Source organism: Etheostoma cragini, chromosome 3 (genome assembly GCF_013103735.1).
Source record: "Etheostoma cragini isolate CJK2018 chromosome 3, CSU_Ecrag_1.0, whole genome shotgun sequence".
Taxonomy (NCBI): domain Eukaryota; kingdom Metazoa; phylum Chordata; class Actinopteri; order Perciformes; family Percidae; genus Etheostoma; species Etheostoma cragini.
The window spans coordinates 2,472,715-2,544,803 of NC_048409.1; the positions used below are offsets into that span (position 1 = coordinate 2,472,715).

The 72,089-nt window shown below is 40.7% G+C and overlaps 2 protein-coding genes across 6 annotated transcripts in view; one reads left to right on the plus strand and one right to left on the minus strand.

Annotated features, from left to right (window-relative positions):
- Positions 1–2,475: 2,475 nt before the first annotated feature.
- Positions 2,476–30,769, plus strand: arhgap32a (Rho GTPase activating protein 32a). Of its 4 annotated transcripts, none has more exons than XM_034867143.1 (21): positions 2,476–2,776; positions 4,303–4,416; positions 5,305–5,410; positions 6,976–7,067; positions 7,635–7,719; positions 13,121–13,207; positions 13,308–13,445; positions 13,611–13,703; positions 15,602–15,724; positions 15,916–15,993; positions 17,831–18,188; positions 19,258–19,360; positions 21,566–21,710; positions 22,084–22,166; positions 23,020–23,127; positions 23,300–23,445; positions 24,497–24,710; positions 25,204–25,352; positions 26,530–26,604; positions 26,712–27,386; positions 27,540–30,769. In XM_034867143.1, the coding sequence occupies exons 2-21, from the start codon at positions 4,328–4,330 to the stop codon at positions 29,768–29,770; spliced, it is 5,178 nt and encodes a 1,725-aa protein (XP_034723034.1). In that variant the 5' UTR covers positions 2,476–2,776; positions 4,303–4,327; the 3' UTR covers positions 29,771–30,769. The 4 variants fall into 4 exon arrangements, with proteins under 4 accessions (XP_034723034.1, XP_034723033.1, XP_034723035.1 ...); XM_034867144.1 differs by lacking the exon at positions 2,476–2,776 and having other exon boundaries at positions 4,167–4,416; positions 17,831–17,912; positions 18,039–18,188; XM_034867142.1 differs by lacking the exon at positions 2,476–2,776 and having other exon boundaries at positions 4,165–4,416.
- A 16,332-nt stretch (positions 30,770–47,101) lies between these two features.
- Positions 47,102–72,089, minus strand: part of cadm1b (cell adhesion molecule 1b) — a 156,939-nt gene continuing 131,951 nt past the window's right edge. The window contains exons 9-11 of one of the 2 annotated variants that reach the window (XM_034866966.1): positions 62,677–62,727; positions 50,491–50,619; positions 47,102–50,345 (exon numbers count right to left, since the gene is read on the minus strand). In XM_034866966.1, the coding sequence (XP_034722857.1) occupies positions 50,227–50,345; positions 50,491–50,619; positions 62,677–62,727 (299 nt within the window). In that variant the 3' untranslated portion in view covers positions 47,102–50,226. The remainder of the gene's footprint in view (positions 50,346–50,490; positions 50,620–62,676; positions 62,728–72,089) is intronic. The other variant, XM_034866967.1, reaches the window with a different exon arrangement.

The window sequence follows — 72,089 nt, forward strand, 5'->3', positions numbered from 1 at the left end:
GGAGAGAGGTTACCATGGCAACCGCGGGCCTTTCTCCACTGCGTCTCTCTCTCTCTCTCTCTCTCTCTCTCTCTCTCTCTCTCTCGCTCTCTCTCTCGCTCTCATTCTCTCTCCCTTGTGTTGACTGCATTCCAGAGCTCAGAATGAGAGCATGAAACCAACTTTACACGGGCCTGTCACATCCTCTGAAGGGACACTGTGTGGTTTTTTTTTTTTTTATCTGCATCAACATCAAGACATGTTGAAGATGCATGACTCCAAATAAATATTAATGTTTCTCTGTAACTGCTCGATATGTAATAAGCAGCGAGCATATGGTTACGGCTTGCTTTCTTTGCCCACAAGTGGCAAAAAACTAATCACTTTCAGGTTTCAGTCATTTGTTTCGCATATTGTAGCATAATAAGCCTGCAAGTGGCCTGCTTATGGTTACAATTAAAATACAGAAGCTTGTATTTAAGGTTGCAACACAAATTCCTAATCTCTACCTCTACCCGTATTGGTGGCCGGGTTATAAAAAGGGACGGCCAACAGAGATGATGACAATTTCAGTAATTATTACTCACCTTATCACCAGACTTTATCACAGTACCAGCTCTTTTATTGAAAACAAAGACCACTGTTGCCTCCAAACGCTGGGCTTCATTCAACATTTGGCAAAAGAGTGATCCTTTCCACAATTTACAGTGGTCATTTGAACTCTCTAGTCACTTTATTATGACAATAAGACTGTATGTGTATATCATTTACAACCCATCTCAAACAACCTAATATTTGTATACGAGCTATTTGTGATACAGAAAAAAATCAAATGGCAGCCTCTCGTTCCCCGCTTACTTCGTCCGTCCTCTCATATGTGAAGAAGTAGCTGTGACTCACGTAGGCGCATCTGCTGCTGTGTGTTTGTAGCTACAAATATGTGGGCAGCCATTTTTCATGTCAAGCGCACTTGCTGATACAGGTTTCATAATAGTGTGCGAGATTGTGTAGGCTGCCCTATTTAAAAAAATTAAAAAAAAAACATGTAGGCCATGGGATAACAGGGCAACATCCTTGGGTGCTGCTCCAGTCTCCTGACATCTGAACATCTCTCTCTCGTTAAAAATGACAGGTTTATAGTTTTGGGTAATACTTTTTGATGTGACTAATAGAGAAGTAGTGGAAAGATGATTTATGCATGATTTACTGAAGTGGATTCCACAACCTCCAACGTTAAACAGGAGTTTTTAACTTCTGGTTTGACACTGTTCTATTTTTCTCACACGTGATGCAGCACAAAGTGTCAGTATGTGCCACCCATTTGTGTCAGCCATGGACAATGACACTATATCATGACCTTTTATTTTCTTCACAATCCTGACAGATTTGTCTTTTTATAACTCAATCTATTTAGGGCATTCCCATAAATAGTCTACTTTTCATTGATTGTGGTGCAGGATTAGAAGGATAAGAACACTCACTTGTTTATATGTTGCTCTCTGTTGTCTTCAGCTCTTCTGCTGCAAAGTATTTCCAATGAAAACAGAAGCCCATGACTCTTTTTACCAGGCGGGCCAGCTTTTAAAGCAGGCACCTAGCCGCCTCCACCGCAAAGTGAAGTACAACATGTTCCTTCACTTGAAAAGACTCGCTGATGTCTGATGTGGTTCAATCAGCGAGGTCGGGCATTGCACTGTGTGGCATGCAATATTTGTTATTATCGCAGAATGCATGGAGCTGCAGGGAATCTCTGCCGTCCATTATAGCCAAAATATAATAAACAAGGTAAAAAATAATCACCACATCTCAATGATTGTGCAGTACAGCTTTGTTTTTGCGTTGTGTGTCCTAGGCACTAATCATATTACATGTACTCCTGCTGCTTCCAGTTCTGCTTAACCCTCCAGTTGTCCTCGGGTCAAATTTGACCCCTTTAAAAAATATCTACGTCTGAAATATGGGTCTCTTTTTAACCAAATTACCACAAAAAATAGTATTGGATTCCTTACAACGTTCTGTGCAAATACAATCAATCACTTTCATTCCTGACGAAACTCATCCGTACGTTGCAAAATAAGTCATCGTTTCTGCTTTTTTAACTCAAATATTAGGTATAATTCTACGTAAATGAGGGTTCCCCCATCATTGCATTTCTGTAAGGGGAATTTTTTTTTTTAATGTATGTGTGATATATGTGTATATTTGTGTTTGTTGTTTTATGGTTGGCGTGCTACTGGATGCCTAAAATTTTCTTTGTGATGAATAAAGTATCTATCTAGCTATCTATCTAGCTATCTATCTATCCATCCCAAAAGTAGTGTAAAACAAGTGGTAAACTAAAAAAAAGTCTGAAAAAGGGAGGAAAATTTGAAATTTCTGTCATTTTTTGAACCGGGAGGACAACACAAGAGATAATATTGATGACATACTATGACTTCCTAACATTTTCTTTCCATAAGTGACCCTTCTAAAAAAGCAGTGGATGTGACACTTCTCAACGGGAAATTAGTTGGCTGTGTGTGTAATATGTTGTCTCTCCTTTGGCAAGGTTATGTTGTCTATTAGAGAGGAGATACAGCAGGAGACGCGGATAGAGTGGAGTCCGGTCTGGGCTCTATTCCTGCCTGCTCACATTCTGCTGAGTCAGGAGCTTTTGTGGAAGTCAGTAACAGCAACTCAGTGAGGCCACGAGCCAGAGGGGCTGGTGGGAAACTGCTACAGCAGTGGACCCGGCTGATGAATCTACTCGTTACTCCAAACATTTCTCTGTTGATTAGCAGACCTGCTTAGGGAAGATGTAAAACTGCCTCCTGTTAATTGGAGGGCGTTTTTTGTTTTTAAGATGTAGGACATCGGAGGTGTAAGGAGAGGCTTGTTTTTGTGCCCTGAAGTCATTGTCTTACACTAAGCACGCACAAAAGTAGTTATGGGAAAATTGTAGAGGAAGATTAGGAAGAGTCGAGTTTCGCTTTATCTGCAAAGTCCTTCAGTTTGTGTACAGCACATGAAGCCAGGAGTAGTAATACTGAAATCTGAAGAGTAAAGAGTGGGAATGATAGGGGTTGTCCCGATATTTCTCACAGATTGAGTGTGGTCAAAGCATGTAGAAATAAAGTCATGGATATAGGGACCTATCCTTACCCTAGGCCAAAATTACAGTTGTGCTATTCAGGTGTTCTGTGTGCCAGGTAGTTGCTAGCACTTAGAACACAATTATTTAGGAACATGTGCAATGTGAGCAGGGCGGCAAGGTGGTGAAGTGGTTAGTTGGGCTATAACCTTAGAAAGATAATGATAGATAGTGTTTAGTTTGTAATGGAAAGGGAGGCCTAAAATATTAGGAAATCAATGCAGGACCCGGATCAGTTGATAATGTATTAAACTGGTGCAGGTTTGCAGTAATCACTTCATGTAAAACCAGTATACATACATGAAACCTGGGGGTTTGGGGCCTTGTTTTCAGCTATAGATCCAAGAGCTTTGGACTTTTACCAGAATGCAAAAACAACCATTTTTCTCCGATCCATTTTTAGATTATTGCTTTTGTATGGAGGGGCATGTTTTGATTTTGTTGAAAGAGTAAGAAAATGATAACATGCCCTTGAATAATGAATAATTAAAAACCAAGGTGTACTAACTCTGTGCATGTCACTTTAACAACATATGAAACATGAAACTCAGTGGGTTTTTGACATGATAAGGATTGATTTTTTTATGAATATATACATAAATACATTTGTTGTATGTGTATAAAGTGTATATATGTTTACATACAGTATGTATGTGTGTATACATGTATGTATACTGTACATACATACATTCATATACATATATACAAACATAGTCTGGAATAACATTCCAAAGTTTTTATTGTTCTGATAATGAGAAAAGAAGCAAATTAAATATATCCAACAATACTAACCCTCCAGGGACATACTGAAGCTGCCTTGACAATCTTGACATTTCCTTGATTTGAGTATATGAGTATAAGATATTTATAGTATTTTTTTGTTTCTAGCTAAAACCGGTCAGTGCTATGTTAAAAAAGAAGCTGATGCTCGTGGTAAACCGTCCTAAGAATCTCCAGCCTGATATACATTATCACTGAAGCAGCTCCTGGCACTGTAGCATGATGTCATCACGGATTACAGTCTGGGCTCTGTGAATCGTAGCCTTGACAGTCGCGCACGCTGCATCCTCAAGTGGGTTGTCATCCGGCGGCTTCATTGCATCGGACTCTTCCTCCCGTACTCCTCCCATATTCTTCTAACCACCTACCCACTCTCGCTCTCCTCTTTTCCTCCCACTTGCGATTCTCTACAGCAGGCTGTTGCAGTCAGGCAGCATCATGGAGGCTGGATGCGTGGTTGCCGCGGTGATTGAGAATGCTGCCTCAGGACCCCAGGGTGAACCAGGAAGTGGTGACGTCCTTGAGGGGTAAATTAATCTCTTTTTTTGCGTTTCACGTAAGCTGAACAGAATCACGTATGTGTGAGTGTGTTTGCCTTGTAATGTGATGAATGGGCCAGTGTAATGCTAAGGCAAAAACATGACCCTGTTCTCAGAGTAAGACAGGGACAGTGTCCTCAATGTTCCTGTGTAATGCTCCATTAGGTCCAAAGCTCACTGCATTTGCTATGATTTTACATTGTGTCTATGCAATTAGCTCTGTCTCTGTGGATCAAATAAATTACACCGTGTCCGCTTTCTTCGCCTCATGTCCTGATGTCATCCAGCTGAATCACTGGGACAAATCCAGGGCCTGTCTCTCGCCTCTTTGTTGCTCCATAAAAGTTGAGCTGAATGAACCTCACCCTCCACTCCCAAATACATTGAGTCACATTTCAAGGGAAGGTTTTGTGGAGCACTCCCTTGTGGGCAGATTGCCTTTATGGCTCTCTGAATAGATGAGCTTTGCTTTCCGGAGCACATACAAAAGACACCATGGCTTTTTTGTTGACCTTACCATAGTCAAAGATGCTTCCGTTTTTATTTTTATTTTTATTTATTTTTATCTTTATGAAGGATTTGTTCCCTTCTAGATCTGATTAGAATAGATGGTTGTTTTATGAATGCAATATTACAGATCCAAACACCGAAGATCTGATACAACATGTTTTTTTGGGCCATGCTGGTGCAATGTCAGATTTGATCCCAAGCCACATATTGTGAAGTAATCGCCCTCACTTGCTCCCCCTGGTGTATTTAATAAAAAACTGCAAATCTTATTTTAAACCCCCAGACTACATGGATGTGAGCAATATGTCATGCCACTTTGTGCGTTTTAATTCTTGTTTGTATGTGATTGCCTTTCTGTTTCTGCAGATATGTCATCCCATCTGCTGACCTGGACAAAGAAGATGCCTTACTTCAAGCCACCAACAATAATCCTCCAGAGGAGAAACAGCCACAGGAGACATCCACTGCCATGGTACACACCCACACACACGCACGACATTGACTCATCATTTGTACAAAACAGATCAACACACACCAATGGACACGTCGCTCTTCTTCTTCTCTGAGGCTGCATTAGTTGTGTAGATGATTCACAGCATGATGTCACCACAACATGATGTCACTTTGGTCACATGGCACTCATGTGATAAAGGGAGAACAGGTGTAAAACTGCATTGGAGGATGTCTCAGCTTCCGGTTATGAGTGAGGTGGCGTGTTTGATAAGTGATGCAGGAAAGGTGTTACTACACTATTCACAGAAAGTGATGTCATTACCCCCCCTCTTCAGGTTACCTCGGGTTACTCCAGTTTTATGTAACTATCATCCACAACGACTCTTTCTTTACATCTTCACCTCTGTTGGAAGTCTATTGGATGAGTGATAAAACAACTGCAGCTTTTATATTGTACTTTGAGTAAGCTATGTTTTTTGTTATTATGCATAAATTCTAGTATTTGTAAGTTTTTACTTTTTGATTTTCAAATTATACATCATCCTGCACACGAACAAACTAATTAATGGCAAACTGGATAAAACAGTATAAGACACAGACATAAACAATATTAATAACAATACTTGATATACAACCACATACACACATGACTTAAGAGTAACTTTAATATTTACAGAATAATTTACATCAAATAATGACATGACTTGATCCTATATAACATAACGGCATAATAGAGCATGACACATAACAGTAGCATAAATTAGCATAGAATCAAATTAGCATAACCTAACATAGCCTAATAAAAAAAACAGTAGCATAGTATAATATAACATAATCAAGACACAACACAATATTTGCACAACATGGTATAACACCAATAGCATAACATAGGTAAAACATAGCAAGATAACATTAGCATAACACAACAGCATAGAATACAATCACATAGCAATACAACATAACATTAGCATAAGCTAGCAAAACATAAAATTAGCATAATATAACTTAACATAGCAAAGCATAGCAAAACAGTAGGCTATAGTAACATAAGCATGACATAGCGCAACGTAGCTTAGAATAGCATAGCAAAAGATAGCATTAGCATAACATTGTTATAAAGTAACATACCCTAAGCATATTAACAACTCACTACTTTTATTTTCATACCAACTGTCAACTTTATATTTAGTACATAAAAAACCATTCAGAAGAAGATAAGGGCCCCCCCTTCAACAATAGTCACTGGTTACGACTTTGCCATTTCCAAGTGTACAAAGCACAGCATCAATAACAAAAAAATTAAAAATTAAAATGCGGCAGAATGAGGACAAATATCCACAATAAAGTGCTAAGTGACCAGACATGTTGAAGACATGATCTACATCTCTTCCATCATAACACAGATTGTCTACCATATGTACTATCACATGTCTACCAGACATCTAAGTTTGTGTCTCAAGTTTTTTTCTGCACAACAACTGTTTCATGTTGATCATCATAACCATTCTTGACTGTCGCCACTTCTCCATCAGTCATCCTGCGACTGACTGACATTTATTGATGTCTCTTTTCTCTGTTTGACAGGTGAGGAGCGATGACATCACAGAGCACCCAGCTGAGCCCCTCCTGCGCTCCTGCGTCAGCACGGCTAGCATGAAGGTCAAGAACATGAAGAAGTAGGTGACAGCGTTGCTGCTATTATGGGCTGTAAGGCAGGGCTCTTACATATGGAACATATATAATCAACAGTGTGAGGAACCTCACTTAACAATATAAGTTAACAATATAATAATTTAGTTTATTCATCCCCAGTGGGGAAATAAAAGTTTACACTGTTGTTAATCACTAAACACAGGCCGGAAATTCACACACATGCTCAGGTCCTATTTATGCACAGAACGAGCGGGCTGCCAGTGCTGGAGCAGCGCCCTAAGCGGTTGGGGGGGGTATGGTGCCTTGCTCAAGGGCACCTGGCAGTACCCAGGAGGTGACATGGCATTTCTCCAGCTACTAATCCACACTCCGTACTTTGGTCCGTATGGGGACTTGAACCTTCAACCCTCTGGTTCCCAACCCCACTCCCTACGGTCTAGGCTACTGCCCCCCCAATAGGAGAATTATGTATGTCTCATTCACTACAGACCTATAAAATGACGGGCGGCCTTTCTTGCTTTGCTCCTCTCTCCATCATGGTGTCATTGTGTTGAATACTGATGAGGGGCTGTTGTGCTGTGTCTTTTTAGGCTGACGTTTCCCAGAGGTCACTTCCCCAGGTTGGAAGAGTGTGCCCATTTCCACTATGAGACGGTGGACTTTGGCAACGTTCAGGTGAGCCCAAAAACATACCTACAGTGTGAGAGTTACTACATTAAGTAATTGTGTCTTTGGTTCAAGTTGAGTGGCCATTTTGGTTCATTGCTCCAGGAATGCATCATTCTTTGATTTTTAGATCCATATTTTATTGATAATAAACAGGTAAACTTTCAACAATAATACAGGTTTAACATCCCCACCCTACCCCATCACATGGAAACAATAAAAACATACAGATTTAATACCTGACATGATAAACTTTAGTCAAATACTGTACATTTATCCTGCACTCTTTCTTTAACTAAGGTGTAAGCTTCATCCCAAGAAATGCATTATTCTTAAAATGCAATGTGGCGGTCAAATCAAATGAATATGTTTCATTTCTGGACAGCACCACTTCTTTATTGCATGTACCTATTTCCCCTTAAATGTCCTATCACAGCTGTTTGTGTGTCATCTGTATCAGGAGAGTTATAACATATTTATTGGTCCAGGATTAAACCTCTGCATTCATAAATCATTGTTTTCACTGTTACAAATTGTATTAGTCCCATTTCTGTTAGATCAATGATCTATTTCCAGCAGCGTGTTAATCCTCTGCATTACAGTGTATCAATGTCAGACTCATCTGAGCTGTTAACCTGGGATCCTTATTAGTGTGACTTACAGTAAGCTCATGATGTCAACCAGTGAGTAAATGATGGTGGGGTGGGGGGGAAGCAGTTTCTCTTTAATTGTAGGACGTGACTCATTTTGAATGTCAAAACCTGTTCTGACACATCAATTTGGTTACAGTAGAATGCAGTTGTAGGTAAATGTTGCACTTTACAAAATGTTTGTGTATATTTCCGATCTTATATTTCCGATCTTTTAGCCATCAGCTATAGGAATGGCAATGTTGCTGGATCTGTTTCAGCTGCAGACTGAACTATCTCTACAACTCATGGATAGATTTTATGACATTTTGTACTGACATTCCCCCGGGCTCCAGAGGGGGAATCCTGATGACTTTGATGATCCCCTGGATTTTCCTGTTAAAGTTTATTTATTTTAAGAAGGGTCTGTGTATATTATGAACATTTTATTAAATAGACAGTATTATAACCAAAGTCTAATGTACATACTTAGTCCCTGACTTGTTAATAGACCCTATAAGTTAAGTTAAATAAATGAAACAAATAAGAGTACAACATCACAATAAAAAAATTACAGAGTTATGGGGGAGAAATTACAGATTATTCCAGTTAATGACAACAGGTTCAATTTTGCAGTAGCCATTTTTTTGTTTTCATAGTATTTTATTGGATACAGCCTTCAAACAATATTTACAACATAAGTCTCCATTTTGTGTTTTCAGAATGAAAAATTGTTCCAAACAAATGTCCAATTGTGGTTTAGGTAAAGGTAGCCATTTTTTAAACTGTTTGGAAAATTAGGTGAGAGTTGATAATTCACGTATTGTGCTTGGTATAGAGTTCCAGGTAGTGGTTGCTCTAATGTAAAACAAAATCGCCTGGCCAAATGCACTTCTACTAAAGGGAACAGTGCAGTTACCTTTGGAGTCTGCTCTGGTTGAGCTGGTTTAGTTGAGTAGCACTACCATGGTGACATCTTTGGTTTGGAGTGAACTTTCTCATGACCTTTTGATAGATTGACATTGTATTGCACTGAATGTGTTTTGTCAAAACAACTGCAAGGCTAATGACATTCCCATCACCCTCACCCTGTACTTGATGCTTAGCGTCAGTTAAATTCAATGCAGTTTTATTTATATAGCGCCAAATCACAAAAAGAGTTATCTCACAGTGCTTTCCATTAAGAACAGGTCTAGACCGTACTCTGTGATGTTATTAACAGAAACCCAACAATTCCAACCAAGAGCAAGCACTAGGCAACAGAGGCAAGAAAAAACTTCCTTTTAAGAGGCAGAAACCACGAGCAGAACCATGGCTCAGGGTGGGGAGACAGAAAACAAAGAGAAAACAAGTATAGAGAGAGAGAGAGAGAGAGAGAGAGAGAGAGAGAGAGAGAGAGAGAGAGAGAGAGAGAGAGAGAGAGAGAGAGAGAGAGAGAGAGAGAGAGAGAGAGAGAGAGAGAGAGAGAGAGAGAGAGAGAATATTGTAGCAGAGGGTGTCGAGCAGGAACATGGAGGCAGCAGGTAACTCCAACCACAGATCCAGAGCCAGAAACACCTGCAGGAAGCTAAAGGAGGAGAGAGGAGAGGGGCGAGAGAGCACACAACTCCGGGAAAGGGAAGAAGTTGAGTTAGTAACATGCATTAATGGGATGAGGTTGCATACAGATGGAGAGAAGGAGGAGGAGAGAGGTGCTCAGTGCATCACGGGAAGTTCCCCAGCAGTCTAGGCCTTTAGCAATTGTTAGCATGCTGGAAGAAGGTCAACATGGTAAACATTATACCTGCTGAACATCAGAATGTTAGCATAGTCATTGTGAACATGTTTGCAGGTTAACATTAGCATTCAGTTCAAACATTTAGCTCATTACTGTGCCAAACCATAGCCCCACAGAGCCTCTTGGTCTCGTTTTTGTAAACTTCAACTGCAAAAACTTGATTTGAATACCGTGTGGGTATGTACCTAATGAGTATAGATATAGTGACTCTCACTGGCCAACACATGATTTGGACATAAAGTCTAAGAAGTTGGCAGCAGTGATAATGAGAAGCAGTGATGCGCGAGTGGTTGCTCAGTCGTGTGAAAGTGGCTGTTTACCGCCTGGTTAACCTCAGCGTAGTTCAGTTTGCTTGCCAGCAGAGTGCAGTAGTCGTCTGTCGACAACCAGAAGCTGCCAATTGAGCTCAACACAAAAAAATGGCATGAGCAGAACATGCATGCTGTGGGGCTGAATCTCTACATGGAGCATTAATGGACCACAGTACGGCGAGTTGGACGGGTCTTAAATCCCAGGATGCTCTCTGTCTCTGCTGGGTAAACGTCGTGCTGTGGTTGCCGTAACTGTAACGACTCCGTTAGCAGAGTGGAGGAAAGTGAAGCAGCACAACAGTTTCAGTGACCTTGATAAGCTCCACAAGGAGAAGAAAAGCCGAGCTTTGCTGGAAGAGAAAAATCAGTCTGGGGAGACACTGAAAGCTGTGCAATCTGTCTGCACACACATACCCAAACACACAGTGGACTCTAGGGCTGCACAATTAATCACAATTTAATCCAAATTGGAATATGGACAAGTGCAATATCCAAAGCACAGCAATATTTGTTGTAGGTAAAATATGTGTCAAACCAAGTGTTGTGGTGCGGCAGAGATGTCCCAGCCTATAAATTGTATCTTACAATATAAAGAGAAATCTTTATTTGGTACAGATCCTATATTTTTTATTTTTCAATGAAAATGATAATAATTATAGAAAAAAACGATCATTCCCTCCAATATTGTAAATCATATCAGTCAAAATAATCTCAATAAGCTATGTTCCTCCTATGGTGCAGCCCTGGTGGACACATGCCATTATTTTTACTTCTGTATGTTATTTTTGATTACTTTCTCAACCTAATCTGGGAGATGAGACTTTGTTGCTTTGTCTCCCATGATGCATTTGCCTGCCTCTGTATTCACCGGCTGCGGCGGCAGGAAGGGAGGGGGCTGATCCGGGGTCTCATGTATCCTAATCGCAGAATAGCACAAGGACAGCAGACTTCCTCTGTCTGCAGCCTGTCTGACTGATTCCTCAGCAGACTAGCTTTCGTCTCGGCTTGAGAGTGGAATGAATGAGAATTGTTTTGAAGTGAGAAAGGGTCGTCTATTTATCTTGTGCAACTTCGCCTCTGTATGATGGATGGGCTTGTACATCTGAATGTGCAGGTTGAGCCAATATTCTGCCAACCCACCCCCCGCCCTCTTCTTTGTCACTGGAGAAAGGAGAGAGCGGTTAAGAGACAGGGGGGAGGGCGACGGAGGCAGGGTACAGGAGAGGGAGGAGGGGGAAGAGATGGAAAGCGAGAGGCAGGAAGGGGGGTAAGACAGAGTGGGAAGCATCCTCTTTTCCTATTTTCTGCTTTGAATGGAGCAGTGAGCGCGTGGCCATCCAAAAGCATTTTAGTTAGGGTGGCAGGAGACAGCAACCAGGCGCGTTAGTAGCAGCATTTTAACTCAGCCAAGATTTGGCTTGTTGGAGTAGCTTACTGAGGTCCAGGACTGAGGCTGCACACAAAGGGAGAGCCACCTCCTCCAGCTGTGGATGGACATCTGACATGCCTTAGTGGCAGGTAACCTGGATGTTTATGTACTAGTACATATTTGTGTTAATAAATGACATAATGCATATGTTTCTGCACTAAATCTATGCTGTGTTAGCATATTTTATTTTGAAAGGAGTAGTCATGGAGGTGTGAGCTTTATTGTGGAAGGGACACCCAGACAAACCTCTGGTAGTAACTTTCAGATATATGATGATTGGTTTATTCATTTTTTTTTCATAAAGCTAGGTGTTTTGTTTCATCATAAAGGAACATTTGTTGATCTGTAATTCTCTTTATGATCCTGCTTCCTATCATTTGCCCCACCACAAACACACACACACACACACACACACACACACACACACACACACACACACACACACACACCTATTTCAGATGCTTAGTTCAGGCTATTTTTTCCAACAAACCCTTGCAGTGAATAAGAGTTTTTTCATCATGACTTATTCAAGAACACAGTTCTCATTCTTCTTTCTTTGTTAGCCTGCTTGCTGTAATACTGTTTAACAGTAACTAGGTCGCTATGTTGTGTAACCGTGTATCTGGATGAGTTGCTAACAGTTATAAATAACCAGAACTTCCCTCGGCTTCCAACGTCTTTGAAGTCTCTTTTACAGTAATGTCTATCAATGTAATCCCAAACTCCTGCAGGGCTTTGATCTATTCAGTTTTGGGGAATATAGAATATTGGTGAGGAGGCAGAAGAAGAAATCTGTGCTAAATCTACGCCGCCTCCGAGCAATGAAATCTAAGCACTTTATGCTTTATAAATGTCATACTGCAGGATTTATGGTGTAGTGAGAATATGAATCAGGGCTATGTTGGTGGCAAAGGAAATATACTGCACTTTGTTCTTAAATCAACATTACAGTATCATGAAGGCCGATTGAAGGCTGAATTTTGCAGTTATTTTACCAATACAAAATAATTTCAATTATTGTTATGCATTTATTCCACGCATTACTTCCCATAGTTCTCTGTTACTCAAATTGTGAAGGCTGTTAGACTCCAACCCACGCGGAGTATAAAGTGGTTTTTATTATTTGATGGAAAAATGGTGTTCGGGCATGATGCTCTTCTTGTACACCAGATCACATGCAGGGAGGATTTTGTATTATATATTATTTAGAATGTGGGTCCTCTCAATATTAGCTATTCTGAGTCTCTGTTACCTCCGCTCATAGTTGGAATTCGCAGAGGGGCAGAGTGAAGGACCGAAAGCTGGTCTGGACTCCAAAGAGCTGGTCTTTCTGATCCAGATCACTTGCCAGGTAACATTACTTGCTACATCCAGAAAACATGTTAAAATATCTTACAACAACGTTTTCCTTCTCAATCTTACCATTTATTTACCCTCTTTCTATTTGTCAGGCTCGAAACTGGCTTGTAAAGAGAACCTATGAAGACTTCAGAGTGCTGGACAAACATCTGCACTTGTGTATCTATGACCGCCGTTACTCCCACCTCACCGAGCTGCCCCGATACGACACATTAAAGGACACTGTGGAGGTACCGCAGAGTCACACCTCCACTAGCTCTGATGGGTGCTGCAAATCCCTCACAGCGTGATTACATTTAGGATGAAATTAGTCTATTCTGTCGCATGATGCGTGGAGAATTGCTCATTAATTGTCAGACTTTTCTAAATCTTGACAATCTTGTGTCTCCATTCAGACAGTAACCAAGATGCTGGCCACCTACCTGTCCCGCTTCTCAGCCATTGCTGACAACAAGATCAACTGTGGTCCGGTGCTCACATGGATGGAGGTATCTTATCAGCTGCTTCCTCTCGCTTCATCATCATCAGTTACTCAGTAGGGTTGTTACTCCCCAGTCTGGGGGTGCCCAGGGAACAACATGAACAAAAAGAGGCTCCATCTTCCCCTGTCCCCCAAGGAGCCACACAACTGTTTGCTTTAATGTCACAAACATATTTTTGTGACATTAAGTTAAACATATGTAATCAAACATAGATATAGGTAACTTAAATAAGGCTTCAGGCTGGCCTACCTCTAAAATAACATTCAAAACAACTAGAAGATAAGACATTAACCTAAGGAACCAAAATATGGCCAAAAGAATGACAAACAACTTACCTCCCTAACTGATTAAACAGGAGAAAATTAAATGAACACACATTACTATTGAAAAGAAAAGTACGTAATTGAACACAACAGCTGTACAAAGACAAAGTGTGATTGGTTGGGAGGTGAGGTGAGGAGGATGAGGATGAGGAATGCCTGCTGCCCGCCGACGGCCGCCATCTTGGCTCTTTAACTCTCCGTTGCATCCCTAGCTGCAGCCAATCATGGGTTGGGCATGTCCACTTCCACCAATCATCTCCCAGCTATCGCACAGCTCCATTTGCATGTGAAAACTAAATAAAACCCAGGACACACATGCACATACAGCAAAACACAGAAACAAATATGACAGCAGTCATAACGAGGAGTCACGATTTCAATGGAAAAAAAGATAGATTTTTGGTATTGAATGCCAAAAAGCAGGACCAGTGATTCTCCAGTATTTTTTTCTCTATCTTCTTGTGCACGTGCAAAGAAAACAACAACAGACAAAGCGTTGTTTACCAGCTGGGAGCATGCAGCTAAAGACACAGGGTAACACTATGTTACTGGTAGCCTGCAGCTGCACTTTTCCAGACACCATAGCCATTAACGGAGTCCAAGGTCATAGAGAATCAACAGAACTGGAAAGTCCTCATGCTTTCTCTGAAGTCACAGATGTGGCAACATGTTGCCTTCCCCTGTAAGCTCCTACGGGACTTCATGATGGATTCAGGTGCCCCTCAGAGAAACTCAAACTGTTGTTGTATAGAACGCTTTTGCCATTTTACCTAGTGGCTCTTAATGACAGCATTGGGAATCGAAAATTTTATCCAACCGTGCTCTTAAAATTGAAAGTAAAATTGAATCGTGGATCTGGAGAATTGTGACACCCTAATTATTCACTCTCTAGAAATAAGCCCATAAGGTATATTGTATGTTTAATATGCACTATTTATATTTAAGTAGTTAAGGTAAGTTAAGTTTTTTGGGGATCCCAGTTGTTCCAGAGTCAACTGATGAAAATCTTCATTTATTTCAAGAAGTAGGTTTAGGACATTACAGTCAAAGCTCACATTTAAGACATGAAAACAAAAGATGCACTGAACAACTGTTCAAACAAGACTGTAGTTTAGGAATAGCTCTGCTTTCTATTTCTGGATGAACAACATGCTGTGTATCCTCTTACTGATGCCAGGTCTAAGCATGTGTGGACCCAATTTACAGAGCTGTGTTTGTGTGTCTGTTTGATTACTTTTTTTGTTCTTTTTAAAATAATGTGGGTAAATAATGTGAGGTAAAACACTCTGGTGAAATTACTGCTGCAAACTGTTTTTTAATCCAAAATCCAACACACATTAATTATATGATTGGCTATGGAAGGGAAGTAAATGCCCAGGAAATTACTGATACTGATGGATTACATTAGTAAAACCACACCACAGTGACATATTGTATTGCTGCTCATTTGGAAACTACCAATATTACTGGTCTCTTATCATTTGAAATAAAGCCAGAGCAGCTGCTTCTCCCTGTGTCCAGTCATTTAGCTTCACCTTGTCAATGTCTTTAAATCTTTCTCATGTTATAATTTTTCTCCAGATTGACAACAAGGGGAACCATATGCTGGTGTCTGAGGAAGCCTCCATCAATGTCCCTGCTATCGCTGCTGCCCACGTCACCAAACGTTACACAGCCCAGGCCACAGACGAGTTGACTTTTGAGGTAACCTCTCTAATAGAAGACACATGAGAAACATAATTTCATAGGAATCAAATGTATTTATTTAAGCTTAAAGCCGAGATATTTTTCCCTGAGTCTTTTGCATATGAATATTTCCTATCCCATCATAAAACTTAAATGTGCTCAGCTGCGGCCACACTTTATTCTCATCATCGCAACTCTTTGTGTCCCAGGTGGGGGACATTGTGTCAGTCATAGACATGCCTCCCAAAGAAGACACAGGCTGGTGGAGAGGGAAACATGGCTTTCAGGTAAGTCACCCGCTGTGATTTCATTCACCTTGATGTTTCATAGAGAGCAACGAAATAATGTGTCTCCTCCTCCTGTGTTTTTTTAAAGTCACACTAGCTAAGTTTCCATCCACTTGTCAATTGAATTATCTGAAAAAACTCTTAAGCTGGTGAAAAGTGTGTTTCCGTCCAACGGCTTTAAAGCCGATATGAACCTGTGGTTTCCATTCATTTTTGCATTGAATCGCACATTTGGACACTGGTTGTAATAGTGCTTATGTGCCAGGTGATAGCGACGTATCAAGCTATAATAAGAAAACAACAACACTATCAACACATTACTAACACGATGCAGATACAACTTGTCTTTTATTGTCCCTCCGGCAGCGCTGCAACACTCTTTTTTTGAGACATGTCTCGCTGTTTGAGCGTCTTCCATTGACTCCCCAGGACGTCCCGAGGCTCGTCCTAACCATTGTCGACCATTTCCTTCTCAAGTTCCTGATAAATTAAATTCCGAAAGTCTCCTCGTCCGTCCACTTCCATCTGTCTTTGTTGACGCGCGCCAAGTGTGCAGACAGAGAGGAAATACTGGGGGAAATGAACTAAAACGTTGTCTTCTTCGTTTTGTGGCGGGTTGCAACCATAAAATGACCTAAAACTTAATCACAATTTCGTATTCATTCAGCAAATAACGTTTCCATCAGCGTTTATCGCATAAGCCCTATATCGATCAAAATAAAATCCGATGAGACCGTATTTCCTTTGAGTTGATATTCATGAAATCACATCGAATTTTACTCTTTCCATGAGGTATTTTTCAGTCAATATAACTTAATGTGTGGATGAAAACATAGCTGGTGAAACAAAGGTCAGAGCATCTTTAGCTGCAGTTATGTAAATATTTTGGTTACAAGAGGGGTTTATGTCAAATCCTAAAGATTTGATTGAACAGCTCAAAACTCATCCCGTTCTGTACGACCAGGAGGAGGAGGATACAACTGAAGCAAACACACCACATTATTTGGAAGTTGGAAGTTTCTGCCAGCTGAAAAACCAAACTCTACTCTACTCTACTAAGATGTTGCTCTCATAGCTGATGGGAATTGTTTTGTTGCCCCAAATCACATTTGATCGAATGCATTTATGTAACTTCCCCTGAGTCCAAATCGGTATTAGGATGTGCTGAAGCTGTCTATACAAAGTACGTACTGTTGCATGCAGTATGCATACAATTCGGACATACTACTTCTTCATAACAGTGCACTTTGAATTTCAACCCTTTGCTCATATTGTGGGTCAGAATAGTGCATACTGCAAAATCCAATCCGGAAACAGTAGTACATTTGGGTATTTTTTGCATACTGTGTTGACGTACAATTTTTTGGGACATACTTATACTTTTCTTGCATACTACGGGGAATAGTATGGTAGTGGTCTGTGGGTATGGGAACGTTTCTAGTTTACAGGATTTTGAAATAGATATTCTCAAAAATTTAGCAAGAAATAACTGAATAATCAACACAGGAAACACAGGGTTGAACATGTTATTTTTAAAACGTTTCTTTATTACATTTTGGAAACCAGGGAATATTTTTTTTTTAAATCACAATAGCAAAAAGAAGCTAGTTTGTCATTGCTGTTGAGTGACAGTCTGAGATTTTCTGCACAATAAGAATGCAAACCAGCTTTTTACAGCCTGAGGCAGCTTGTACCCTCATGCTCACTGACCTATTTCTGCACCTTTAGCCCGCTACAGTCTGCCACAGCACTAAACACTCCCACTGGTCCTTTTTAAACTCGCAAGCGCTCTGTTTCTCCATCTTTTCCCTGTGCATCTTCCTCTCTCTACCTGCAGGTTGGTTTCTTCCCCTGCGACTGTGTTGAGCTGATAAATGACAAGATTCCCCCCAGTGTTCAAAGCTCGGTGCCGAAGCCAGGTACTCTTCAGTGTGTGTCTGTCTTTCTGCTTACGATTCATTTTCAGACCTGCTCCCAGGATGTGAGACTGATTGATTTGAAGTGGTTATGTGTGTGTGCGCGTGTCTGTGTGTCATGTCAATCAGTGTGTAAGAAGCACGGGAAGCTGGTAACGTTCCTAAGGACTTTTATGAAGTCTCGACCGCCGCCTCAGAAGCTGCGGCAGCGCGGCATCCTCAGAGAGAGAGTGTTTGGCTGTGACCTGGGGGAACATCTCCACAACTCAGGACATGAGGGTAAATGATTACCACCCCCCCACATTTTCCATTGTGTAATTCATACCTGCTGGCAGTTCACACGGAAATGTTTCACATTTCAAATACCCCGTGAATACCCAGATTCACTGGGTAATCCCTGATTACCCAGTGAATCTGCCGCCTGTATCTGGGATTTGTCATACACTGCGGTGATGTTTGATGTGAACTGAGTCGGTGGCGTGAACATCCAGCCAGCGGGATGAGCTTTTGCATAGATTCTTGTTTTGCCAAAATGTGTGTCTTTAGTTCAGTTTTTTTTCAGACCTGTGGGACTATAAATGCAAAGCTCCCATTAATTTCAACCATTTAGGTCATGTCAATTTACACAGTTTATTGGATTAAAGCTGCACGGGTACCTCCAGATATTGTCTCAGGTTGTATGTGTCTGCGCAGGGCTGTAGCTAGCATTGAGGTAGTCATGTCCTCTGCATTTCCTTTGGAGTGTATGGTCTACAATTAAATAGAAATTGGATATTTTATAAGGTAATTCTAGTATTTTCTAGCCCCATGAATTTATAATTAAGATTATAATATTTGAAGCCCCTTGAACCCCGGAGATATTTTTCCAATTGTAAGCACATAATGATAACTTGACTTGAACTCTTGACCTTATTTGCAAAATCCTGGCTGTTTTTTCTTTGGCTCAAGCTCAGTGATGAGCTGTGATCAAATTAGGTTTTTGGTATTGTAAGAAGACCGAAAAGGTCAACTAAGGCAGTATTCAACAAATCTTGAGGAAAAAAGTCTGGGAAACAATATTACTGTGTGTTGAAGAAATGTTTTTTGGTGTTTTTTTATGCAATTAATCATCCTCAGAACTTGCAAGCATAGACTAGGATCCGCTGATGTACAGACTAAAGTGATAGTTGTTTCCTAAACATGATTTGAGTAGAATTGAAACAGTGATAGAGATTACACACATCATGGTATGTTCCAAATGCACAGAAAGACAATCCTCGCTCAAACACCCTAAATCAACGTGAGGGCCGTGATTACAGAGCACTACGTCTTGATTCAGCCTCTCATGGCCCTCTCCTGTCTCCTGTAGTCCCGCAGGTTGTCAAGAGCTGTGCCGACTTCATAGAGAAAAATGGAGTTGTGGACGGAATCTACAGACTGTCTGGGATCTCCTCTAATATCCAGAAACTGAGGTTTGTACCTAGTCTGGCTATCACCAGACCAAGCTCAATCTTTGAAGATTGAACATTAGTCCGGGTATTCTGTTCTGTACTTTCTACTGCACATAATGGGGTGGGGTGAGCGGGCATAGTTCAAATGACTCTGTACGCAGCTGGATAGTTCTTCAACCAATCAGACCACAACCCGGGGTTGGAGCTGAGCTCAATTCTTTTGGCCACCTGGTAAATTAGGCTTTTACCAAAGCTAGTCTTGATAATGCAAACACATCCTTCTTTTTGTAGAAATTGTTCAAGGGCAAGCTTCTGTTCCGTTTTCAGAGAAAACTTGCCTTTTAAAATCAACACTTTTGTTGAAGCTTTTTATCGATGTATTTAACTTTTTCTCATGTTTTTGTCCCTGTTTTCAACACTTTTTTCAAAGTTTGCCACTTTTTTGACATTTAACACTACCCAACACAAACTTATTAACTTTAGTTTCACAGTTATTTTGGGAATTTAATGGTCAATAAGCCTCATTTATAGGAAATTATACCTAAAGTTTGAGTTAGAAAAGCAGAAATTAGGAAATATTTACACTGAAATTAAAGGAATGTATGCTGATGGATAATCACACACGGGAATATGTCAACTTTTACACAATATTATTTCCAAACTACTTCAATTTTCTTTTCTCAAATGCTAAAATTGAATAAAACACCCCAAAATTAAAGTAAGTAGAGATTTGTACTTGAGCGTTGTGTGTAATCAATCATGTTATTTTGGGTAATTAAAAAGAACATTGAAATAGGAATTTAGGTCAATTTGACCCGAGGACAACACGAGGGTTAACACGGCAGCACAGCGGCATCCACGGGTTGCTGCGCTTCGGTGGCCGCCATGTTGAATGTTAACAGCTTCTCTATCGTCATCGTGTTAAATCCGGCAATAGGTGCCAGGTGGATAAGCCAGTTTGTGATTGGTCGCGGCAGATTTGAAACTGAAGCCGGACAGAAAAATACAAAAACACAGGTTTCCAGCCTGAGCTGCAGGGCAAAATCAAATCACCGGCAGATCGGGCTAGGGTTACCCCGTCTGGTTTGTACCCATTTTGTTCATGATATAGACTACAAATGTAACCTAAATATCCCAAAAGTATCAATATAATAGCTGTAACTAAGCCTATTATTAACTTGACTGATTCTTTTTTTCTAAGCAGCTTCTTTTAAAATCCATAAAATATAATTTGATTCAAGCTGCTGAGCTCTGAATGGCTGTAAAGATTTCATTATTTGTTCTGTTTTGCTCCGAGGAATTCATGAAACAAACTATCAATAGTAGATGGATCGGAGGCTCGTGATTCCATTGACAGCCAATTGAAAGGGAATTTTTCTCACATGAAAACTTGCCATCTAGATGTCTTAAGAAATGATAAATATGTGGTGACTTCTTGTTGTTCCTCAAAGTTCATACCCATTAAGGACTAGGGTTGGGTACCAAAACCCAGTTTTGCTATGGTTCCTACCCTAAAGACGGTAGGAATTGGACCGGGTTATAACGCAAATTTTTGTTTCTCATTTTGGTTCCACTTAATGTGTCGACCAAAATGTTTTCCCTCTGTCACTCCGTAATGGCCATAAAAATATCACACTTTCTCTGTAGTCTCCTATTAACTAGGTCCCGTAAATGTAGGCTACTTTTAAAATGCCATATTTTCCAACTCAACGTTTATTTTCTTAGCTATTGTTAAAGTATTGTAGTTGTGTGTTAGGTGGTTTAGATGTATATATATTTAAGTACTTTAAAACGTTAATACATTGTTACATTTAAATAAAAACTCTATAAAAGTGCATTTTCTTTGATATAATTTTTTTAATTTTTCAAGAATCTGTTTAGGAATCTGAATCATTTTAAAAGTACTGGTTAGGCATCGGAATGGTAAAAATACCCGACTCTATTAAGGACCGTCTTGTTAATCACCTCACTATTAAATCAATTGTATGTATGTATGTATGTATGTTTTAGTTTCATCAGTGTCACCGTTTAGTATGAAAGGAAGCCAGATCATTTCCGAAGGTATTAGAATTTGAAACTATTTGTTCACCAAGCAAATTGCATCGTCAAAGGTAGCTTGTCGTGTTCAAATGTCCTCCTTGCTTTTGTGTTTTCGTACCGACAGATGGGCGGTAGGATGACTCCCACGCTGTTCTATATCGTCTTCTTCTTTATGTCTCTCTCTAGACACGAGTTTGACTCCGAACAGATCCCCGACCTGACCAGGGAAGTCTTCAGACAGGATATCCACTCAGTGGGCTCACTCTGCAAGCTGTACTTCAGAGAGCTGCCCAACCCTCTGCTCACCTACCAGCTCTACGGCAGATTCTCAGTAAGGAGCAGAGCACTGGTACTGGGGCTGGGACTAATGCTGGGGATAGAGATGGGAATGGAAACTGGCTTAGGGGACAAAAAGCAACAGAGGACACATATCCCGTTACTCAGTGATGATCAAAGATCTGGAGAAACAATGTAACATTTTCAGCTCAGTTTGAAGTGCGGCTCCAAAATGGGGTCCTTGCATTACGCTGAGCCTTCTAGGAACAGCAGGGGATGTGTCCATAAAACAGAATAGCAGATTAAGTGAGCCAAAACCCTGGCTGCTCTGATAAAAGGGATAAAAGAGAGTGGGACTGTAAAGACAGATCCCTCTGCTGTGACTATCAGCCTCTCAGTTACGTGCGCTTTATCCTCTGTTTTCACAGGAGGCCGTGTCTGCAGCCACTGATGAGGAGAGGCTTGTCAAAATCCACAACGTCATCCAGCAGCTGCCTCCTCCACACTACAGGTCAGGTTTAAAGCCCGCTGTTGCACCCTGGTGGCTTGAAGTGGAATTGTTTGATTTCTTATGAAGGGAGTGCTGCATCAAAACCAACTGTGATGCTACTTTTTTTAAAGATATTTTTTGGGGCCTTTTACCTTTATTTGATAGTGACAATAGATAGACGGATAGAGGAAAGGGGGAGAGAAAGAGTGGGGATCACACGCAGCAAAGGGCTGCAGGTCGGACTCGAACCCGGGCCGCTACCAAGGACTCAGCCTATATGGGGCGTACATGCTTACTGGGGAGCTAGAAGCTGCCCCGTATGATGCTACTCCTAATTGTGTGGTATATTGATATAACATCCTGCTCTGACATGTGAAACTCAGGAGGATAACAGTGATGAATGACCAATATATCAGTGGTTCCCAAAGTGGGGTCTAGGGACCCCCATTGGTCCTCAAAGGACTTCCAGGGGTCCCTACCAAAAAGGGGAATCATTTATTTTCACTATAATTCAATTCACAGTGAACACAACAACAGAATGTGTAACCACATGTGTTTCATACGTTTTCCTATCAGATGTGGGACCCTGGGACAAAATATTATCAAACAGGGGTCCGGGGGGCGGCCAGTCAATATATAGAGGTTTACTCCTCGACGCAGCGGGCCGTGGTTTGACTCCGACCTGCGTCCCTTTGCTGCATTCCATTTCCCATCGATCGCCCCTTTCATGTCTTGCAAAACAAAGACTGAAAATGCCCCAAATAATGAAAAAGTACAAGAACCACATACGACCCTCTCCTATGACTCAAGATCGCCCTTTTTTGAGTAAGGAACTCTTTTTAAATGTAAATGAAATACCTTTCTTTACCTACAGGACTCTGGAGTACCTAATGAGACACCTGTCCCACCTGGCCACCTTCAGCCCCATCACTAACATGCACACTAAAAACCTGGCTATCGTCTGGGCGCCTAACCTCCTCAGGTGACTCTTGAACTATTAGTCCAGCTGTACGGCTGCATGAAAACCGTTACACTGGCGCTCATAGCACCAACTTTGCCGCTTTCTTCTCCCGTTTCTGTGGCAGTGAACTGGGGCATGTCTCGGTGGTCCAGAGCTGTGAAATAGGTTGTGCTGTTCTGTAACTTCATTTCAGGTCCAGACAGATCGAGTCGGCCTGTTTTAGCGGCACAGCAGCGTTTATGGAGGTGCGTATCCAGTCGGTGGTGGTGGAGTTCATCCTCAACAACACCGAAGCGCTTTTCAGCGCCAAACTCAATGCCATCATACGTGAAAGCACAGGTAGGTCACAATGGAAACAAAACGCCACATGGCATCTGTGCTGAGGTAAAATGCATCTCTAACACCTATTCTGCACTGCGTTCTGGAGGTGCCGCGGGCCCTACAAGCAATCACGGCCGTGCGTGCGTAAAGTGGCTCTCCACTAAAGATGCGCGCCAGGTCTATTTTCACTCGAGCCGCAGGGTGTCAGATAGCCGGGCAGGAAGTGAAATAGCGAGAGTCAATTTACCAGAAAACACCTCCCAAAATGGTACATGTATCCTCTACAACACCATGGGCGACGGATTCATCTTGGATGTGGTAAAACATAATACGACATCTCAGATCTATTTTATAAGGACAACACCAGAAAAGTGAAGACATGGAGTTTAACTATAGGACTGGCTGGAGTAAAAAGTACAGTAGATGATAGCTTAAAGGAGAATTCCGGCTAATTTTAACATGTATATCTTTTCTTTTTTTTCAAATTTGGATTGCTGTCAGTAACGAGACAAATTAAAACAATCTCTACAGTATAGGCTTAATAGGCTTAATCAGGGCAAGTTTTAAACTTGTTTTTAGCCTCTAAACATATTCGAAATATCATTACCAGTGCCTAACCATGTGCAATGATTCCTTCCGAGTGAACTTAGTGAAGCTGACTGCAGTAGATGTGACAGAAAGGCAGAAAAGTTGTGTTAATTCAGCCAGTGCACAAACCCCTATTTATTTCCACACTAGTCAATTGTCACAACTTTAATGACTTTTTGAGGATGTTTCGAGGCTAAAACTTGCACTGTTTAAGCCTCTTGGGTGCAAAATCTGGCAGGATAACTGTTTTCCTTTTTCTTGCTACTGACAGTACTCCAAATTTAAAAACAACAGAGCTGTTGAAAAAATGTTCAACCGAAATTCTCCTTTAATAAACACATGATTGCTCGGTAAAATACCCAATATGAGGCGCTCCCGGTGTAGCATGGCGTGGGGCGGAGGACGGAACAAAACCACGGCGCAGCCGGAACGCAGCACGGTGGGCAATCCGGGTTTCACACTCTAAACACCTTATTTTCAGGTAACAACACCTTATCCCGACCCAAATCCCTGCTGGTCTGCTCCCCATCCACAAAGTTGCTGTCTCTGGAGGAGGCCCAGGCTCGCACTCAGGCGCAGCTGAGCTCCCCGGCCACCTCCCCCTGCCTCACCCACAGTGACTACATCGAGGTCGGGGAAGGGCCCGGAGCTCTGCTCGGCAAGTTCCACACAGTCATCGAGCTCCCGATGGAGAGGTAGTTTAATGATCCGCCTGATCAGTTCTTTCCTTTTTGTTGATTAAATGAATTCTTCTGCTTCGTGAGCATGAGTAAACATGTCATCATTTGGGATTTGGTAATGCTTTGTGTACTGAAGTGCGCGTAATTAGTCCTACTTTGTAGTGCTTGAACAATTAGTCGATAAAAATAAGTAGATCAGCGGGAAATTTGAAGAAAACATTGGAGTTTATTAATCCTTTGTCAGTGGCTAAGCAAAAACACATACACAACAAACATAACCAAAGACATGTTGGTTACAGCTATTCAAATCTGTTGTGAGGATGTGCTGCTTGTCTGTGTTTTATATATCAATGACAATTAAACAGCTCTGTGTTTTGGACGATTGGTCAGACAAAGCCGTTTACAGTATTTAAAGATGTTAGGCTACCTTTTGTTTTGGGGCTTTTTTTTTCACTAAGAGTTAACTGGCGCTTTTGCGAGTGTGAAGATGATGTGTTTGTTGTTGTAGCGGAAAGCGGCCTCCTGTTAAGGCTAAGAAGTCTCCTGTGGGGAATTGGCTCTCCTTTTTCCACCTGGGCAAGTCCCACTCCGTGTCCAAACGTAAACTGAAGCGACACCCCAGCGAGCCTAACGAGATAAAGAGCATTGCACTGCCAGGTTAGATCACTTCTGCTGTTACACAGCCCGCAAACACACCTACAGTACCTACAGTAGTAGAACTTGTACATTTTCTCAATAAATCTTGACACTTCCATGTGTTGAAAGGTTTTTTGAAAGGGGCGCTACGCAGTTTCGGCCATGACTTTGCTGTGTTCTCGCTTTTCGCTCGCAGGTTTCTCTATAGCTACAGCTTTGGAATAGATATTTGGCAGCTATTATTAATTCTGTCTGACTCCTCCCTCGGTTACTCTGGCGTTTCCTCTGTCTCTGTTTCTCCGACATTGCTTTTCTAGCTTTTCTGATTCCTTTTTGCCGCCTCAGCCATGACGATAGTGTGAAAAATTCCAGCGCTACCTTGTTAGCAGGTTCCTGATGGGCCTGTCGGTACACGATCCGTGCCGTCTGCGTGATCCGTCCTGCGCGTGCACTGTTGGTGTAAATTTGTGAAATCCATGAAATAATAAACTTTTCTCATTACAAACGATAACAGAAGATGAGAATCATTTCAAAAACGTTTTCGCTATCTATATACGTGATTCCAGTGACAGCCATTGTTGTATATGATTGCTAGCTTGTAGCTAAGCTAGCAATCATTTCGAAAAAGTTTTAGCTATCTGTGGCATCCAGCAGTGAACCAACTTTGTTAAGTAGGTCCATTTTTACTGTATTGACTTTACAGGAGTCTCTCGTTAGCATCTTGTATGCTACTTGTCACAAAGTGATGCCTGCGCGACTCAAATCTGCATCAGGGAGTGACAGCTTCTACCGGAAAGCTAATGTTAGTTTAGCTAACAGCTAATTCGGCCAACCACTAGCTGAGACAGCATGCTAAAGAAATCACAGCTGTTAATCCTTGTACATCATGATTATCATCTGCGCATGCGCGGGATGGATTGTGTACGGAAAGGGCGTGAAGCAATTTTTTACACTCAATTCTTCCTGACACTGAGGCTCGCCGGCCAAAAGTTTCAAGGTTGGTTTTTCTGCTCACAAAGCGCTAGGGGGGAAGCGAGGCGACCATCACTCAAATCAACAAAAAAAAAGTCATATAACCATTCCAATGACTCCTAAGCGGGTCGGTAAATTAAGCTAAAAAAAACTGCATAGTACCCCTTTAAGAGGTTGTGAGGATTATTTCTTTGAAAACTATAATTTGCTCTATAAATATTTGCAGGTGGAAGAGGAGATAGCGGCACATTGCGCTCCACCAAAAGTGAGGAATCTCTCACCTCTTTGCACAATGTGGAAGGTAATTTTTCTTGAAAAAACTTTGCACACTACAGTACAAGCCCTTTATATTGTCTGGATTTCTGTGACTACAACAGATATAGTCTAAAAATGCATGTGCTTTCCCAGGAGAACCCCCAAGTTACCGTTCCCGCAGACCTCGTTCGACTAGTGAGGCCGTTTCTGGCATCTGTAGAGACGACGTACGCAACACCAGAAGTAAAGACAACCACAGAACCCGGCCACTGAATGGGAGTCATAATGGTGCTGATCATGTCCGCACCGCAGCGTGCATTTCGCCTCCATACCAGGAGGATGATATCGATCTTTGTCCACCCGCTGCGGGCATCTATAGTTTGGACTTTGACCCCATGTCATTTCAGTGCAGCCCACCCTCAGCGACGCCTGGGCTGCAGCACAAGAACGATGGACAGAAATGGAGGAAGAGCGCAGGGTGTTCCGGTGAATTAGAGCCCATCGCCTCTCCTAACAACAACATCCGCAGCTATCAATCTCCAGATATCAGCCCTGCTCTTGGTAAAGGTGGAAAAAAGGTCACCTCCAAGCCGCTCTCCCCTAAACTCAGGAAGAAATCATTTAAGACGCAGGCAGATGTTCAGAATGCATCCCCCTCTCCTCCACCTCTTCCTTCTTCCTCCCCCCCAGTGGAGAGATGTGAAACTCGACTGGCAGATGGAAAGGAGCCGAGAGCGCCCTACCCACACTGCAGCCCAATCAGCACAGCGAGCCAGGGATCAGCCCTGACCGACCTCAGTCAGTCTGCACAGAATCTGCCCGATCCAGGTCAGTGCCACTCCATATATAGTTAGTATCTATATAAATATTAATGCATTCTGTAGTTTCTTATGAAAGCTTCTGTGTCTTGTCCCATCATGTGTTACCATAGCTTTGTTTGTCCTGTCATACTGTAGCGTTGTTTGTCTTATCCCTCCCCAGGAACAGATAGACTTATGAGTTCAGTGTCTGTTCTCCCTCCTCACCCTCCCTTGACGAGTGCTGCGCGCAAGCTGGCGTTGGCTCTGGCTGAATCTGCCCAGAAGGCCAGCAGTGGCTCCCATAGAAGAAACAACGTCCCATTGCACCCCCTGAGACAGGAGGCTCCTCACACCCAAGATAGACCGCCCCGGCCCTCTGTTCTTGATCTGAAAGGATACCCCCAGGAGTACCATCATGTCTCCTCTGCTTCCCAGTGGCAGACATCAGCTCACAGCCCTGTGAAGAGCCAACGCTGCCCTCATCCTGTTCATTTCCAACCCGCGTACCCCGGCTCGGAGCCGTCGCAGGTCATTGACAGACAGGAAAGCGTGGGCAATTTCACACCTAATGTCAGCCCGCTCGGGTCAGGGAGCTTGGATGAAGGCAGCGCAGAGAGGAGGGACCGCAGGGAGGAAAAAGAGTTTATAGACACCTCACAAACAGAACCAACCTATCAGAGTGTTGGGGTTTCAACACCCACCCAGCCTGTCTGCTCCGCTCAGAGCCCGTCAACTTCTCCTGTATATGTGAACACCGACTCTATTAATGTATTTAATTTCCGCGCTGTTCTGGCGGAGACCTCCATGCCTGCCTCAGTCGAGGAGGTCATTCCACGTCCATCACAGCCCTCCTCAACCCATCACTACAGCCCAGAGGAGGACAGACGTTGGGGCCTCGTTGAGGATATCTACAGCAATCATCATCATCATCACCATCATCAGCCGATTCTAACGGGGAGAATGCCTGCACCTCACTGCCCTCGGCCTGATGCTCTGCCACATCACCTTTTGGGACGAAAAAGCATGTACAAGCAGTCCTCTGAAGGCGGTTACAGCACTTTAGGGTTAAGGCACCCTTTGTCACCTCAATACAGACGTTGCCACAGAGATGAGCACCTTATCAGTGGCTGCCACAGGCAGCCAGGCCAATGGCAGAGGGCAGAAGATAGAGTGGTCGGGCACCCGGCAATCCGGAGGGCTCACTCCTTCCACGCCCCTCATATTAGTCACTACGAGCTGGCGGAGGCAGAAGTCTTGCCACCTGACACAATGTTTTATGTTGAGCAGACGTCGAGCCAGGAAGTGCCCTACGATAGGCTGATTCAGACCGGCATCCACCCTGTCCGGCAGCATTTTGAGAACACACGTGCTGACTATCGTTACAGCCCCTATTCTGACATGAACCCAGTAGATGTCTCCGGCTACTATGTAGAGCCCTGCCGGCAAAGCAGTGTCCGACACAGTCAGTCGTACACAATGCGTTCCACAAGGGAAAGTGGACAGTCAGATTACTACAACTACTCTCCTCACAATGTTCCCCCTGTGAACAGGGAGCTTTACATAGAAAGCAGGGACACTGTCGTTTACGAGGCACGAGATGCAGACGTTTTGGAAAGAGTTGTATATCAACCAGTCAAGCAGGAGAGTCACTCGAGACGTAAAAACACCCATCCGGCGGTGTCTCCGTACGAGAGCCCCATCTCGCCGACTGACACAAGAAACCGAGACATAATGCACACGCGAAGCAAGTCAGACCCTGGAAACGCCTGCCTCCTCTCGGCCAACAGGACAGAAAGCCCAAATGTTGGGGTAGCTCCATCCCCAACTTCTCAACAGGCAGGTCTTGGTCACCGGTCAAGTGCGGAGCTGAGACCAGTCAGGCGGATTCAGATCAAAGAGAGCTCCTCACGGCAACCACCGCTTCGCAAAGTCCCCTCACTTCCAGAAAGGGGCTGTTCTAACCTCAAGAACATGGAGCACAATAACAGAAGCCACACACAGGCTCATGACCAGGATCGATTTATGATGACCAACGCTGTCAAAAGTTACTCTGGTGTTGTGAAACCCGGCATCCTCAGAAGGCCGGGGAGGTCGCAGAGCACTAGAGAAAATCGTCACTACTATCAATACCAAGCCAAATCCTCTCTGGATCCTGAACATCTGGGATCTTTTTCCACTCAGCCCAACAGAAGGACTCAGAGCACTAAAGTCAGGCCCACGCAATATGGCCACAAGGAGGGGTATTACGCAGCGCCCAGGCCTAAACCTACAAGATCCGGTAAAGCTGCGGCTGGATATATGGCTGGCCAGGGCTGCGTGTCTCCCCGCGGACACAGACTGATGTCCAAGGTACTGGGTCAGGAAGCCTTTTATCATGCTGCACTGAGATCAGAAGCCGGGGTCTATGACTGATTCTGACCACTGGTTTTATCCGATTCCACATTGGGGCCAAAGGAGAACAGCACTTTATCCTCCGCCAGACCGGCGGACTGTTGTGTTGATAATTTCTTTTAACCATCTGGAGCTGCTAAAAAGTGGGAAGTGGGGCAGCTGCTCGGGCTCATACTGTCTCGCCGTCACTGGCAGTTTCATATTTTGCAACGACTTTTGAGGGAGCTCAAAGGGAACGAGTGAATCTTGTGCAGAGATGGTCTTAAATGTATTTGAAAGAAACACTTAGAGAGGCACGTTTGAGAAAATGATGGCTTATATATATTTTATTTAATGTTAAAACAACAAGAGATGCCAAGCTAAAGTTTTTGGTTTTATTAATATGATTTCAGTATAGGAAGGTGTGTAAAATAACATTCATTTTAAATGTTTAATATTTGTATAAATAACACCGCTAACATGTGGCCAATGTACTGTACATGTTGTTTTCTATTCTAGTCGGCTCAGACCTTAAGCACTTTTGAGGATAACTGTGTCTCCATGTGGTGTACATGAAGCCTCTTGATTGATATACAGTATTTTTTCTTCTTCTGTATGCTTGCTTTGAATCGTCATTAAATAATAAATTAGCACTTTGGGGGGGGGGGGGAGAAATGGAAGATGACCTCATAGTTTCTAACTTTTTCCTTTGTTTCTTTATCACACATTGTAGAAGGCAGTCTTAAAATAACAACGAGTACTATGATTTCTCTTAAGGTCAAAGCTACCATGGCAAAATGTGCTACCCATAGAGTTAATGCAAATTAGCTCATTCAGCTCAGTGAAAAAGTGTATTTTGTGTGGCATTGTGGTTTTGTCACAAAAATGAACTTTTCCTTCCTCTTTTAGGGAACTTTTAACAATGTGGTGTTTGACATGAAATATGTTTTTTGATTCATTAATTTCAAATCCAAACACCTAGATGGGAATATTCTGTTATGATATGTTGAATTTGTTATTTCAGTGAGAGTCTTTAAAAAAAAATAAAGATATATTATCAATGATAATATAGTTTGTTGGACTCTTGTGTCATGGGTATATATTTTGGAGGGGAGAATGTAAGACGTACAGTACATGATAGAGGAGTAGTGTCCAAGCTTTTTGGCATATAACCCCTTAAAAGAGTACTTCACTGATTTAGTATTGTTCCTAAATAACACTTTCAGACTCATAATACACAGTTAAAAAATAAGATTTTTGCAGCAGAACCAGAGATATCAGTACCAATCATCTTTTTTGTTATTGCAATTTGACACATTCTTCTTCCTGGTCATACATTATCCTGGTCATGCATACATTATCCAGAATGCAACTCAACTGCCAACATTTGGGGCAAAGATTCAGGTTCGGCTAGAAGGGGGCTAAGTAGCGGCAGGCCTCATTCAGAAATGAGGAGGATATATGAGGATATATATATCTTTATATATATATTTATATATATATATATATATTTATTTATATATATATATATATATATATATATATATATATATATAATTAAAATATTTTTGTTCCAGTTAATCATCTTGCCACCTGGATGCAACGATCTGTTAAGAGAGCATGGAGTCTCACAGTGGCGTCTGTTCACCACCAGGTGGCACTGTAGCACTGCAGACATGCCATAGCTCCAAATGCATTCTGGGGAGATTAAATACTTTGATTTGCTTCTCAGACACCTCGTATCTCTAAATTGAAATTGCAAAGTATCTTGACTATTTGATTTTTAGTATTGCTATTGAATTTCCGGTAGATGTTAATGTGAGAACTACCTGGATTTGATGTGTAAACATTTACTGAGTGTGAGGGATCCCTCCCATCCCTAGAATATAGCGGCATCGGCTGTAGATGACGTGCTTTGAAAGCAAGTATGAGGCTACTTCTGATATACTATTGGCTTATTGCAATAAAAAAGCCCTTGCAATAAAGGTTTAGCGTGTGTTTGAGTGGCTGGACAATAATTGGAAGGAATCATCCAAGGTTGTCCAAAGTGCTTTGGGAATTGTTGCTTTGTTAGGAATTATTAAAGTCTTCCCCCTCCAGATCAAAACAGCCTCCCATTCACAGCTGACTGAAAGGCTTGGTCTGTGGTGAAAAACCATTAACAGAGCCTGTGGACTCAAAGCAATGGCTCCTGGCAGCTCTGCATTGCTCCTGGAGCAGCGAGCCATTGTTTATTCATCGGCGCATTGGCATTCAAAGTGCATCCTCACTGTTCTCTCTCATAACCAACAAGTTGCAATTTTTATGCATGTGAAGGTTGAAGGCAAATTATTTATGGGAGACTGGACCTGAGGAAAGAACGGCCTCTAGCAAAATGGTTTACGTTGAGAGAAATCCTTTTCTATAGGCAATCGAATTCACTGGATCACAGCAAGATATGCATGTATTATTCAGCAATTCAGAGAAAGAATTGTTGCCCTGCTAGACAGCCATCTGCTTTTGGGACATTGTGATGCATTTGAGACATGCTACCTTTCAAGATGTGGTTAGTCTTCCCCCCTCCCCACTTGGTTTTCACCTCCCCTCACTGCAGCGGAGGTTTCAAAGTTAGAAATATCTGAGCAGATGTGGTGTGTCCTGACGTGTCTGAATTGGAAGAAATGCTGAGCAAGTTGAGGTTCAGCTACAAAAGTGGAAGAACTTTAACCTGTATGAGAAATTATTCAAGAACATCTGGTGTCTTCCAGATGCAGAGATGGGATGTGTGTGGTGCCAGACACCAGCAGGTGCAAGGTGGAAGGTCAGCCACTTCTCCAGAGGCAGGTGATCGGCGGGATAATAGTTGCCCTATACATACTGGAGGAGATTACTTCCAAAATTGGGCATTATAGACTCTTTACATTCTGAAGGAACAATTTAAAATCCGTAATGGTTCTTTCTGTGGGTGCAGTCTGCAGATATAGTAGTAAAACATCACATGGCAGGATCTGTGTTGCTCTGGTTTGTGGCACTTTAGTGGTGCCATAAAGAACCAATTTTGCTTGTTCATTACAGTCTAATGTTCCATTACAAAACATTATTGGAACTTTATGAATGTACAATTCCTCATTGTTTCTTTGATGGATCTTGACTGTGAAGTGCAGAGCATATTTAAACAGTAAAAGCATGCAGTAGAAGCCTCTATTTCTAAAAAAGATATGAATCCTGCTGGGGCATACTTATGAATTCATACCATCATTTTATTCTTCTATAGAGGACGAAGCATTGTCTTTTAAATGCTTCCACTGTAAATAGATAGCAATGTGTGATGGCTTGAAATTGTGCCTTAAAATAGATGTTTTAGAGAGCACATAAAGCAGCACTCCAGCTTATTACAAGCTAACGCATCCATTTTTGGTGCTTTTCCTTGTTCGTGTGACAGAGGAAAATTCGGATCCGTGCTCTACACATTCTGCCTCGGTGCCAGATTGTCCTCCGTGTTGACGGTTAGGAGATGACTTTCACAAGAGCCAAACAAGTAGATAGCAGTTTCTACTTTTAGGCACGTTCCTGTTATCTTTTCAAAATCCCACTGATTATGTAGTTAGGAGAAACTGCAGCCTTCTGTGTCACAATCCCAAGTGTATTTTGAATTTCGTATCCTTCCACTGCTTTTTATAAGTAGTTATCATCGATAAGAGAAAAAAAGAAAGTTCTTCAGAGATCATCTGTGGCTCGCTTAATTACCTAGTTAACATGACAATGGGTTTTAATTTAATTAGAGCCACCAAGAGAACCTTGTTAGTACTTCAGACAACCAATTAGGCCCTGGCTATGCGCAGAAATATATATTTTATTCAAGTGTATCCATGGTTTCTGAAATAAATCAGCTGCTTTTTAGTGGGAGCAGTGGTGGCGGATGGAAGAGGGCAGGGACGCAATTGCTTAGTGATTGAATAAGTGATTAGACATCAGGTTTACACAAAGGCTTCTCACTCGCAGTAATGGCCGCCTATTAGTTTTTTTAATTTGACATTCACATGCATATCAAAGTGACTAAGCAACCAGTAGAGGAAGATGCTGGCCCACACAATGCAGGGTCCAGTTTGTTTTGCAAATAATGCTCTTGACCTTTAACTGATAAATTATAGCCAGAGAAACAGAATGTAATTATCTAAGACATTATACAGTTGGTATAAAAGGTAGCCACCAGTTGAATAAGCTTCAGCCATGTGAATCCATTTTGGGCATTCACTTGTAAATGATACATCTGTTAGTTTTGTGGCATGGCTGAATACAGTTCGATGATTTTGAATTTTGCAGACATTTAAAACCATAGGGCATTACTAATGAGGAATAATGATAACATTATACAGAATTCAACCAGTTCCAGGCAACAGAGAGTGTTTTTTTTCCACAAACAAATAAAAAAGCTCCCCATCTGAATCAGTGAGCATTTAGTGTAACCATCAGATGAGAGGGCCGAGTAAACAACACACTCACGCTCAGTTGCCATGCAGACTCAAAAGAATCACTGGTGCTAATGTTGTTGACGCTGCATGCAGGTGGACACACACTGAGCTAATTTATGGTTGGTCAGTGACCCCTAAATTCAGACAGGTGAGTCATGTGAAAATGATATGTTAGAAAGGAAACTTACAACTGAGCAGAACAGTAATTACAATGCCGTCATTTCACCGAGCAAAACAGGGAGCCTCGCTTTCTTCAGGCTCCACCTTCTGTCATTTCACAAATATTCAATTAAGGCATTTAAGGATTTACTTTCAAAGTTAACAACGAAAGCATGCTCAGATCTGACATGCCCCTTTTTTTTTTGCATTGGACTAAATCAAATATGCGTTGGGGTGGGATTCTGAAATATTTTCAGAAAGAATAAGTATTTAAGGTCACAGCAACCATAAAACCACTTTACAAGCACATTTAACACACTGTAACCAATTTGATTGGCAACAATTGTCCAGCAAGATACTGTGAATTATTTTTACAGTAAAGGTACCGTACTTCCATTTACAGTATTTTATGTATTCATTGTAAAATACAAAACAATTATACACAACACAAGATTTGAAAAAAATGCAGTAGTTTATGATTTGCAGTACTATATTTGCGATAATGTCATTTTTTTACAGTAAGGCTTTGACTACTGTGATTTCAACTGTAATACTTTGACTACTGTGATTTCAAATGGAATACTTTGACTACTTTGATTTTGCCATGTCAACAAGGTTGCAATGTAAACTTTAGAGCGTTACACTATAAAAAACCATATACAGTATTATGAACAGCAAAGTAAATTAATCACATCATTGTTATTTATAAGCAGGAACACTGTTTGTTATGTTTGGTGGTGCAGGTTGGCACAGATTATTTCGTTGTTGGTTGTGGAGCCTGGGCTGTCTACGGACACCGTTTTTTTTAACAGTGTGTTCAGGGGACAACAAATGTAGCCTAAAACAGGTGGGACATCGCCTTTTCCTTAATCTAATGTAGCGCAGCATCAATTCTCTCAAGAAGAACTAACTTTTAATCGGCGCACGGCTTATCAGTTCAGCTGGTGTCTAATAAATCTACCTGCTGCGTATAAATGTACATATCTGCAACTAGTCACTCCTGATTGAAATATAGCTAAGCGTAAATTTTTTCAGGAAGTCTTAATTTAAGCAATGCTCTCTACATAATCAAATCAGCTGTTGGAGGCGTTAACCTTCCTGCTTAACCAATCAGAATCACACACAAAGTGCAAGGGCCAATCCCAGAGTCACAACCCTGCTTTAAACAATCTGTTGCTCCTTTTGCTATCAGCTGTCATTGCAGGGAAAGAGTTAACCCCCCCACCACCACCACCCACCCACACACACCCTTCCTCCACCTCCTGTCCTCTACTCATGGAGTCTAATCGCCAAAGACTTTGTACATTTTATTGAGTTGTATAATGAACCTCATTTGCATATCCGCAAACATGTCTCTCCTGATTGAAATGAATGAATACTAATAAAAAGAATGCAAACAAAAGCTCGACCGGCTTCATGGAAAAATCGATGCTATTTATAAAACTGATCAACTTCACACAGAAATGCAGCAATTTCTTATACATAAACTGGAAGGTTTTCTTACACATAGAACAAAACAACACTCATAAAGATGAAGCAGGATGTGACAACTGTGTTCAATAAGGACCTAATGATGTAATTAAAGGTAATTATTGACATAATTGGAAGATGTTATCCGCCCTCACATGTGCTATAATTACCTAAGGCCTAAAATAAAATTCCTAAAATAACGGAATATTCTTGCTACTACTACTATTCCTCTGAATACTAATTAAGCATTGTGGAAACGTGTTCCATCTTGTTTCCATTAACTCGTCTCTTTTGTCCTTTTCTGTACACATTTTTCTTGTTTCAATAGCTCAGCTTTCTTTTGTTCACATCACAATGACATGGTAAGAGTGCGCCAACACTGGGTACTTACTTAATCACAGGCTCAGGCTTTCATGTCTTTAAACGAATACCCAGCGATGGCTCAAGAGTTATGCTTCAGATGACGGCTTCCTTCGTCACTCTACAATCTGAAGTGTGAACATGAACCCAGTGCCAATGTGGAGAGATGACCACTGGACAAACAGCTCGGCTCAGCCTTGTTTTACCAAGCAAAAACAGAATCCTTTGCACAGCTGAACAAATGAAATAAATCCCAAACATTTCTCTGTATTTGTCTGTAAACCTCTACCTCCAACTGTCTTAAGCAGGCTGCCCTACAAAGCCAAAACACAGTAACTAGACTCTTTGTTATCTAATACGTTACCATGAAAAGTATTACACCATAAAATGTGTCATTTTTGGCAAGAAAAAAAACAGCATCACCTAAAAGAGAAAACAAAGCTAAAAACCAAGGGGCATTGACTTCCCTCCAGCTATGTTTATTATATTTATAAAATGTTTAGGCTAGCTGTGAGATTGCTGACTGTTTCATGAATTGAAAATCAAATGATGCTCCAACAATATAGTAATTGGGTTACCTAGATTAGATTTAGCGCTTTTAAAAGGGGCTCAATCGATTAAAATTGGATTCAATGTTAAAATCCACTTCTCTATGTTTGAGTTTCACTCACAGTATATGTCGTACCCAAATAGAAAAGCCTATAACAGCAGAACTGCAAGGTCACAATGCATGAGGCTGCATGTGAAGCCTCAATCCTTCTACTTCTTCTACTAACATAGCCAAGTCAAACATGGTTAAAAACTCTCTTTTTTTCCTCGTCTGTCATAAATCATATTTTAATCACAATAGCTAAGACATACTTAATGTTACACCATGAAAAATGCCAAAAGTCCTTTTACACCTTGTCAACTACATCTGTATAGAGCAGGGGTCTTCAACATGTTTTAACGCAAGGACCCCTTAACCCTTGCGTTGTCTTCCAGTCAAAATTGAAAATCAACACCTTTTTTATGTTTTTGTCCCATTTTCAACACCTTTTTTTCAATGTTTGTCACTTTTTTGACATTTTTAACACTACATAATTAACTGACTTTAGAATTTATTTACAAAAAAACTCATTTATAGGAAATTGTGCCTAATGTTTGAGTTAGGAAACAGAAATTAAGAATTATTTAGACTAAATTTAAATGACCGTATGTTGATGATAATCTCAGACTGGAATATGTAATGTAAAAATAAAAATACTTTAATATACTTTTTCCAAATGCTATAAAACTGAATAAGACGCCCCAAAATTTATGAAAGTAGAGATTTGTACTTACCAAAGAACGTTGACTCAATCATGTTATTTTGGGTACTTGCAATTGAGTAGTTAAAAAGAACATTGCTATAGGAAAACGGGTCAATTTGACCCAAAGACAACATGAGGGTTAACTGAAAGAGAGATGGAAGTCGCATTTTAAATTGAGCCTACTACAACATGTAGGGTGGCCTAAAGCCTTTGCATGTACACTTTAGTGAATAAAATACTCTTACTAAAATATCTTGGTAATTGTTATCAAAAGTTAAACATACACGTGGCCCAGTGAATCGTTAGGATGAATCTGTGAATGGTCTTAGTGACTATCTTACCTAGCGGCCAGTAAGCCTATCATCAGTGGGGATTTATCTTTGCTTATAATATTTTGGATTAATTTTAGGAATATTTTTATTATATGAAAAACTCAAACTCAAACTCAAAAAATTTGGAGGCCCCCTGCATTGACTCTGAGGACCCCTTAGGGCTCCCAGACCCCTGTTGACGATCCAAGATGTAAAGCACTTGGTCTAACTTTATGTGAGCTGGGATTGTTTTGTGTGGGTGTCATAGTGGAACTTGGGACATTAACTGCACGCAAACCTGGATTTGAAAGAACGGAGTGAAGGAGAATGTCTGAGGTGTTGGGGGAGAGAGTTGCAGAGGGAGGGGGCAACGATGAAGAAGGGCGGTCTCAAAATAGGGCAAGATAGGGCCCTCAGTATTGCTAAAGATCCCTGTTTCTTGGAATTAAAAAATTGTTTTCATGCTCCCAAATCTAAGTACTGAGTCTGTTTTACCATATAAGATGATCGCAACGTTTAATCCAAAATCCAAAAGTAGCGAAACTAGTCCTGCTTATTACTGCTCCGCGTATTGCTGCGCTTCATGTTTAAATGAAGAAAATGGCTGTGTCAGTGCTGCCTGGCTGTGTGCTGAATGTGGATTCTGCTGATGTGGTACTGTACTAATGTCTTGCTGCTTCTTGTTGCGCCGCATGGCTTTTGAAGAATACTCATTTAGTTTCTGTTGCTGCCTTGTATGGTGTCCCGTTGTCTACAGTATGGGAATGTTAACCCAAAATGATGTCTTGCTGTTTTCTCTTGCATCTGGCCAAAAGTAGAAAATTAGCTGGCTAAGACTGGCACTTCAACAGAAATGTTGATTGCGTTTTTTTTTTCATACAGTAAATAATAGAGGTGTTGAAATGAATCTTTGCATCGCTGCATGGATGCAGTGACAGACCATAACTGATTCTGGCCTAATGATGTAACTTGTTGTTGTAGACATATTGATGGAGAAATTAAGTCCATGTGTACTGTATGAGGAAGTCTTTTAAGGTGAATACTGATTTTTATGTCAGTAACATGTAGTCAACTGAAAAGGCCAGGATTGATAAAAGGCTGGGAAAATGGTGGGAAAGTTAAATACAGTGGACAAAGTATATGATGACCACCCTGCAAAAATGACGAGGGATCTGGTTTTTGGGGTCTGGGTGAATACCAAATCCTCCTCCTCTCGTCTTCAGTCCGTTACCACGTTAACCCCATTAATGAGGTGACCAGCGTCCTGGGCTGTGACTGGCCTTCCTAACCGTACCTGAAGTTGCCGCAGGTCCTGTCTGGAGATTTCTTCATGCACAAATCACATTCTTTTCTTTAGATTTTTGGTAGGGTTCTTGAAGGTAGTGGTAGGCCGTGACAGGCCTCCTTTTTTTTAAGCTAGTTGCTGAATTTGTCTTCATTTCACATCGACAAAGGTCAGTTTAAAAGATTTTCCTCCGATTTTTTTGAGACTCTAGTCACTCTCATTATGCTCATCGTTTCTTTCTCTCTTTCACCTCAGGCTATCACACAGCACAAAAAGCAGTTTACATCTGGAGAACTCTGGATTTCCAGGGTATTGGTTGACTGAATCCCCCTAAACTTCACTTTTCTTCCACGCATTCATCAAGATGGGGTGATAATGACACATTGCGAATCCAATAATTATTATAAAAATGTTGAATATGGCAGTGAATGACTAGCCTAGGCTGTCCCCTACTTTTTAGGTTTTACTAGGGCTGTGCAATTAATTGATTTTTTAATTGTAATCATGATTTCAGCTCCCAATGATCACAAAATCACAATAACGATTATTTAGCTCATTTTGTTTTGCAAGTGAACTCTTATGTTCTCTTGTGTTCTGAATGAAAAAAGTAAAGTTTAAATAGGAAAAGATTTAAGGCAAATTTCCCAGTTGTATGTATTTTTTTTCTGTTGCTTTATTTAATACTTTTAACCCTTCTGTTGTCCTCGGGGCAAATTTGACCCCTTTAGAAATGTCTACATCTGAAATATGGGTTTCTTCTAATCAAATTACCACAGAAAAATAGATTGGATTCCTTCCAATTGATCACTTTCATTCCTCTGAGCTTAACTATTAGTCCAAATAATTCATAATTTCTGCTATTTTAACTCAAATATCTTGTGTCTTGTGCTGTTGTTCCTGTCTGGTATTTTCCTTTGATTGTCTGGATGTTCTGCTGCAGCACCCCCTAACAAAAGGACAAACAACTACAACAATAATATAATAAAAGAAGAACATTTATTTTTAATGATGATTTGATTATTAATATAAACCTAATCCCTTTCATTAGCAATTAAATGTAATACCTTTTAAAATTTGGTAAGTAAGAAATAAACACGTAATTTGATTAAATGAATCTGCCAAGAGCGCGCGCTGCCTCTGACGCTGCTGAGTGAAGAGAGTTGCGGGAACTTTCCCGGCGGGTCAACAGTACAGATGGTCGCTAGCCATGGCACAAAAGCGCATTTTGGATTTCTTCATAAATCAACCACAGGCTAAAACGCCTAAAATATCGAAGGCAGAAAACTCAGCAACTGTAACCGAAAGAAGTAGTAGCAGCCCCTCATCTCCACACTCCGAGAACGACCTGCTAGCAACAAACCAACAGGCAGCTAATGTTGTTAGCCAAGCTAGCTGCACCTTCCCACCTCCACACTCCGAGAACGAACTGCTAGCAACAAACCACCAGGCAGCTAATGTTTTTAGCCAAGCTAGCTGCACCTTTCCACCTCCACACTCCGAGAACGAACTGCTAGCAACAAACCACCAGGCAGCTTATGTTGTAAGCCAAGCTAGCTGCACCTCTCCACCTCAACACTCCCAGAGCGACCTGCTAGCTACACACGACGAGGGAGCTAATGTTGTTAGCCAAGCTAGCTGCACCTCTCCACCTCCACACTCCCAGAGCGACCTGCTAGCTACACACGACGAGGGAGCTAATGTTGTTAGCCAAGCTAGCTGCACCTCTCCACCTCCACACTCCCAGAGCGACCTGCTAGCAACAGACGACGAGGGAGCTACTGTTGTTAGCCAAGCTAGCAGTACCAGGGCAGCCACGGAGGGAACCTCAACAAGGTCAAGTCAGCGCTGCAGCCTCGGGGTCACACTTGGTAGACGTTTTGGAGACGAGGATATTTTGTGTTATGACTGCAACACAAGGTAAGAATGCTGGTTTATTATTATGCTGCCGCCATGCATTAAATCGGCATCAACTGTTCAGTAACCGTTCAACTGAAAGTTTAGAGGAAATATTGGAGATAATTGTGTATTTTTGCATTCGTGTAAAGCCTTCTAATTGAAAAACCAGAATGAGATTGCATCTACATTTAATTATCCTATATCCTACCTATATTTGAACTTTCCTACCGTATTGTTATGAAATGATAAGGCCCTGTGAAGAACTGTTGACACAATATCTTTATGCCTTAAATTGGCCATTGCTGTGCTACAAAAACTTAAGGCTGCATTTCTCTATTTCTATGTTTGTGTCAGGACTGACTGGCTTACTTCATTTTCATTTGAATTAATATAATTCAGTGATGTGTTTATTCTGTGCCATTGTGGCAGCTGTGTGCCTATATCCTGCGTTGCCGGTGCCTAGTTGGTTCTGTCTTGTATTATGGACTTTATTGTTGTTTTTTTACTTGTGGAGCGTGTACATGTTCCAGTTTTATTATCAAAGCCTTAGTACTGTTTTGACACCACAAAGGGCCTTTGTTGTAATAAAGTGATGTATATCTTATGAAATGTACATTTGGTTGAATAGCAATAACGGTGTGCTATTTTCTGGTGTTTCCAGGTCAGTAGCCTATGGCAGGCTAATTGTTGTCTTGGATAGGCTATTTTATAAGGAATTGAATCTCTATACAGTGAAATAAATTGGGATGGATGCAGTTAGGTGTGTGGTGGTTGACTTTGGCTGAAAACTTCACTGGAAATTTGTCAGCACCCCCCCAATTCAAAATATGTTCCCGCAGCTCTGCATACAAGGGTTAAAGGGGAAAGGTCGGCCGGTAATAATCATGTAAAAGGAGAACGGTGAAATTTTACTTTTCTATTTTGCAGCAAAAAACGATTAACGTCAAAATCGTAACGTCCTGTGATCTGACTAACGCATGCGCACACTAAAACACAATATTCTTCAGCCCTAGTGAAATATATTATTAATTCTAAAGTTTTATAACGTGCACAGTCAGGGTTCGAGCCTTCAAACCTTTTTGTTTTAATCAACGTACGGTTTCTAGTTACTGCTCTCTCTTTGTAAGGCAGTGCAGTGTTACTATCTTAAATTCGTATTTCAAAAGAGAGTGACTGCAGTGGTCACAGAGCGTGAAGCAGATAATTTTTTAACTTATCCACATCTTCCCAAATGGAATTGGATTTAAAGTTCAAGCTGATGAACTTCATCCCATGATGCCTTTCTTTCCAGGTGGAGGCCCTGGGTTTTGAATTCAATGCACATTTAATTAGAACATGCAACTTTTAATTACCCGACTAATTAATTTAATAAGTGAAAATAGACTCAGAGTGATAAATTATTGAGGCGGCAGTGTTCCATCCGCAATTCACAAGCTCTACAAGCTTCCCTACGACTGACTTCAAGGCTGTGCACAGACTTTTTTTTTTTTAAACAGGCTGTCCCACAAAAATAGAACCCTTTCATATGCTGACAACAGAAACACACAAAAAACATAAGTGGAAAAACATCCATAGAGGCGTTGCAGTGCATCAGAAAGAAGTTGGGTGACTAAATACACGTGTAATGCAACAATAACACTTTTACAGTTATCTCAAAAAGATAATCATTAACAGCTACCTAACTGTTTTAAATTAAAAACAATCAACCTTAAAGGACAATGAATTATGCATTAACAATGCTTAATGTGATGGGAAGATTACATCCAGACGTAGCAGAATAAAAGATGAGAGGGGAAGATTGGGAAATGGTTGGCCTCCTTGTTGTTTCCGGGTGGTGGCTAAGAAGCGGAACGTCGATGTAAATTTGGCAAAAGAAATCGTGTCTTCTCTTCTGCAGAAAAGAAGTAACCCTGGATTGTGGTTGAAGGAACTTCAGAGCATGCTGCTTTCATGCTTAGACTCAGCAGATAATTACAGATTTCCTGTCTAAAACCCCTTTTTTCCCCCCACCGGGTGGGAAAGATGAACCTATTCTTTTTTTGTATGTTTTTTTCTAATTAATCACACCTATAACTTCCACATCAACATCCGGCACATTTCCTCCCTCTGGTAAACATCAATCTCTGATTAAGTATCAGAGAATTAAACATCAAGCAGCAGCAGCATCGCTGACATTAGAGCCTATAGTGCTGTTCACAGCATCTTTTAATCACCTCACAAACACACACGTCTCTTCTCCCTGACACTTTCATACAGGATTAACAGGCTGGCTGTGTGTGCTTTAATTAATGCCGATTTCTCCGGGTCATATTGTTGCAGTCTGACATAATTGTGTTGTAGTTATCGCCGACTTCAGGTGCTCGTCCTTCATCATTGTTTGGAACAACTAGCTCATCGGTTTCACAGAAAATGACTTGGCACTTCCCCCCTTAAATATAGGTGTTATAAGAAGACACTTTGGTATATAAATACTTAAAAGGTCAATGTGTAGGAATTTCTCACATCTAGCAAAGTCATATATAGTGCAATCAACTCTGTTGCACCACGCAGTTCAAAGTACGTATCACAGCTACGGTACCCTTCATGCTTCAAAAAGTCGTTCTCTGGCTCTTTCAATCTTCTTTTTCTTCTTATCTCCTGTTCTTGAAATTTGGATTTTGAATATGTGTGGTCCTCCATGTTTCCTTCTTCAAACATCCTGGGGCCGGGAAGCACCCATTAGCACCCATTAGCAGCTTTAGCATCACTTGTGAGTTTATCATGTGAAAGCAAAAACGCAAAAGGCGGAATAGTATGTCCTGTATGTCCCTCTCTGGCTAATGTATTTCAAAATGGTGCATGAATATGGAGCGTCTACCCCAGTTCATGCATATGCAGATGTGAAACTTTAAGCCAATAGGAATACCAATAGGAATACTTGGAATTGGTGGTGGTGGTAAATATTCATGAAAAGGATAAGTTTGTAAAATATATATATATATATATATATATATATATATATATATATATCTATATATATATATATATATATATATATATATATATATATCTATATATATGATATATAAAAATAAATAATGCGTGGCTTCTGGTAGACATACCAAAGAAAACTTGCCCAAACTGATCTAAGCCTTGACAGTTCAATCATATAAAAACATCTTATAACTATATCTACTTTTATGCAACCAATAGTGTTAGTGTAAAGAGTTAATCTGACGGGGCATTGAAGCTACATCAGGCACCCAACTGTGCACTCCTCTGGTTTACTCTGACATTAGGCTTATGCTGCTTTTCTTGTACTTATTTATTTATACTGTTCTTCCATTTGAACACACTTTATCATAGAGCCCCATTTTTTATCATTGTTATAACTAATGCAGTGCCCATTCAGAACGGGCTTGTTGGGAACAGGCTGATTGCTTGCTGTTCCGTTGCTGCTTGCAGCTTTCTCCTGAACTATTGTACCCCAAAATACTACTACAGGCTCTCAACACACCTTATATGCAACCCTACTGTATACTACTGACTTTCTGTGCACTTCTACTTCAGTGGGAAACTTTGTACTACTACATTTAGCCTACCCGAAGAAGAGCGTGGCAGATTCAGATTCTACTTACAAAATATCACAATTATTATTTAGTAAGCTATCCAACGTTATACTAGAAATCAACACCCTGAAGTACATTGTGAGAATGCCTCTCTTTTCATTGTAAGTAGGCTAAACCCTTACAGAATGATTACTGTGCAATCACAGGCGGATTTACTATGCTGAAGCATGCTGAAGAAGGTTCTACTAACATGCTAGTTTACATCAACATAGGAACAAGCTAATTATTTCGTACTAACATGCTAACTAACATGCTTAAGATTAGGGATAAAACCTAAACAGCTAACGTAAATCCAAAGTGCCTGTGAGCTTACCCGGTACTATACAGTAATACCTCTCCTGTGAGACAATAAGTTGCGTTGTTATGTCACAATTGTTAGCCTATCTTTATAAAAACGTCTACTACGGAGCTATAACGTGAGCTACAATGTATTGGAGCCTTATATACCTTGTTGTGTTTCTTTAGAAATAAGTTATGGACTAATAGAGTCTTTAAACGCTTCAGATGTAAAGTTATTCGCTATCAAAGTGGCACCAAAATGAATGGGAGTCAATGGGATGCTAACGGCAGGTGATGGCTTATTAGCATCAAAATGGCACCTTAGGAGCTGTGCTTAGAGAAGAGAGGCTTACCCCCTGGTTGCAGCCCTAAACTGTGGTCTATCCCAATTTCTTCTTGAGGGATCAATAAAGTACTTCTGATTCTGATACCAGAGTGATTTGCCCTCTTGTCAATAAGAATTATTGTCCTTGAGTATTTGTGCTAAGCAGACGCGAACATAAAGGGAGATACGTGAGCAGACAGAGCTAGTTGTGTTTGCCTTTGTTCACTCACTATTTATTCCCACATCATTTAATTATACCTCAGCCAAGCCAAGTGCTACATGCCATCAATCTCAATCAATCAATTAGCCAACTAAACAAGCCATGCTCAGACATTCGTTCGGTCTCAATTTCCCCATTGGGCTAATTACACTTAAACATGTCATTCCAAATTAAAATTGAACATTTAAATGGATTAGTATTATCTAACAGAAACATCAGCAACAGCTTTGACATTCATGCATTCATGTTGCACCAACAGCTGGCACAGCTCAACAGCAAAGGCCTTGTACCTGCTTTGAATTCACTTTCAAGAGTTCTTTAAAAAAAACACATAGAGAAAAGTCACATTTGTTACGTTTCCAAAATAAAATAGGCAGGTTTCTTTTTGTAAAATGATCCTTAAGGGGAAGCGTTATATTTCATTGACAGTAAGAGTAAGGGAGTAGTGTGTCTGGTTTGTAAGGTTAAACTATTCCCATTAAACTTTGAATAATGTTATTGACCTTTTTACCTGGGATGGATCACTTAAAGTAATGGGAAATGGTGTCACTGACAGAATAATGATGACAGAATTGATTATGGTTATGGACTTGTTCTTTTTCCTCAAAATACCATCAATTTGTCGGATCACTAACATCCAGATGTTCAGCTGGGAATCCTAACAGGGGCCCCTGAGCCTGTCGCTGTCAGTCATCGTGCCATTTGAAAGGTTTCCCACCTCTATTCGTACCACGGTGCTTGTGTCATTCACTGATAGGAGCTCAGATTGCTGCTGCAGCACATCCATGTCGCTACATGTTGGTATTTTTCTTCTTCCTCCAATCGGGATCTTTCGTCAATGGGAGTTTGACAAGTAACAGCAGCTCAGGATGGTGTGAACAGGTCCAATCCAGCTAATGTATTCAACATGTTTAAACGGGGGCGGGGGATTTGTTCAAGCTAATGAATTCTGCCGCCTGCGTGTCGTGCAGTACGGGACTACAAAATGAAACCACGTTTTTTTTTGATCAAGTCACAACAGCACAGCACTTCAAACATTGATATCTTTTTTATTAAGACAAGTACTCTTCTGAATTTGTTTTTTTAATCTTTTGTAAAAATGTTGGTGTGAACCAATACAAAATATGCATGGTCAAATGAAAAACATCCTCTTCACTGCACAAAAGAAAGAAGAAAAAATCAACTGAGTAACAAGAGAAACTTTCAAATTAAACAACAAAAACTGTTTTTTGGGGGAGTAATAAAACAACCAAACCGACCCCCCGCCCTCCCTCCCCCCTAGGCTTTAAACATGAGTTTCATCCAAATATCCAAGACATGTTACAGATCATTCATAAACCTGTTATGTCACAGTAAATACATCATCTTTTCACCTATGAAAATGTATGCATGGATTGACTGAATGCAAGCGTTGATTGACCATTACTAAATTACTAAATAACCGATACTGTATGAGCAGTGTGTTAAGGTGGTAGAAGAAGAAATTTTATGAATGTCATTGTGAATTTGTTGACACTGACTGTACATCATGTTTGTCTGCTTAACAAATCTAGTTTCTTTGTGAACTAGGTCTATGCAAAGTAATCAACGTTTACTGTAACAGTGCACCATATTAAGAACACATAAACATGTACAAATGACAAAAAAACATGTACATCTTGTGATTTCTTCACTGTTTGAATAGCTGTGGTACTACAGTATATACTCGGGGCCTGTCATTTGCATTCTACCTGAGATGCAAAAAACACAACTATTAACACTCGTGAACCTGAGAGAGTGAAAACAAACGTACTGTACTAAATATCAAATATGTAAAACAAATGAAGACAATTGGATTAGATTGATGCTTGCGACAATCGTTTCACGTTCCTCGATTAAATGCAAGTCATTTTTTTTTATAAATATCAAACCTCAAAACAAAATAATTCATGCACATAGCCTAACTGTTTCCATGACACCACAACTCTAAAATCCGGAAAAATGTCCTTTTATTGGAGCATATTACAGCTTCTAGTACTTCATTCCTCTCTGATATTACTAGCGAGCCTTGTCCTTGACGATATCCAAATAAATAACAAATGAAATGAAGCAGAGAAAATAATTATGACCAAATTGAAATTGTTTTGCGATCACTAATTAAGACAATAAATACTACGTCCTGGCATACGACATTCTAGTCAGTGGACGCTGCCAAACAACCCTGATAGACAAAGAAATACTCATTATTTTTTTGTTCTCATTTCATCTTTTTTTTATGCTCCAGATCTTAATCCTGATGTAAGTCTATGGGGCGTGAATACAGACAACCTGGATGAGTGTTGGCCCTGTAAGTTAGAAAGGACAGAAATATACAATATAGACTGTAAGAGTGTACACGAGGATACTGTACGATACTAACCATATGCCTCAAAATCAAAGAAGGCACTAAATTAAGTCCTTCAGTCTTCTCCTATAATATATAATGATAAGTATCAAGAGGTGGGTTTAAGGCAGTGGTTCTCCTTTTTTCATATTACATATACATTTTTTTTGTCTAATTCAGGCAATGCAATGAAATCACTCACTAATTACCAAACAGGTTTTTACTCTTCTAGCTGTGACCGACTCAGAGGCATAAAGCATGCATGGTGTGCACACTGCGTCTCCGTCTGTGGGCACAGGATCTTATGATTTGTGATACTGTGCGTGGGTGAGGGGGGGATAATTTGTAACAGTAGACGGCTGCTGTGTGAAGGTTTGAGGCTGCAGGATGGCAGTAAGAAAGGATCTTTCCCAAACCAAGTCTAAAGCTCTCTGCACATCTTTGATAACTTGTGAGGACAAGAGTCCTTAAAAGTTATCAAAGACTGCCCAAAGGTAAAATGGCTTTACAGACAGCAAGGATATATAACTGATTCATGTTTGCAGTGATTGAATGTCTTTTATACTATGAGTATGGGCAAGGGCAAGAAAATATGTGTAGCAAGGATTTTTAAGGCCAGGAGAACCACTTACTACGTGTAATCATGTGTACATAGTTTGACAACTTATACATCACTGAAAGGAAACTTTGCTATTGAAAGTATTACAGTCTTTCTTCCCTTTTTAACACAGTACAATCAAATTAAAAAATATAACCTTGACAAATAAAATAAACCAAGGCTCTGGAGACATTTCCCATTAAATGGTCAATGTACGAATTATCAGATGAAAAAATCAATTATTTAGAGAGGAGCACTCTGCACAGTGGACTTTCAGCCTTCGCTGTATACAAGTAATATTCACTGTATATACTATGCACACACTTGCTAGTTATTAGATTTGGTCCAGGGTTGACCGTGTTGGTGGTATCAAAACGTGAAGAATGTGTATGTTTTAAACCAAAAACACACAGCAGGCTGTATCAATATCCAACAAATTATACATTTTAAATAGGTTTCTATAATCAATGCAAAGTAAGAGTTGCTCTTGTAGGTAATACAGAGTGTATGTCCTATATACTCAAAGTAAAGTCTGACCCTGAAACCCACATAATGTCTACCCACAAATAATCTTTTGGCTCTGTACTTATTAGACATTTTAGCCATGTTTTTGGTCCAACCATCAAAAGGATGAAAAGGAAAGTAATTTTGAAAAAAATAGCTACCAAAATCACTCTAGAAGGAGACAATGTTTTTTTAAAGGAGTAGTTCGACATTTTGGGAAATTCACTTATTTGCTTTCTCTAGAGTTAGATTAGAAGATTGCGGGAAGGATCAATGCCACTCTCAGACATAAGAGTGGCATTGATTCTCCTTGCTCACACAGGCCAAGAAAGCAAATAAGTGTATTTCCTAAAATGTCAAACTTTTCCTATTTTAAGATTTTTCAGAACCAGTTGTTTAGCGAACGACAACAACGAAAAGAAGAAAGCAGATGACGGTAAATGTTTTCCTCTCTTTCCTGCTGTCCTATTAATCAGCAGAAAAAAAAAACTGATACAGAGTTTGAAAAAAAAAAAATCAGTTTTTTTCTGTAGGACTTTAAGTATCATGGCACACACTGTGAGACAGCTGTTAGGACTCCACAATACCCCTAAAGAAATACTAAACTGACCTCACATCTACTAATTGTCAGGTTTTTCCAGTTGTACTTTTCGGTTTGATGTGAAATGGTACTTACTGTAACAGCACTCGTACTTCACTTTCAGGAACAAATACAATATATGATGAGCATGATTGCTCACAACTGTTTACATTAGTAATCAACACAGTGAACCTGACCTCAAAAGAAAGGGGTTGAGCGAAATCTGCGCGGAAAATATGTGATGTATTCAAAGAGGCCGTGGGACCCAGCAGGGGGAAATGTAGTGACACTGTGTTCCGGCTACTGAAGTCTGGAGGTTACGCAACAACGACAAAAAAGGAAAGTGTGTAAGAGCTGGCTCCTCAGATCTGGGTACATGAGCTAAAAGCTACCTGCAGCACACATAGACAAACACCAGGCCCATTTAATCCCCGAAAGCCAAATGCAACAAAGGATCAGGTGGAGTACATTGAAGAAGAAAAAAACAATCCAAGAAGCATGTGAAGTGGGGGGGGGAGGAAAACAACAAAATCAAGAAAAGAAATAGAACAAGGCACAAAATTGTCTGTAAAATAATTGAACTGTACAGAATAGGCCCCGGCAGTCAAGAAAGGGTCGGATAGGAGACTCGGTAACACCGCTTCTTACCACTTGGCCAGTCCTACTTTCAACTTTCGTCTCTTTAAATCTCGCCCTCCCCGCCCCCAAACCTTCTCGTAACCAATCAGAGTTAGACATATTGCTCCTTCAGCACCACATCCATCAGCATCCCCACCCGTCTCTCCTGGCCTGTCCAGTTTAGATATAGTACTCCTTCTTCTCGTCTGTGTTGTTGTGTCCGCCCTCCGCATTGATGATGGCCGTGTCTGCGTCGGCTGCGTCGTCCGCCCCTTTGGCTTCATGTGTGAAGTAAGTTCCTGCAAAAGTACAGACAAATAAGCCCCACACCTCCTCCACCTCTTGTGCACTTCAATCCTATTGCACTCCACTTGCAACAATAAAAACCACTAGAACTCGAAGATGTGTTCATGATCAAGTATGATTACACTGCAGAGGCCTTACCTTTGTGTCTGGCAAAGTATCGACCAAGCACAATGAGTGCACAGAGGATGGCAAACATCACCACGGCAACCACACCTCCAATGACAGCATGGTCAATTTTTGCCGGTGCTCCATCGCTGGCTCTCGAGTCTAAAAAAGACAGGGACAAACTCCGTAAATAATGTTATGATCAGTAAACCGTCTCAGCCGGTCACTAATACCTTCACACAGATGTGGACCACACTGGAAGCTGAGGCCAGTCTTTAGGCTGCCAAAATAAAAATAAAAATGTTTTTTACCAAAAGCATTTAAGCATGACCTAACCAGAGAGGAAACGCTTTTGGGCTTTTGGAAGAAAACGCCAGCTTGTGTTGTTTACCAATAAAAAATGAGATGATACCACAGCACAAAGTTGGTCCATGGAGATGGCAAATGGTTGAGAATTTGTAACTAAACACCCCACAAATAGGCTATTAAACCATTCAGTTCCTTCTTACTGACCATTCATGCAAACCCTTGCCAATAGTTCAGCTGGATAATACCCGGAACGAGGCTTTTTAATTTGTTGAACTGTAATGTGAACTAATATACCACATTTCACAGTTTTAAACCTAAACAGACCCAACTAATCAATAATTAAATTCATTGGCGAGTATTTTTATAATCACTTTTAATTGATTTGTTTCTAATTCTTAGGCAAGAAAGTGCAATATCCCTCAAATAGAACAAAAACAGCATAACTTTAACATGTTGAAAATGAAGTCTGATTTCTCTCTAAGTCATAAATCCTAAATTTGCGATGTTTTACTGTCGAAGCAGCCTCGTTATATGACCGTTTTCAGTGCTTCATATAGCCGAAATGGCTGCCCGAGCCCCTTGAGTGAGCAATGTTGAAAAATGTTTTAAGACAGTTATTTCACCATGAAACAGTAGCCACTGTCTGCAATTTCATCGAGAGTTCACACACTGTAAAATACATTGTGATTTAAGAGGCCATTTCTGGAAGTTATAGAGCTCAATCATCAGAAATAGACACAAGTCTGGAGATAAATTGGCAGCCGGAGTCCCCATGCAGTGAAATACGTGGCTGCCTCAGGTGTCACAGAGTATCACTGTCTAGCATTTAGCCAGATTTATCTGTGCACCACAGTAGAACAAGGCAAAATCTGAAGCTTTTAAATTTCCAGTCTCAGAATAGTTCAGAGGCATTTATCAATAGTCTATATCTGTGCACATTTGGACTGATGGAGGACTGGCAGGCGAGGGAATGGCTGCACTGTTCTTTGCTGCATGAGAGAGCAGCTCAATTTTCCATCACTCTCACTAGTCATGCTCTGAACTTGAATGATTTTGATAAAAGACGAGCGGAGAGTGCAGAATTTCTCAACACCGCGAGGGCATTATAAGTCGAGTTGAGGGTTCTAAGACAAGTGACACGTTCACATCTCAACCTAGAAACAACACCTCCTCGTTCAATTCAGCACGAGGACGTCTTGGAAGGGGGGGGGGGGTGCACATTTGAACTAATTAATGAGAAAAGTCGTGTTTCAGTTGAGCGGCCACTTGAAAATGGACTGGCCTTCGTGGAGCGTGCTGTTGCTGTGCGTCGGTGTATGTGAAGCAGGGATGTGCAAGGTGCCTTCGGGTAGCACAGCTCATTCCCCCGCGGAGAGGGAACGGGCCCATTGTCCATGTTAATGAACATTCACCACTAAATGGCCAGCACACAGTCCTGTCTCCTCCCTTAGCCCCCCCCCCCCCCCCACCTGCCTGCCCTCACCTTGCTCCCCGCTGTCTTCTGTTTGACACATCCGAAGGGAAACATGCAGGGTCTTGGCCGCCTCTGCACACCGAGTGAGAGTTTTATTTAACAAGTAGAAAAATTCGCCCAGGGTAAGCACCGAGACTATCACAAAAATGTCAAACTAAAAAATCCCATAACACCTACAGTATCAACTGTTATGGTTGGTTGCATATCATGTTGCCTGCATTAAGTGCACTACTGAACACTGGTTTTCTGTTTGTCAGTTCTGTATTCATTACAAGGGAGGGCTACAAAAACACGATCTTGACTTTAATATGAATATTGCTGCTCATTTTCATTCATTTTGCGTTGGTGCGAGATTATGAGACGTTGTTACATTATGCAACACCATGCAGAGGTCTAAAGCGTATTGTAAGCTGATTTATAACGTAAAGGTCACTATCATGAGGTGAAGTACTGGGATAAATGTTTTATAACATTCTGAGGCTGAAAAGATTGTTAAAGTTATATTCACTATTTTTTTCAACAAAGTCCATGTTACCAACTGGTAGGAGTGGGGGGGGGATCAATACAGCATCATATTGCGATATTTTCTGTGGCAATACTGTATTGATACTCAGAAGCAAAGTTTCAATGTAGTATTATTTATGTGTTTGTCATAGAGATGGGCAATATGTTGATATTATATTTGTATCAAGATATTAGACCAGATGTCGTCTTAGATTTTGGATATCGTAATATCGTAACATGGCATAAATGTTTTACGGTAAAGGGATGTCATTTTCTGAATTAACCAGACTGTGTCTTAGAAGTGTCTAAGTGGGTAAAGGCCAAAAATAGAACAGGTACAACCCGTTGTATTTTTGGCCTTTACCCACTTAGTCATTTAATCCACATTACTAATGATTATTTAACAAAAATCTCTTTTAAATATTTGGTGAAAGCACCAATATTTAACACTACAATCTTGTTGCGGTAGGATCGAGGTATTTGGTCAAAACTATCGTGATATTTGATTTTCTCCATATTGCCCAGCCCTAGATGGTCAGTTTGTCTGCCTGACAATCCCAGTTTGCTGCAATAAAATTAAAGGGAGATGAACAAACGGACGTTGACAAAGTTTCCTTTTGGGGACATAATTTGAAATTGGGAAAAAATAAAATACTAAAATTGCAATATATCGCAGAATATTGCAATATGTTTAAATTGCAGTTATACTGTATCGTGACATAAGTGTCGATATGATATTGTATCGTCTGGTCTCTGGAGATTCCCACCCCTACCAGCTGGTTGCACATAGTTTGGTAGATGGGGGTTTTAACAAAGCAGGCAGGGTCTAACAAAAATATAGAACTGGTTCTATTAAGGGAAATGAAGGATCCAGTGTTTTTGGAGCTTTAATGACTAAAAGATCATGATATTTCAGCGTCTGCTCCATCATTTTCACCCTTTTTTTTCTTTATCACATGACTTAAATTTTGTTTTTATTGTGTCATGCCAAACAACATGAGGGTTAACAAACGCTGAAGAAGGCAACAAGATGTGTACCCTGCAAGGCAGCTGGATTCTCGGTACAGCAAGATCACGCAACCAATCGCGTATTACACAAAATGTCTTCAAAAACTGCCAACTCACTGAGCCAATCAGCTTTTAGTAAAGGAGCTACTAGCAGATAGTTCGGCCAGGGTTTAGGTCTGCGTGAAGGCCGTGACTGTTCGGTTGAAGCAATAATGCCGTATGTGACAAACAGACGGTTCATCCAATCACCTGCCAAGTTATTTTTTTGCCTGCTCGTTCCCAAAAAGTTTCCAAGGACAGCTTCTCAGATGGTTCTGTGTAACAAACCATCAGGTTAATGGGATGTAGCTAAAGCTTATTTAGTCCAAAACCAATGGGCTGCATTTTATATGGTGCATGCTTTCCAAGTGCTGTAGAATTCAAACACATTGACCATGGGGACCAATTGCGTTTCAATGAGTCTTGAAGGAGCGGAGGATCCTACTCCAAACCCTATTATTATCGAGTGAGCCACCCCTAATTCTGTCACCTGTGAGTCTTCCAACATCATGCATCATAAAGTTCAGGACTATCCTTTTTATGTTGCTGTGAGATATTATTTTGCTCCCAAGGTGGACCAAATAACGCCCTACAATATGATCACAACAACAACAACAGCACAAACTTCAGGTTAAGTTGCATCAACACTTCCATGGGCTGTTTGTTCTGGTCTGGCATTTTTGTAGCAGGTGTTCATGTTATTTTGTCCACCTTCTACATTTGTGAAACAAAGGATTAGGACTCCTGTAGTCTCGCAGTGCCAGACCTTCCTCCACAGCGCTGCAAAGGAGAGTCTGGCTAGTCCACACAGCATTCCGGGATGGAAGAAAAACATGCTTTGGTTTATTGGTTTTCTTTAAACTTTAAACCAATCACAGTCATCTTGGGTGGCGCTAAGCAACGGCGCTTATAGAAAACGGCGTCGGGAAGGAACTGGTTTTGGTGGAACATGTGTCGTGCAACAGAAAACTCAGGTTGGATAGGTAGTCTAGCTAGCTGTCTGGATTTACCCTGCAGAGATCTGAGGATCAGGTATTCATAGTCCTCAGAAATCCACGGGAGGTTAAAATGTCAACACAAAGAAACCCCAAAGTAACAGATATTCGGCCTAGATGAGTGAAATCCGGTAGAATTTCCGGCGGCTATGGAACGTTGTGGCTATAGACTAGGACTCCTGAAGCGCTGAACTCGGACCTGACATTGATCTCTGACCTCAACAAGAACTGGTTTTCTTCACTACCATCATTGTTCCCTCTTCCTGTATGGATTAGTTTGTCGTTCGGCACTTTAACACACCCAGGATCAAGAGTGTGATTCCCTCCAGCCCATCCATTTTCAATATATATGCATTTGTAATACGTACCACTGCGCTTAGAATAGAAACCTCCAAATGACAGACAGTGTTAATACAGCTGCCTTTGTGGCCTCACACTTGAAATAAGTACAATTTGATTATGTCTGTAATGTGGCTGGTGCCCATACCGCCGGCACAGCTCTACTCACAGGTCCATGGGGGAGTGCTGACATGCCAACACCGGCGTCCTGACAGGATCTGCACAGCCTTTGGGATTTATGGGGGGAATAAAAAGGATTTGCAACTGATGCCCATGTCTGCGTGGGGCGGTGAAATCTGCTCGGCTGAACTCGCGGTACCGCATGTTTTACAGTCGCGCCTTTCCCGTCTCTGTAGTGGAATGACTAATTGCCGCGCTGGTCAGCAACAGAGCATCTTACAAGACTATCTGTCAGCGTGGAGATCAGAGCTGCGAGCTTGTCACCAGTCTGATAACAACCAACGTACTTTTTTTCTTCCTCTTTTTATAGTCTTCTGCTCATGTAATGAGGCACGTCACACACACACAAAACACATTACAATTTATAGATGTAATTACATTGACATAATGGAAACAATGAGTCTCTTGCATTGGAGGAGCAAAGCTGTCAACTGCACTGAATAGACTCTCACAGTAACCTTTTCCTGGACAGTGGCAGGACAATCGGGCATTGCTGCCGAATCAACTGGAGCACCATCAGTAGCCATTTTGCAGCATTAAACTGCCATGGTCCGGGGCTTTTGTATTTGTTGCCGTTTGAAAAGGAAATGAACGTAATGAGATGAGCATACACGGGCAATCTCCCCCAAATAATTTTTCGTGTTGCTGTTGCAGCAGACCATCAGCAGAGCCCGGTATTGTCCTTCAGGCAGTCCCAATGCTCACTAAATAGATTCTCTGAGTCCTTTTGTAATAACCCAAAGAGTGTTTTGAAGATCTGCAAATGCAGCTGTGACATTTAACTGCGTTGCTGAAATTCAAGTGAAGGTCTGGCTACAACTAATAAAATGGCAATTGAATGGAAATTGTGACGGCAAACTTGAACTCCCGGATGGCAGGTAATTGTATCTTTTGATTCTAGCAAACTTCTCGGAACAAAAGACGGTAGCACCCATCTCCACTTCATACTTTTCCTTCAACTTTTTTCAGTTCAAGGCGTTCAAGGCTAAGAAAAAGGTTGGCAAAATAATGGAAAAATCCCCGCTCTCTCCGCAAAGTTGCTCGCAGTGAAGTGCACATGACATTCAATCTCCAAACCAAATCCAAAAAGGAGAGTTCTCAAAATTTTTCACAACAGCTTCATGAAAAAAAAACAATAATACTACAGTGAAACACTCTTTTAACTTTAGGGTGGTCTGGCATTACTAACCTATTCCTTGGAGACCAATTAAAATGGACCAGTGCAATATTTTCTCTCTTTAATAGCTGATAAAGAAGAAAAGAAAAGAAAACCTCAGGTCAGAAAAAACATTATTTCAACTGGGAATCCAAGTAAACAAATGTGAGAGGGGAAAAAGTAATTAACATTTCTTAATGATTCTTTAATTTTTCCAATGAAATACTTCAAATAGAGATGATTCATGTGAGAGTTTGAACAACGCTGGTAAATGTTTAATGGCTAATTATGTTAAATACTGAATCCACTCATAACGGTCTTTGCTGAAGTCAGTAGCGCACGTGGAGTGTACAGCAGTGGAAACCCGCCAGCACCATGGACAGTACCAATGCTGAGGGAGGACAGGGCAAATTATAATAATACTATCTGGGGCAAAATCACACAACTTACTTATTTTAAGATAAAAAGAAGAAGAGTGTTTGTCAGAACAAAGAAAAGGGAATAACCCAGAAGTAGGCCTGAAAAGCTAAATTTCTTTTTACAAAAACGTCTGCTACAGAGCCATAATGTGAGCTACAAGTTAATGGAGCCTTTTATACATTGTTGTCTTTCTTTAGAAATAAACAACGGACAAAAGAGAGTCTATAAACGCTTCAGAAGTAAAGTTATTCACTGTCAAAGTGATGTAAAAATGAATGGGAGTCAATGGGATGCTAAAGGCAGGTGATGGCTTATTAGCATTAAAATGGCACCATGGGAGCTACGCTTAGGGAGGAGAGGCTATCCCCCTCGGGTCCAACGGAGGGGCCGGACATGTGTGTAAAACAGGCAATGGACTAAACCACTATGAGGCAATGGAGGGGGGGAAAAATCATTATGGGGGGTTTAGTGTGTTTTACTACTTACACACATAGTTTAAGTATACATCAGTGTGTTATTTAAAATACACTGCATGTTTTAATGATATTTCTAGAATGGGAACAACCCCTGGGATGTACGCCTATGTGCACCGCATGTTCAAGTTATAAGGATCTGCAAATCCCTGACGGCATAGCCGAGCAAGCACTAAAAACTATATTATGGTTCAAGTCTTGAGGGTGCAGTATATAGAGGCCAAAGTCCCGTTCATGTGCGGTGTAATGTTTGCTTGCAAAGCTCTTACTGGCAGTTAATTTACAACTTATACTATCCATAAAGCAGAAGACCCAAGAACACCCCCCTGTAACTCATCACAACCCAAAGCCTCTGTGATGTTTAGTTTTTATTTTTCCTTTTTAGATTATTCAGCAGAGGTCCTACTGTAGCATGCTAAACAACAATTTACCCTGGACTGTAGATCTGCATAAACATAGGGCCTTTTTAATCAAGTCCACAACATAATTCCTTGTTCCATGTCTTTCCTCTGGCTGGGAGAGAGAGAGAGAGAGGGGGGGTTACTGAAGGCTTAGCCGGGATATCATGTCCCTGCCTCGGATCATCTCTGAGCATCTGACGAGCTGGAACATTATCGCCACAGACTCTCTCTCTATTCCTTCAGAGCTGGGGATTCTGGGTAAATTCTGCCATCTTCCCCAAAAAGAAACACAGACACTGACTAGGACCATATTCTGCTTCCTTTCTCATACTAACATTCATGATGTGTTTCTAAAAACAGCTGCATAGATCAGTTTTTGGTGTGATATGTCTGTACCAAGTATTTAGAGCAGTGAGAAAGAAGGACAGACATAACTGTCAACTAAGACGTCAACCCAAAGCTTTTGCTTTAGTGTAAAAAAGCAATGAAAGCTCATAGAGAGAAACAAGGTCTGATAACTTTCAGACTAGAGCCCAACCGATATATCGGCGGACCCATATTATCAGCTCATATTGGGCATTTCCCAATTTATTGGTATATATACATACATATTTCATTCATCCGAATCATTTATAATGACAAATAAATGATGGTACAGCATAGTTTGCTTACCAGAGGGCACTCTACAATGTCCCTGTTGGCAACACTCTTTTGTTCAAAGGACTTTAAGTTTCATATGTCAAGATTGTATTTTTATGCATTTTATTTATCAGAACTTTAATATATTTTGATGTTCCTCTGTTCTGTTCCAAAAAACTAATTATTATCATGTTATTTTCTTGAGATCTCATAATAACTACAAAAAACTAATGTTAGAGAAATCTGTTTCTGGATTTTATTTTAATATATTTTGGCTGATATTTCGGCATTTCAGATTTTTAAATAACCAAATATTCGTATCGGTATCGGCCTTAAAAATCATTTAGTGGTCGGGCTCTATTTCAAACAAGTGGAAGAAATGTTCCTCTGAAAGGATGACTTATCTCTCCCATGAGGCACACACACACACACACACACACACACACACACACACACACACACACACTTTGCATCTTTTTTTGTAACTAAAAGAAACGCCAATGAACTCTTGTGAAAGTGTCTGAACATGCAACAGAGAAGACAAACTACTTCGGGATGCTGTGCTTTAACGAAGCCTGCTGTACAAAACCATATCTAGGCCTTGAACTGACGCTTCGGTTTGCAAGGCAACAACAAAACTACTTACCAGAGTGAAATCACAGCATTTTGGAACTGAAATCCCCTTTTTTTTAAACATCTATTATGAACCACCAAACGATGAGGCAGGCAGGGGTTCTGACAATAATCAGAAACCCTTTTTCCTATTTTCTTTCATACCACAGGAAAAATAGTGTGCACCTGCTGCTTAGGTTTATTACTGAATGACAGCAATTTAAGAAAAATCTAGGTGGAGCTATCAAATTACAGCACAAAATATGTCACAAGGTGCAATCTGTGATTTATAATAGAGTATTTTATTATACCCGCCAACCCTAAACCACTAAATCTACTACATGTTAGTTAGTACCTTTGCCAAGGAGGTCATGTTTTCAGCCGGGTTTGTATATTTCTTTGTTTGTCTTTCAGCTGGATTATGGAATTCAACTGGCTCAATTTCCATGAAACTTTAATGGAGAGTGTAGCATGGGCCAAGGAAGAGCCCATACATATTGCTGTATATCTGAGTCATGGGGCGGATACACAAATTATTTTTCATGTGCATTAGGAAACAATGGCGTAGGTAGGTATAGGTAGCTGTGTGTGGTTTCCAGATGCGACCCGTGACCTTCAGATGTGTGTGTGTTATATGTGTGCTTGGTTATCATGCTATACCTATGTTTTAATAGGATCGTTACACCGGCTCACCCTTAAATTATGCATTAATATAACATAAGTTAAATAGTGGTACTGACTGCTGGTTCATCTGGTAATGTGGCTGTCTGTGAGCATCTAACTCCTTGCTGTGCAGTGGTTGGTCATATGGAGGGCATGTTATGTGCTGTGCTTGGTTTTGACTTGCGCTAAAGCTGCCGTGTGTCTACAGACAGAGTTAGTAGGGGGTCAGAGCCTAAAGTACTTTAATCATTAGAAATGTACTCCTTTTTGCATTTCTTAGTTGTTCAGTCACCTGCCGGTTCGGGAGTTCTTGAGCCTGTGCAGGTCTGCTAGTAGTAGCTTTGGGGACTTGTATATCCTGGATTTGTTTTTAATGTCTGTCATAAGCTGTAGCAAGACCATGTATTTGATCCAAGCATTTTTACTTTTTAACATCATTGCTACCTGACTAAACTATGACGTAACCAGTCTGTGATTCACTCAGCATCTTCTGATCTTAACTATTAGTCAAAATAATTCATAAGTTCTGCTCCCTTTCTAACGCAAATATTAGGTATGATATCATAAATTAGGGTTAGTGACCATGAATAAAAAATGCATTGGAAAAAGGTGACACAATCTTTTAACAAAATGTCAAAAGCATTTGGGGGGGGGGGTTCACGGTTGACGAGAAGACAACACATTGGTTAATGTGGACGCAACCTTTTGAATCTGCACATGCTTTTTATGTGATCTGTGCATATTTGTCCATAATGTGAAATATTTTTTATTTAGAAGTACATAAAGTATTGCACAGCTGAGAAGATCAGGCTTCAAGCACTGCACAACCATTTTTTGACAGAAGTCAAATGGTTCTGGAAATATATCCAGTTTCATTTCGGTTGGAGATTTTTCATATTATTGAGAACTGGATTTTTGGCCATGGCGGATAGCGTGGCGTGTCCTTCTGGTTTGTTTGTTTTATTGGATCCCCATTAGCTTCTGTCCTAGCAGTCGCTAATCTACCCGAGGTCCACCCATTTAAATGGCCAGATAAAACATATAAGGGTAACAAGGTACAAATAAAAACAAAAATTTAAATACATAAAACAAATGCAACTGATCCTAATGCAACACAGACATCAATGATGTAAAAAAAAAGGGTTAGAATGACCACATATAATGTAAACAAAATCAAAAAGCGCTTAAAGCTAGAACCGCTTCATGGCTGAAACTAATAAAGCTAATCTAAAAAATACCAACCAGATGTAAGTTCACAGCAATCCATAAAAGTTAGAGAAGAAGAAATCTACATGTATACTACGCTAACTTCTTTTACTTCTGTAATGTGTGAGCTAAATTCTTCTTTTTTTTAAGTCTATATGTGAAAATAACTGAAATGTATGCATCCAAAGATTTACTGATTGGACCTTCAAATTCAGGATACAATATGAGTACCTTGGCCCCTGATTACAGCAGAAGATCCCAGCGGGGGGTGGCGGTGGCCGTGCCAATTCACACTTGTGTTATAATGACTGAGGAAGAAATCGTGCTGTATACTTTCTTATTGAGGGAAATGCTATACTGTGCTGTTATGCTGATTAAGGTAGTGCGAAGCAATCTGCCGCAAGCCAGCTTACCATTGCCCCTGTGACAGGGTATTTAGAAGAGTAGTGAACTGCAAGAAAGCTCAATTACATCCTCCCAGCATGTACTGCATAAATCACCGTAAATCCTCTTTCAAGCCTGTCTTTCGGAAATTACTGGAATGTTACAGCAGAAAACACGGAGACGGCTGCATCTGTGTTACTTAGGGGAGAGGAGCTTAGGGGGAAAGATGCAGAGTAATGCACACTTCCGCAAAATGCAACTTCCTGTTTGCCTGAACCACACCCAGAGCTAAAATGAGGCTGTAACCATGCAGAATGATAACTGGCATACCGCTGATGACTTTATTTGAGAGAGAGAAGAAGAAAAACGTAAGCCTGGACAGGAGTTTCAAACATAAGGTAAAATTAAAACATGCAATGGAGAAAAGTTGCGTCATAATTGGTAAAGCAACAACAAACCTCACAAATAGGAACACACAGTGCAATTTTTTGAACATTGACCCTATCTTTTAAGATAAATGAATACATAATGCACAAACACGTTATTGAAAAGCCTTTTTTTATAGAATTTTGATTTGTACTAATGAATGATATCTGAGAGCTACCACGTTAGAATAGTGGAGCTGCTGATGCAGTAACACACCGAGTTTCAAACTTATTATGTGTGTATTGCCAATCCATATGTTTAAGACTGTATGAAATGCAGAGTGGTCATAACAAAAGGGCCAAAGTTGCCGTATCTCTAAAGCAGCTATTGATAAACCGATCTATTCTTTAAGGATAGTTTTTGTATCGAAATGTCACATTCTGGCATATCCAAATGTCAACTCCCAAGGTTGCCTCGCCAGCTGTCTAGCCTTAGCGGAGCTTTTGAAATAATAGCAATTCTTTTTGTTTTTTTAATGGTTAATATTAAAATATTTTTTTGCAACAGCGCTTAATCAAAGTATAAAATAGATGCCAAAAGGTTGCTCTGCTATAAACACCCACAATGAACTGCCTTTAATTCATTTCATATGTCTTTGAGAAAACAGTTATTGATGTTTTTTGGCTGGTGATGTGACTGGCATTTGTAGGGGAGATGTAAAGGCCATTATAATTTGATGGATGGGCCGGTTGAGATGCAGCTGCAGATGCTCATCAGATAGCAGAACAGCAAAGCAGAGTCTCTACGTTTTCTCAAATCAAACATGTGACTGCAAAGGGCTTTGACAGGTGTCTCTGACAGCCGTGCGCTGCCCGGCCATAGTGTCACCTATCAGCAGCGTTGTCTGATTAAAAGTGGCCATCCGCAGTCTCCCTTAGCCTTAGGTACAGGCCCTCATTCTTTCTTACTTGATCACACGTGCATGCAAGCTTACAAACACACACACGCACACACGATTGCCGAGAGGGACAGTAGTGGGGGCATACAGTACCTTGCGTGTTGACGGGGTTGGTGGTGGGTGTGGGGATAGTAGTGGGAGCATCTAGATGAAAAGAGTAAAAAAAAATAAAGAACATGTGTAAGAAATAAAGGAAGTCAAGAGTAAAGAAATAGACAAAGGTTATTGGAAATAGATGAAGAGCTGTGCTATAAAGAAAATTAGAACAAAGCTTCCAGGGTGAGTTTATTTTTTAGGGACTAAAGCGGGATTTATGGTTCTGCAGAGGGTTCAGAGCTTTTGCCGTAGCCTACATAAGTGGCCTGAAGTTTATACTTGTCTGTTGGTGTGTGCGTCCATCTCTTTAAGAGAATAGCAGGGCCGGCATGTATGCGCATGGGGAGTGTTTGGTAGAACGATTGAAAAAGTAATGGCAATTAGCCTTGTAGCGAGTACTGACAGAAAAAAAGTGCCTCCCCTGTGCTTTCTGACCATGGTGGGAAATCTGTAGCAGGAAAAGTTAACCCTCTCCTTGATTCAATGTTGACAATGCTAACGTGCTGTTGTTTAGCAGGTAATGTGTTTATCATTCATCCATGTTAGCTAAGTGTGTTAGCATGCTAATATTTGCGTTGAGCACTAAATACAAAGTGCAGCTAAGGCTGAAGGGAAGGCCACTAATTTTGCAGCTTGAACAAATCAAACTTTTAATCTGATGATGCCAATAAATAGAAAAAGGGCAGCATTGTGCGCACCCGACTTAATGGCAAAGAACCACAGAGTTGATGAGCTTTCTAACCTAATACTAGAAATGTCAATGTCACGGTGGAGCTATAGGAAATCACGGGATAACTAAAGTTGTTAGGATTCATCATCTAGGAACCACTAATGTCTGTACAAAGGTCTGTGCCAATCTATTCAAAAGATGCCCACTAAACACCAAGAATGTCAACGTCTAAGGGGTGCTAGAGGAAAAGCTGGGGGATCCCCAAAATCACTAGCCCATACATCCTCTGGGAACCATTCATTTCTGTCTAAATGTCATTGCCATCCATCCAACACTTAGGTAAGTAAGGTATTTTAGTCTGGATCCCAGTGGTGGAAAGACCAACCTACAGAACACCATTGCCATCCACAGAGCCATGCCTGCTAGAATGTACAAGCCATTTCACTGTGCTGGGGTTGTATTACATGATATTACTTTAGCTATTTTCTTTTTTTGATACGTTTTCTAATTAACTATGAATAATAATTCCTGGCAATTATGGAAAGGTATTGATATTTTCCACAGTCTCTCGCAATAATTAAGTCAAACTGCAGTGGTCTCCCGCTGGAGCACAGCAGAGCCCCGAGCAGCATCCTCCACCCCACACTGGAGTGATTAGGCCTGTCACTAACCCCCAAACAAAATATTCAGAAAGACAAAATGGAGGGCAATTCAGGTATGCTACGGTACTAAGGAGGGCTGAAAGCTTCCTCATCATGGGAATATATGCCTGGCTCTGGTGCAGGGGAAAGATAGCACGACCCCTTGCTGTGGAAGAGTCGCAGCAGGGGAAATTGGTTGGCTGTCTCCATGCCTTTACTGTCTGCACTCCATCAAAAAACAGCAGCAGGAGACCACATACTCCCAAACTAATGATAAAACATCAAGGACAGCATAATGTTGCCGCCGGGGATGGAGTGTATGGCGGAGGTGGTGTTGATGGTGGTAGGGGGCTATCGGAGGTATCAGGCAGAGATTCTCTTCTGACAGTATTTGAAGAGGGGGGTGGGCAAGATTTCTTTCCCTGTGACCGAAGGCAGTCTGATAGCTGAAATGTCAGCGTCTGGAAGAGGGAAATTGGCCATTCAGGGAAGAGGGTCTTCACAAAGGCTGGGATAGGATGTGGCACATATAATATCCAGGCGAACAAGAATTCTCCATGGGCAATTTCCAGGCTGGATGACTCTGGGCTCAGCATTATGGGGGCTGAAATATGAGTGTATTTTGGAGAGGCCATATTTTCAGGGAGCATTTGTATCAGTGAGGAATTTGATATGAGAAAATTGAACCATAAAGTGAAACAATGTAGGAGAAATTGTTTACCCGTGCCTGCTTAAACCTTCCTGCCAACACAACAGCCGGGACGAGATTTAGCTTTTCTTTTGTTTGTCTGTTTTCACTTGCTTAAAAGTTACATTTACATGAAGTCTTGTAGAGGTTTTTTTTAAAACAAGGGGCAAATGACGGTAAAAGAGGTTGTTGTTGAGTAGCTTATTGACTTGATATTATGAAGAACTAATGTACAAGCTGATGTGTTGAAAGTTGTTCATCACTATGTTGCACATTTGCCAAAATCAGTGTGAATCACAAGGACAGTTTCACAACAGCCTTTCATAAGAACATGGAGACCCATGAGCCCTGTCTGCTCATGCTGTGTCAAAACCCAGATGAAGCCCACATTTCCAGTGGCTTGTCAATCTTTGGCTTCTTGTCCACGGAGGATTTATAGTTCAAAAAGTCAAGCGTGGGCTAAACCCTGGTCCTAAGAGCAGCATAGTTCACCTGCCAAAAGGCAGTGTGTGTGTGAGGTATAGCACCAGGTCACCGGTAAGAGAGACAGGCCTCTCTCTGGTCAGCCCTCTCCCACACCACACACCAGCCAGTGGGCACAATTCACAGCAGACACACCCACGTGGAGAACAGCATGGAAAGCCCCACAGTACACACATAAGGAATTGATTTGATGGGGATTTACATCAACCTCAACACCTGTCTGAGCTGTCACACTGTGAAAAGTCATTAGTCTTTTTTTTTTTTTTTTATAAATAGAAAGAACCCAAAGGACAAGCTGCAGTATAAAAGAGAATTGACGGAAAATTCAGCTTGGCTCTATCACCAATTCTTACAAGCAAATATTTATCAAGAACAAAACAACTCATTAAAATAAAGCTATTTGTTGCATGCAGTGGCTTAGACAATTTGTTTTTTGACAGGTGTGTGATGGCTTTAACAGGAGCAAGAGCGCTTCAATTAAAAAAAGAAAGAAAAAAAAACGGTACAAATGCCAGATAACAGAAGAAAATGGGAATTTTGTAAGGAAACTGTGGGCAGGACAACAGTGGTGGATAGATTGAAGTCATGCTTTGCTACTGAGAAGTTCAACCAAAATAGCCCAGGTTCCTCATGCTAAGATCAATACGCTGCAGAAACACACACTAATTTAACCATTGTAGAAAGCATGATTAGTCTGGGCCAACAAACTCTCACATTGAACACAACATGATTTTGTCTGGCATTACATTCCTCCAGAAAAGAGGAGAGGGAGTCGTGGACATAATTATACACGTTTATTAGCACCTTTTACCAATCTCCTGTGTCTCATTACAGCGAGCTAGAGTCGTAGCGCTTCCAACGCTTGTACACCAGAGAAACTGTGTAAAATGGAAATTGGTAAAACATGTGGATAGGAAGTTACTAATTGAAGACGTCAAAGCCAAAGGCACAATCTCTAATAGCAAATATACTCTAGGTAGAAAAGATGTTGTTTTTTATTTGGGACCAGAGGACGTTTGCCTCCCATTGCTTTTCATTCATTCATGAACATGATAGGAGTGCAGCATGGAGCTGCTGAATTTAACAGCATTAGACACATCGCTCATATGCTCTTAAATGCCCACAGGCACTTCAGTGAAAATTGTAAGAATATTGTGTTAAAACTTTAAAGATCCGTGTTTGAGAATAACATAGCGTTAATTAAAAAAAAGTCTGAAAGAAAGTTACTCTCTGTTTCAAAGCAATCTTTTGCACAAACAATTAGGAATTTAATTGTGATAGCTTGAATAAGTCGGCCTTGAGTGAGTCATTTTTCCGGCATGTGCTGTCCCTTTTTGTTTGGAAGTGATCATTATGGCCCATTGGGAACAAGCAGGTGTCATCGTCTGCCTGGCAGAGCACGATGATGAATAACCATGGGGCAGCAGAGTTGGGAGCGTCACAGGGAAAGCTATGTCACAGTGACCACGTCACGCATGTCTGACGTATGACTGTGTAAAAATAATAATAATAATATAATAATAAGACATTTTATTTGTAATGCACTTTACATTAAAGAAAAACCTCAAAGTGCTACAGGTAAGATCATAAAAGCAAGATAAAAACATCAGTTTAAATTACATATAAATAGTGTAACAACATTGTTGTGCAAGGTTAAAACTCATAGGTTCTGCTAAAAATAAATGTTTTTAGTCCTTTTTTAAAGGTCTCAATAGTTTGTGGTGCCCTCTATATGCCTTCTGTATGTTTGCATCTTTGCATAACTGCATAATAGGCCTGCACAATTAATCGTTTTGAAATCACGATCTTGATTCACTCTGTTCACGATTTAATAAAAAAATGAAATAAAACATTTCTTTTATTTTAAATCTAATTTAATATATAAAAAAGAATTTACATTTAAATTTTTTATGACTTTGATTCTCATTTAATTTTACGAGCCGAATGCATCACAAACACCTTCTTGTGTGAGTTTTAAACACAGTAAATATAAATAATATATAAAATAGCTTCTAAAGCGCTCGCGAGCACTGCAATGCTCTCCCTCCTCTTCATCGAAGCCTCTTTGTTTTCAGGCCTGTGGTGATAAGCCAAGTGTTAAAGGTACAAAAACAAAATATCTGTTTGGAATGCGCCAATTGGGTGTGTTTTGTCATGGTTCATGTGTGCAGTAAACATTACACTTCATGAGAAAAAAATCATGACAGAGAACCGTGATATCAATTCTAAACTAATTCATATTTTTTCCCAGAATTGTGCAGGTCTACTGCATAACTAAAAACTGGACTGGCAGTGTTCTCTGAATGCATTGAACCTGAAAGATCTGGATTAGTGAGGTCCTTGTGTGTTCTTAAGCCCAGTTTATAAAACATTCATAAACCCTACATGGTTATTCTTCAGTAGACAAGTTTCCAAGTGTAGAAATTCAGTTCCAAGTTTCTTCTTACACAAAACTGCATTAGTCCTGCACCAACAGCACTCCCTATTTTCCTTTAATTTCTCTTGCCTCTGACAGGTTTTTCAGACGCCTCTACCCAAGACCTTATCCCTCCATTAAAATCCTATTCACTGCTTGCCCCACAAGTGATAAAATGGCGTTGACGTTTAAACCATTACGAATGCATTTATTTCCATAAATGTACATTTTTCAGTCACTGCCATAAACATTTGCCAGCCAGACAAAAAAAAAAACAATGTTAAATTGCTGTTTTTCCCCCACACACAGTTCATGGCTGTCAACACGAGCTAAACAAGCAGACTGAGTACAATCAAAACAATATCGTTATTTGGAAACCTGCAGCTTTCACAATTCACAATATTCACAATATTTGTATAGTCCATGCTTTTAGCATAGTCTGGATAAAGCAGTACATTGCCAGGATAAGTCTAAGAGATGAGGCCTTTGCCCCTCTGTTGCTGCTATCTGTGTGTCAAAATCCTGTCGCTATGGGAAACCACAAGAACAATCCCTGAGCTAGCAAGCTAATGTTTAACGCTAAAAATGGCAAGTTTTGACAAACATAGGAAACGTCCAACAAGGCAGGCCTGCTAGGTTCTTACTGTAAATCATGTCAAGATTTCCAAAGAATATGTTTATGGAATTTAACCTGCTATCTAACTGGGACGTTTCGGGACCGAATGGTGGGAAATTCCTAATGAATAGAATAGAATGCCTTTTATTGCCATTATACACATGTACAAAGAGATTAAAAGCAACTCCCTTGCCAGTGACAACATAATAATAATGTATACTTATGATGTACATTTTATTAATCCCTTAAGGGGAAATTACAATGTTTTCACTCACATTACACACAGGCCTGAAATACACACACATGCCCAGTACCTATACATGCAATAAATGGAGAGATGTGGGGGGGGGGGTTATAAAGTACACAAAGTGTGAATGAAGTACACATGGCCATACACTGATAAGAGCCAATTACATTTAACCATGTGTCAGCTAATGGAAATAGCTCATGTTACCTCATTGTGTTAAGGGTTAACTTGATTCAATATTGTATGTTTCTTGTTGTTGTTTTTTTTGTTTCTCGCGGGGTGCAAATTTTCCATCAAAACAAGTTTCTTCCTGACCCTGGATTTCCACCAACTGCGGAGTGGCTCCGTGCTCCGCCATCCGGGTCCGGATTTGTTGTGGAAGGGCTGTCAGCCATGACTGACAGCTGAAGTCACGGGGACCCACAAGATCTCGCAAATTCACGTATGGTCGCGCGATATAACAAGATGTGGCAGCTGTGGCTCAGTGGTAGAGCGGTCAAAGTGGTTCGAGATGTTGATGGTTGGATCCCTGGCCCTGCAGACTCATGTCAAAGTGTCCTTGGGCAAGACACTGAACCCTGAGTTGCCCCCGATGCTGCGCCATGGGACTGTAAATGTGTGTGTGTGTTCATCTGATGAACAGGTGGCACCTTGTATGGCAGCCTCGGCCAGTGTGTGTGAATGGTGAATCGTTCCTGTACGATGTAAAAGCGCTTTGAGTAGTCGTTTAGACTGAAAAAGCGCTATATAAGAACAGTGCATTACATTTACATGTAGTTTCTAACACCCTTGACCTGTTGACTTCAGGCCTGTCTCCGCCCATTATGACTAATCCAAGATGTGGTGTAGGGAAATATGGCTGGGGATTGCCGGAGCTGGACAGAGTCGGGTCAAAGCCGTTCTGCAGTCAGTGAAAATACACACATTGACTTGAATGGAAACCTAATGACTCCACCTCCGTTTCCGGAGCGGATCCGCAGCCATTCCGTGATTAAGTGGTGCACTGGTCCAAGCTCGCCCATCAAACTAGTTGTGATGTCTTAAAACCATGTTCTAAAACTAAACAAGAAATGTAATCCCTTCTGCAGATGAATGTGAAAACAGCCTCCTCGTGTCAAACTCTCGGCAAACATCATTTTGCACAGTGAAGCTCGAACACACAGTTTTGAGAGCGGAGGGGATTTAAATTCTGAGCCTCAGTTCATGCATTGTGGATTTGCTGTGATTCGAAGACTAGATATACATTTTTTAGTCAGTTTGCTTGGAGGACAAGCAAACTCTAATCTAACCCTAACATCAAGAAATATTACTATTCCTCACACTGTTTACCAAAGTTAAACAATGGGAATGTGTTAAATATGCTGTGAATATGTAAAATTAACATGAAGCCTTTCAAGCAATCAAGAAGCTGCACAACATTAGGAAGAACGCTTAATCAATTTTAACATAATTACACACTGGGGATGCAGAAATGATTTTTATACATATTACTTGAGTCTAGGCGACAGATCCACCCTTCCTGGTTTTTGGTTATAGTCACTGGCAGGCAATGTTTTTGGCACACAGGCAGAAACAAATTGAAACTTGGGAGCACAATACAAAATGCTCTTCTAAACAGCAGGGAGGTAGCGCTCCAAGGAGAGAAAGCTAAACTCACCAGCGATGGCTGCACCTGCTGCAAATTTATTTTTTCCCTGGTCCCCATCACCCCTGCCAGCCACCAAAAATAGGAAATTAAAGTCCGAGGAGTGTGTACTTCACTGACGTCACGTTACATGATTTCAAAACAGTTAGTCTACCTCCTGCTGGTCCCCCCTCGGGGGTTTTTAAGTGCAGAGATGCCCGGTGCACCTAACAGTCGAGTTATTCGCTAAACAAGTTTCAAATCTTTCAGAATTTTGTGTGATGTGTGAAGTAAATCCCCTCCCTTATTTTGATTTCTGTTAATTGTTGTTGTGGACTGGGATGACTGACAGTCCGGTTTAAGGTATGAGGGAAGCTTCAGTGAGGAGATATTTGTACTGTTCGCTGCATGTGATGTTTAAACCAAGGGGAATAAACAGCCTGCTGCATTTAAAGTCAAGTCCTGGGAGAGATGGGCCCTTTTATCGCCCTTTAATGGTTGGCTGCAAAACACATTGAAATTCAACCCCCGTCAATATAAGTCAACACAACCAAAGCCCATTGTTATGGTAAAAGTACTGTATGGAGTTCAATTTCTGATATTAGACCTAATAGCCAATAGTGTTTCCCGTTTTTTATGGAGGTATAGTTCAAGATTTGGGTCTGTCTGGACTAGAGATGGTCCAATGCCATTTTTGTTTCCTGATACTGATTCTGATTCCTGAACTTGCTTATCGGCTGATACCGAGTACTGATCCGATACCAGTGTGTCATATATTTTATTTATGTTTCAACACCTGTATACTACTACTCCTGTATGGATGTGATATGATTTCTATCTTTGTTGACGGTCTGGCTCAGCTTAAACTCTCAAACAGTGAATGCCACAGAACTTTCTTTTATTTTCCAGTCAGTTATAATGAAAAAAGAATATAAATAAACTACTTTAACGTAGATTTTCTTAAGGACTTTATTACATGGTATCGGATCGGTGTATAAACTCCAGTACTTCCTCTTATTGATACTGCATTTTGGGCAGTATTGGAGGTGATACAGATACTGGCATCTCTAGTCTGGACACGCAGTAGATTAGAAGATTGACATCACTCTTATTTCTGCATGGTAATTATGAAACTGTAGTTAACAGGTGTCCATGAATAAATATTGTTATTGAAACTTGTTTATTACATGCTAATGTATTATAACTGGAGAATATGTTTCTTTAAAGTATAGCCCTACAGATAAATGATGGGGTTGCATAGTCTGTCCACCAGAGGACGCTCTACAACGTCCCTGTTGGTGACGTGTTGCATAGTTTGTCCACCAGAGGACGCTCTACAACGTCCCTGTTAGTGACGTGTTGCACAGTCTGTCCACCAGAGGACGCTCTACAACGTCCCTGTTAGAGACGTGTTGCATAGTTTGTCCACCAGAGGACGCTCTACAACGTCCTTGTTGGCAAGAGATTTTTTTTTGTTATTGTGCTTTTGTTTAAACGACTTGAAGTTTCATATCTTAAGTTTGTATTTTTGTACATTTTATTTATCATAACATTAATATATGATGTTCCTCTGTTCTGTTGTGACAATAAAACAAATTATTATCATATTATTTCAACTCATAAATAACTACAATTAACTAATGTTAGGGAAATCTGTTTGTTTTGTTACGCCTTTCTAGAATTTTAACAAATATTGGCCGATGCATCGGCATATCAGATAATATCTTTTATTATTATTATCATATCTTTTAAATAACCAAATATTTGTATCAGTATTGGCCTTAAAAATACTTTATCGGTCATGCATTTATTTATTTCAACACTGCGTGTTTACAAGTAAATCCTAGTATTTAAAATTTGTTATTGTAATTTATCTCAGCCCAGGACTGTGATTAACTTTCTGGATTTCTGACAAGCCAATTCAAAGTCAACAAACTATCCAATCTTATAGTTTCTGCTTTGAGTGGTTTTTGCTCATCATGAATAAAAAGTACCGCGGCAGCTCAAAACTTCAACATGAATTCA

Bases quoted from the DNA above. Each gene is read 5' to 3' on its own strand.
- arhgap32a (XM_034867143.1), top strand. From the start codon at position 4,328: ATGGAGGCTGGATGCGTGGTTGCCGCGGTGATTGAGAATGCTGCCTCA. The intron at 7,720-13,120 runs GTGAGCCCAAAA...CTCCGCTCATAG, and splicing joins TGGACTTTGGCAACGTTCAG to TTGGAATTCGCAGAGGGGCA. The intron at 15,994-17,830 runs GTAAGTCACCCG...CTCTACCTGCAG, and splicing joins GAGGGAAACATGGCTTTCAG to GTTGGTTTCTTCCCCTGCGA.